The 72,089-nt window shown below is 44.3% G+C and overlaps 2 protein-coding genes across 2 annotated transcripts; one reads left to right on the forward strand and one right to left on the reverse strand.

Annotated features, from left to right (window-relative positions):
* The first annotated feature begins 27,874 nt into the window (after positions 1 to 27,874).
* LOC147974794 (uncharacterized) lies at positions 27,875 to 29,127 on the forward strand. The gene is made up of 3 exons (XM_087520142.1): positions 27,875 to 27,889; positions 28,084 to 28,198; positions 28,637 to 29,127. Exons 1-3 carry the CDS (start codon positions 27,875 to 27,877, stop codon positions 29,125 to 29,127), a joined length of 621 nt encoding a protein of 206 aa, XP_087376268.1.
* A 13,879-nt stretch (positions 29,128 to 43,006) lies between these two features.
* Positions 43,007 to 46,394, reverse strand: LOC147974795 (uncharacterized). The gene is made up of 2 exons (XM_087519556.1): positions 45,973 to 46,394; positions 43,007 to 43,247 (listed from the first exon to the last, which is right to left on the reverse strand). The coding sequence occupies exons 1-2, from the start codon at positions 46,220 to 46,222 to the stop codon at positions 43,156 to 43,158; spliced, it is 342 nt and encodes a 113-aa protein (XP_087375682.1). The 5' UTR covers positions 46,223 to 46,394; the 3' UTR covers positions 43,007 to 43,155.
* Positions 46,395 to 72,089: the final 25,695 nt, after the last annotated feature.

Below are 72,089 nucleotides of genomic sequence, written 5' to 3' on the forward strand. Positions count from 1 at the left end.
ATTCTACGAAGATCTTTATCAGTCAAATCGCAATGACCACATACGTTATTCCCTTTGTCATCGGTATGTTACTTTCCCGAGATTCGGTCGTCGGTATCTTTATACCTAGTTCAATCTCGTTACTGGCAAGTCTCTTTACTCGTTCTGTAATACATCATCCCGCAACTAACTCATTAGTCACATTGCTTGCAAGGCTTATCGTGATGTGCATTACCGAGAGGGCCTAGAGATACCTCTCCGATACTCGGAGTGACAAATCCCAATCTTGATCTATGCCAACCCAACCAACACCTTCGGAGACACATATAGAGCATCCTTATAACCACCCAGTTACGTTGTGACATTTGATAGCACATAAGGTGTTCCTCTGGTATTCGGGAGTTGCATAATCTCATAGTCAAACGAATATGTATACGTCATGAAGAAAGCAATAGCAATAAAACTTAACGATAATTATGCTAAGCAAACGGATGGGTCTTGTCCATCGCATCATTCTCTAATGATGTGATCCCGTTCATCAAATGACAACACATGTCTATGGTCAGGAAACTTAACCATCTTTGATTAACGAGCTAGTCAAGTAGAGGCATACTAGGGACACTCTGTTTTGTCTATGTATTCACACATGTATCAAGTTTCTAGTTAATACAATTCTAGCATGAATAATAAACACTTATGATGATTGATACGTCTCCAACGTATCTATAATTTTTTATTGTTCCATGCTATTATATTATCTGTTTTGGATGTTTAATGGGCTTTGTTATGCACTTTTATATTATTTTTGGGACTAACCTACTAACCAAAGGCCCAGTGCAAACTGCTGTTTTTTTTGCCTATTTTAGTGTTTCGCAGAAAAGGAATACCAAACGGAATCCAAACGAAATGAAACCTTCGGGGGAGTTAATTTTTGGAACAAACGCAATCCAGGAGACTTGGAGTGGACGTCAAGGAAGCAACGAGGCGGCCACGAGGTAGGAGGGCGCGCCCAGGGGGGTAGGCGTGCCCCCACCCTCGTGGGCCCCTCGTGGCTCCACCGACCTACTTCTTTCGCCTATATATACTCATATACCACGAAAACATCCGAGAGCACCACGAAACTCTATTTCCATCGCCGCAACCTTCTGTACCCGTGAGATCCCATCTTGGGGCCTTTTTCGGCGCTCCGCCGGAGGGGGAATCGATCACAGAGGGCTTCTACATCAACACCATAGCATCTCCGATGATGTGTGAGTAGTTTACCACAAACCTTCGGGTCCATAGTTATTAGCTAGATGGCTTCTTCTCTCTCTTTGGATCTCAATACAAAGTTCTCCTCGATTCTCTTGGAGATCTATTCGATGTAATTCTTTTTGCGGTGTGTTTGTCGAAATCTGATGAATTGTGGGGTTATGATCCAGATTATCTATGAACAATATTTGGTTCTTCTCTGAATTCTTTTATGCATGATTTGATATCTTTGCAAGTCTCTTCGAATTATCAGTTTGGTTTGGCCTACTAGATTGATCTTTCTTGCAATGGGAGAAGTGCTTAGCTTTGGGTACAATCTTGCGGTGTCCTTTCCCAGTGACAGCAGGGGCAGCAAGGCACGTATTGTATTGTTGCCATCGAGGATAAAAAGATGGGGTTTATATCATATTGCTTGAGTTTATCCCTCTACATCATGTCATCTTGCCTAATGTGTTATTCTATTCTTTTGAACTTAATACTCTAGATGCATTCTAGATAGCGGTCGATGTGTGGAGTAATAGTAGTAGATGCATAATTGTTTCGGTCTACTTGTCGCAGACGTGATGCCTATATATATGATCATGCCTAGATATTCTCATAAATATGCGCTTTTCTATCAATTGCTCGACAGTAATTTGTTCACCCACCGTAGAATTTGCTATCTTGAGAGAAGCCACTAGTGAAACCTATGGCCCCCGGGTCTGCCTTCCATCATATTATTTTCCTATCTATTTGCTATTTCTGTCGCCTTTTATTTTGCAATCTTTATTTTCCAATCTATACAACAAAAATACCAAAAATATTTATCTTATTATTTTTATCAGATCTCACTTTTGCAAGTGGACGTGAAGGGATTGATAGCCCCTTTATCGCATTGGTTGCAAGGTTCTTGATTATTTGTGCAGGTACGAGGGACTTGCATGTAGTCTCCTACTGGATTGATACCTTAGTTCTCAAAAACTGAGGGAAATACTTATGCTACTTTGCTGCATCACCCTTTCCTCTTCAAGGGAAAACCAATGCATGCTCAAGAGGTAGCAAGAAGGATTTCTGGCGCCGTTGCCGGGGAGATTTGCAGCAAGTCAAGTCGAGATTTGATCTCCCGACAACTAGCCATCTCTAGCGCCGTTGCCGGGGAGATCTACGCACAAGTCAAGACATACCAAGTACCCATCACAAACTCTTATCCCTCGCATTACATTATTTGCCATTTGCCTCTCGTTTTCCTCTCCCCCCACTTCTAAAACGATTTTCAAAAACCTTTGCCTTTTCTTCGCCTTCTTCCCTTATGTATCTTTGTTTGTGTTTCCATGTGCCTTCTATTTGTTTGCATCTTTGTTTGCTAAAAATCTATTGATATGGATCCACTTAAAGTGTTCTACTTGGATCATCTTCGATCCTTATGCGCTCGTGCTGAAACCTCAACTAGCTTAGTTGATGGGAAATCTTTAGATGAGCATGCTCAATTTGTGCGTCACCGTTTTTCTAAAAAAAGGAGACTCTTATGGGATCAAATAAACTGATTGCTATGTTATGCTTGTAATCTTTGTGAAATTTATGATTTTACTTGTTGCTCTAAGAACCCGAAAAACACCTCCCCTACCTATGTGAGTTTAATGATAATGAAATCTTATCTTCTTATGCAAAGGGTGTTTATAGTTACTACGATATCGAACAAATTGAAGAATTTGTTGCTTTTAAGGGTGCTTATGAAGTTGCTTATTTGGTTGAGAAGTATGATGTTACTCCTTACGAATCTGAAATTTTTGACATGCTTAAATATTGCTATGAAAACTATGCTTATAATGTCTATGTCAAAGAATTTATTGAAAGAATGGCCGTTGCTTGGGAAGAAAATAATGATATGCATGAATCTATAGATAATTATGATTCCAATTATTTGATTGAAATATCCCTTCATGAACATGATGCTTTCTATTCTTGTGGCCATGATGCTAATATTTATGAAGCTGAGTTTGCTATAGTTCCTTATGTTAAACATGAGATCGTTGCTATTGCACCCATACTTGATAGTTCCTTCGATGAAAAGCATGATTGTAATGATGTTATTATAAATTCTCTTAATGACAATTGTGTTAATGATATGCAAAACCTCAAGCTTGGGGATGCTAGTTTTTCTTTGACTACTATTTGTTGCAATGATCATGATTGGGGTGATTCTTCTTATGATCTTGAAAATTTATTTAAGCCCCATGATGAATATGATATTGATAGTAATGTTTGCAATAATATTGAAAGTGGGTTTTGAAGAGTGTAAACTTTAGATCACACAATTTTGGAGAATGTTCAATCTTATAAAGTTTTTGATAAAAGTGGGTTTGGAGAGGCCATGACTTTAGTTAATGTTAATCCCACTATTTTGGAAGAGTGTCAACTTTGCATGCATGTGGATCGTGTTGAAAATATTTTATGTGATTGCTATTTTGTTGAATTTGCTTATGATCTCACATGTAATTATTATGAGAGAGGAAAATATGATTGTAGAAATTTTGATGTCACTAAATTACCTCTCGTTATGTTGAGATTGCTATTGTTTCTTTCCACTTCCTTGCATATGCTAGTTTTTGCTTGCCTTGATTTGTTTGCCTACAAGATGCCTATGTATAGGAAGTATGTTAGACTTAGATGTGATTTTCATATGCTTCATGATGCTCCCTTCGTGTTTCAATTGCTATCCTTCATGTGAGCATCATTAAAATTATAGATGCCTAGCTAGGGGCGTTAAATGATAGCGCTTGTTGGGACGCAACCCAATTTTATTTTTGTTTATTGTTTATTGTTCCTGTTTAGTAATAAATAATTCATCTAGCTTCTGTTTAGATGTGGTTTTATGTTTTTAATTAGTGTTTGTGCCAAGTAGAACCTTTGGGAAGACTTGGGGGAAGTCTTTGCGATCTTGCTGTAAAAAATAGAAACTTTAGCGCTCACGAGATTAGCTGCCATTTTTACTGGAGAGTGCGATTAGGTTGATTATTTTTGCAGATGATTAATAGAAAAATTCCTCACGTCCACCAATTTATTTCAGAATTTTTGGGGTTACAGAAGTATTCGAAACCTACAGATTACTACAGACTGTTCTGTTTTTTGGTGTGTTGTTTGCTTATTTTGATGAATCTATGGCTAGTATCGGGGGGGGGGGGGTATGAACCATAGAGAAGTTGGAATAAAGTAGGTTTAATACCAATATAAATAAAGAATGAGTTCATTACAGTACCTTGAAGTGGTGGTTTGTCTCTTATACTAACGGAGCTCATGAGATTTTCTGTTGAGTTTTGTGTTGTGAACTTTTCAAGATTTGGGTAAAGATTTGATGGATTTTGGAACAAGGAGTGTCAAGAGCCTAAGCTTGGGTATTCCCAAGGCACCCCGAGGTAAAATTCAAGGACAACCAAAAGACTAAGCTTGGGGATGCCCCGGAAGGCATCCCCTCTTTCGTCTTCGTCTATCGGTAACTTTACTTGATGTTATATTTTTATTCACCACATGATATGTGTTTTGATTGGAGCATCTTGTATGATTTGAGTATTTTATTTTTATTTTACCACAATCATCCTTGCTGTACACAACTTTTGGAGAGACACACATAAATCGGAATTTATTAGAATACTCTATGTGCTTCACTTATATCTTTTGAGCTAGATAATTTTGCTCTAGTGCTTCACTTATACCTTTTTAAGAGCACGGTGGTGGTTTTATTTTATAGAAATTATTGATCTCCCACGCTTCACTTATATTATTTTGAGAGTATTATAGAACAGCATGGTAATTTGCTTTGGCTATAAAATTAGTCCTAATGTGATGAACATCCAAGTTGGGTATAATAAAAAACTATCATAAAAAGTGCATTGAATACTATGAGAAGTTTGATACTTGATAACTGTTTTGAGATATGAAGATGGTGATATTAGAGTCATGCTAGTTGAGTAGTTGCGAATTTGATAAATACTTGTTCTAAAGTTTGTGATTCCCGTAGCATGCATGTATGGTGAACCGTTATGTGATGAAGTCGGAGCATGATTTATTTATTAATTGTCTTCCTTATGAGTGGCGGTCGGGGACGAGCGATGGTCTTTTCCTACCAATCTATCCCCCTAGGAGCATGCATGTAGTACTTCGTTTCGATAACTAATAGATTTTTGCAATACGTATGTGAGTTCTTTATGACTAATGTTGAGTCCATGGATTATACGCACTCTCACCCTTCCACCATTGCTAGCCTCTCTAATACCGCGCACCTTTCACCAGTATCATACACCCACCATATACCTTCCTTAAAACACCCATCATACCTACCTATTATGGCATTTCCATAGCCATTCCGAGATATACTGCCATGCAACTTACCACCGTTTCGTTTGTTATGACACGTTACATCATTGTCATATTTCTTTGCATGATCATGTAGTTGACATCGTATTTGTGGCAAAGCCACCTTTATAATTCTTTCATACATGTCACTCATGAGTCATTGCATATCCCGGTACACCGCCAGAGGCATTCACGTAGAGTCATATTTTGTTCTAGTATCGAGTTGTAATTTTTGAGTTGTAAGTAAATAAAAGTGTGATGATCATCATTATTAGAGCATTGTCCCAAGTGAGGAAAGGATGATGGAGACCATGATTCCCCCACAAGTCGGGATGAGACTCCGGACGAAAAAAAGAGAACAAAATGAGGACAGAAAAAAGGGAAAGGCCCAAATAAAAAAATAAAAAAATAAATGAGAGAAAAAGAGAGAAGGGACAATGTTACTATCCTTTTACCACACTTGTGCTTCAAAGTAGCACCATGATCTTCATGATGGAGAGTCTCCTATGTTGTCACTTTCATATACTAGTGGGAATTTTACATTATACAACTTGGCTTGTATATTCCAATGATGGGCTTCCTCAAGATGCCCTAGGTCTTCGTGAGCAAGCGAGTTGGATGCACACCCACTTAGTTTTTTTTGTTGAGCTTTCACACACTTATAGCTCTAGTGCATCCGTTGCATGGCAATCCCTACTCACTCACATTGATATCTATTGATGGGCATCTCCATAGCCCGTTGATACGCCTAGTTGATGTGAGACTATCTTCTCCTTTTTGTCTTCTCCACAACCACCATTCTATTCCACATATAGTGCTATGTCCATGGCTCACGCTCATATATTGCGTGAAGATTGAAAAAGTTTGAGAACATCAAAAGTATGAAACAATTGCTTGGCTTGTCATCGGGTTTGTGCATGACTAAATACTTTGTGTGATGAAGATAGAGCATAGCCAGACTATATGATTTTGTAGGGATAACTTTCTTTAGCCATGTTATTTTGAGAAGACATGTTTGCTTCGTTAGTATGCTTGAAGTATTATTATTTTATGTCAATAGTAAACTTTTGTCTTAAATCTTCGGATCTGAACGTTCATGCCAAAATAGACAAAATTACATTGAGAATTATGCTAGGTAGCATTCCACATCAAAAATTCTGTTTTTATCATTTACCTACTCGAGGACGAGCAGGAATTAAGCTTGGGGATGCTTGATACGTCTCCAACGTATCTATATTTTTTGATTGTTCCATGCTATTATATTATCTGTTTTGGATGTTTATTGGGCTTTGGTATGCACTTTTATATTATTTTTGGGACTAACCAACTAACCCAAGGCCCAGTGCAAATTGTTGTTTTTTTGCCTATTTCAGTGTTTTGCAGAAAAGGAATACCAAACGGAATGAAACCTTCGGGAGAGTTATTTTTGGAACAAACGCAATCTAGGAGACTTCGAGTGGACGTCAAGGAAGCAACAAGGCAGCCACAAGGTAGGAGGGTGCGCCCAGGGGGGTAGGCATGCCCCCCACCCTCATGGGCGCCTCGTGGCTCCACCGACCTACTTCTTTCTCCTATATATACTCATATACCCCGAAAACATTCGAGAGCACCACGGAACCCTATTTCCACCGCTGCAACCTTCTGTACCCGTGAGATCCCATCTTGGGGCCTTTTCCGGCGCTTCGCCGGAGGGGGAATCGATCATGGAGGGCTTCTACATCAACACCATAGCCTTTCCGATGATGTGTGAGTAGTTTACCATAGACCTTAGGGTCCGTAGTTATTAGCTAGATGGCTTCTTCTCTCTCTTTGGATCTAAACACAAAGTTCTCCTCGATTCTCTTGGAGATCTATTCGATGTAATTCTTTTTGAGGTGTGTTTGTCGAGATCCGATGAATTGTGGGTTTATGTCAAGATTATCTATGAACAATATTTGATTCTTCTTTGAATTCTTTTATGCATGATTTAATATCTTTGCAAGTCTCTTTGAATTATCAGTTTGGTTTGGCCTACTGGATTGATGTTTCTTGCAATGGGAGAAGTGCTTAGCTTTGGGTTCAATCTTGCGGTGTCCTTTCCCAGTGACAGCAGGGGCAGCAAGGCACGTATTGTATTGTTGCCATCGAGGATAAAAAGATTGGGTTTATATCATATTGCATGAGTTTATCCCTCTACATCATGTCATCTTGCCTAATGCGTTACTTTGTTCTTATGAACTTAATACTCTAGATGCATGCTGGATAGCGGTCGATGTGTGGAGTAATACTAGTAGATGCAGAATCGTTTCGGTCTACTTGTCGCGGACGTGATGCATATATACATGATCATGCCTAGATATTCTCATAACTATGCGCTTTTCTATCAATTGCTCGACAGTAATTTGTTCACCCACCATAGAATTTGCTATCTTGGGAGAAGCCACTAGTGAAACCTAGCCCCCGGGTCTATCTTCCATCATATTATTTTCCTATCTACTTGCTATTTTTGCCGCCTTTTATTTTGTAATCTTTATTTTCCAATCTATACAACAAAAATACCAAAAATATTTATCTTATTATTTTTATCAGATCTCACTTTTGCAAGAGGCCATGAAGGGATTGACAACCCCTTTATCGCATTGGTTGCAAGGTTCTTGATTGTTTGTGCAGGTATGAGGGACTTGCGTGTAGTCTCCTACTGGATTGATACCTTGGTTCACAAAAACCGAGGGAAATACTTACGCTATTTTGTTGCATCACCCTTTCCTCTTTAAGGGAAAACCAACGGATGCTCAAGAGGTTGCAATGATATAAGGAGATATAAATAACATCTTTATTATTGCCTCTAGGGCATATTTCCTTCAGTCTCCCACTTGCACTAGAGTCAATAATCTAGATTACATTGTAATGATTCTAACACCCATGGAGTCTTGGTGCTGATCATGTTTTACTCATGGAAGAGGCTTAGGTAACGGGTCTGCAACATTCAGATCCGTATGTATTTTGCAAATCTCTATGTCTCCCTCCTTGACTTGATCACGAATGGAGTAGAAGCGTCTCTTGATGTGTTTGGTTCTCTTGTGAAATATGGATTAATTCGCTAAGGCAATTTCTAGTATTGTCACAAAATATTTTCATTTGACCCGATGCACTAGGTATTACACCTAGATCGGATATGAACTCCTTCATCCAAACTCCTTCATTTGCTACTTTCGAAGCAGCTATGTACTCCGCTTCACACGTAGATCCCGCCACGACGCTCTGCTTGGAACTGCACCAACTGACATCTCCACCATTCATTATAAATACGTATCTGGTTTGTGACTTAGAGTCATCCGGATCAGTGTCAAAGCTGGCATCGACGTAACCATTTACGACAAGCTCTTTGTCACCTCCATAAACAAGAAACATATCCTTAGTCCTTTTCAGGTATTTCAGGATGTTCTTGACCGCTGTCCAGTGATCCAGTCCTAGATTACTTTGGTACCTCCATGATAAACTTATAGCAAGGCCCACATCAGGTCTGGTACACAGCATTGCATACATGATAGAACCTATGACTGAGGCATATGGAATGACTTTCATTTTCTCTCTATCTTCTGTAGTGGTCGGGTATTGAGTCTGACTCAACTTCACACCTTGTAACATAGGCAAGAACCCTTTCTTTGAGTGATCCATTTTGAACTTATTCAAAAATTTATCAAGGTATGTGCTTTGTGAAAGTCCAATTAAGCGTCTTGATCTATCTCTATAGATCTTGATTCCCAATATATAAGCAGCTTCACCGAGGTCTTTCATTGAAAAATTCTTATTCAAGTATCCTTTTATGCTATCCAGAAATTCTGTATTATTTCCAATCAACAATATGTCATCCACATATAATATTAGAAATGCTACAGAGCTCCCACTCACTTTCTTGTAAATACAGGCTTCTCCAAAAGTCTGTATAAAACCATATGCTTTGATCACACTATCAAAGCGTATATTCCAACTCGGAGAGGCTTGCACCAGTCCATAAATGGATCGCTGGAGCTTGCACACTTTGTTAGCACCTTTAGGATCGACAAAACCTTCTAGTTGCATCATATACAACTCTTCTTTAAGAAATCCATTAAGGAATGTAGTTTTGACATCTTTTTGCCAAATTTCATAATCATAAAATGCGGCACTTGCTAACATGATTTAGACAGACTTAAGAATTGCTATGGGTGAGAAGGTCTCATCGTAGTCAACTCCTTGAACTTGTCGAAAACCTTTCGCAACAAGTCTAGCTTTGTAGATGGTAACATTACCATCAGCGTCAGTCTTCTTCTCGAAGATCCATTTATTCTCTATGGCTTGCCGATTGATAACCCACAAGTATAGGGGATCGCAACAGTTTTCGAGGGTAGAGTATTCAACCCAAATTTGTTGATTCGACACAAGGGGAGCCAAAGAATATTCTCAAGTATTAGCAGCTGAGTTGTCAATTCAACCACACCTGGAAACTTAGTATCTGCAGCAAAGTGTTTAGTAGCAAAGTAATATGATAGTGGTGATAACGATAACAAAGTCAAGATAGCAAAAGCAAAGTTTTTGGTATTTTTGTAGTGATTGTAACAGTAGCAACGGAAAAGTAAATAAGCGTAAACCAGTATATGGAAAACTCGTAGGCACCGGATCAATGATGGATAATTATGCCGGATGTGGTTCATCATGTAACAGTCATAACATAGGGTGACACAGAACTAGCTCCAGTTCATCAAAATAATGTAGGCATGTATTCCGTAAATAGTCATACGTGCTTATGGAAAAGAACTTGCATGACATCTTTTGTCCTACCCTCCCGTGGCAGCGGGGTCCTATTGGAAACTAAGGGATATTAAGGCCTCCTTTTAATAGAGAACCGAAACAAAGCATTAACACATAGTGAATACATGAACTCCTCAAACTATGGTCATCACAGGGAGTGGTCCCGATTATTGTCACTTCGGGGTTGCCGGATCATAACACATAGTAGGTGACTATAGACTTGCAAGATAGGATCTAGAACTCACATATATTCATGAAAACATAATAGGTTCAGATCTGAAATCATGGCACTCGGGCCCTAGTGACAAGCATTAAGCATAGCAAAGTCATAGCAACATCAATCTCAGAACATAGTGGATACTAGGGATCAAACCCTAACAAAACTAACTCGATTACATGATAAATCTCATCCAACCCATCATCGTCCAGCAAGCCTACAATGCAATTACTCACGCACGGCGGTGAGCATCATGAAATTGGTGATGGAGGATGGTTGATGATGACGACGGCGACGAATCCCCCTCTCCGGAACCCTGAACGGACTCCAGATCAGCCCTCCCGAGAGAGATTAGGGCTTGGCGGCGGCTCCGTATCGTAAAACGTGATGAAACTTTCTCTCTGATTTTTTTTCTCCTCGAAAGCCAATATATGGAGTTGGAGTTGGCGTCGGAGGGCCACCAGGGGGCCCACGAGGTAGGGGGCGTGCCCAGGGGGAGGGGCGCACCCCCCACCCTCGTGGACAGGGTGTGGGCCCCCTGGTCTTCATCTTTGGCAAGGATTTTTTATTATTTATTCTAAGATATTCCGTGGAGTTTCAGGTCATTCCGAGAACTTTTGTTTTCTGCACATAAAACAACACCATGGCAATTCTACTGAAAACAGCGTCAGTCCGGGTTAGTTCCATTCAAATCATACAAGTTAGAGTCCAAAACAAGGGCAAAAGTGTTTGGAAAAGTAGATACGACGGAGACGTATCAACTCCCCAAGCTTAAACCCTTGCTTGTCCTCAAGCAATTCAGTTGACAAACTGAAAGAGAAAAAGAAAAACTTTTACAAACTCTGTTTGCTCTTGTTGTTGTAAACATGAAAAGCCAGCATTCAAGTTTCAGCAATTATTATGAACTAACCATACTCACAATAACATGTAGGTCTCACAATTACTCATATCAATAGCATAATCAGCTAGCGAGCCATAATAATAAAACTCGGATGACAACACTTTCTCAAAATAATCATAACATGATATAACAAAATGGTATCTCGCTAGCCCTTTCTGAGACCGCAATACATAAATGCAGAGCACCTTTAAAGATCAAGGACTGACTAAACATTGTAATTCATGGTAAAAGAGATCTAGTCAAGTCATACCCAATATAAACCAGTCATAATGAATGCAAATGACAGTGTGCTCTCCAGCGGGTGCTTTTTAATAAGAGGGGTGATGACTCAACATAAAAGTAAATAGATAGGCCCTTCGTAGAGGGAAGCAGGGATTTGTAGAGGTGCTAGATCTCGATTTTTGAAATAGAGATAAATAATATTTTGAGCGGCATACTTTCACTGTCAACGTAACAACTATGAGATGGCTGTATCTTCCATACTACATGCATTATAGGCAGTTCCCAAACAGAATGGTAAAGGTTTATACTCCCCCTCCTCCACAAGCATCAATCCATGGCTTGCTCGAAACAACGAGTGCCTCCAACATTCAACGGGTCCCTGGGGGAGTTTTGTTTAATTATTTTGATTTGCTTTGATCTTTTTGGATCATGGGACTGGGCATCCCGGTTACCGGCCCTTTCTCGTGAATGAGGAGCGGAGTCCACTCCTCTTGAGAATAACCCACCTAGCATGGAAGATATAGGCAGCTATAGTTGCACATGAGCTGCTCGAGCATACAAAACAGAATTTCATTGGAAGGTTTGGAGTTTGGCACATACAAATTTACTTGGAACGGTAGGTAGATACCGCATATAGGAAGGTATAGTGGACTCATATGGAACAACTTTGGGGTTTAAGGAGTTTGGATGCACAAGCAGTATTCCCGCTTAGTACAAGTGAAGGCTAGCAAAAGACTGGGAAGCGACCAACTGAGAGAGTGACAACAGTCGTAAACATGCATTAAAATTAATTCACACCGAATATAAGCATGAGTAGGATATAATCCACCATGAACATAAATATCATGAAGGCTATGTTGATTTGATTCAACTACATGCGTGAACATGTGCCAAGTCGAGTCACTCAATTCATTTAAAGGAGGATACCATCCTATCATACCACATCATAATCATCTCAATAGCATGTTGGCACGCAAGGTTAACCATTATAACTCATAGCTAATCAAGCATGGCACAAGCAACTATAATCTCTAAATGTCATTGCAAATATGTTTACTTCATAATAGCTGAATCAGGAACGATGAATCATCATATTTACAAAAACAAGAGAGGTCGAGTTCATACCAGCTTTTCTCATCCCAATGAGTCCATCATATATCATCATTATTGCCTTTCACTTGCACGACCGAACGGTGTGTATAATAATAGGAGTGCACGTGCATTGGACTAAGCTGGAATCTGCAAGCATTCAACTCAAGAGAGAAGACAAGTAATATGGGCTCTAAGTTAAATAAACAATCATGCATATAAGAGCCACTAAGCATTTTCAATATAGTCTTCTCGACCCCCAAAGAAAGGAAAAGAAAAATAAAAACTATTTACACGGGAAAGCTCCCAACAAGCAAAAGAAGGACGGAAAATATTTTTGGGTTTTCTTTTTAATTCTACTACAAGCATGGAAAGTAGACTAACTAATTTTTTTTCTTTTTTTTTCTTAAGGTTTATCAAACACACAAGAAGAAAGCTAGAAAAATAAATTTAAACTAACATGGATATTACAATGAAAGAGTATGAGCACCGACATCTAGCAATGAGTGTGAACATGAATGTAATGTCGGTGGGAAATACGTACTCCCCCAAGCTTAGGCTTTTGGCCTAAGTTGGTCTATTGCCAGGGATAACCTGACTGATATCCATAGGTGAAGCTGGGGACGTACTGCGATGAAGAATAGTTGGGATCATAATGTGATGAAGAGGACTCTGACTGCCACTGGCTGGCAACCGCCTCAGGATCCCAAGAATAAACAGACATTCATGGAGGCTCCGGTTCCGAGGCTGGTGCAGGATTCCGATAGGCTTGAACAGCCGCCCACGGAACAATGTAAGTACCTGCAGACAAGTTAAACAAAGAAGGAGCAGGCAAAGTAATAGTCTCAGGGTGATGTTTATCAAAGTACAATTTATATTTAAGCGCCCTTTCGCGATTCTTAACAAGAAAATCATGCGCTACCATACTCTTATAATCTAATTAAGCACGGGGCAGCGCTGTTTCTTCTTTCTCCTCATGCCTAATAGGTATTTCAAAATGTTCAGCTAGGCGTGAAGCATAAATGCCTCCAAAGATGGGGCCCTTAGTACGGTTCATACTCAACCGTCTAGCAACAATTCCACCCATACTAACAGAGTTATTGCGGTATAAACCATGGAGCAAAATAATAATATCAGGAATACTAAGGTTCCCACAGTTCCCGCGACCAATCAAGCAACGACTAGCAAATAAGGCAAAGTAGCGTAAAACAGGGAAATGTATGCTAGTAATTCTTGCATCAGAAACCTTCCTGGTTTCTCCCACAGTGATAGTGTCAATATAAGCTTCCACTTCATTACGGTGTGGTTCATCTAAAGAACCCTCGAAAGGTATTTTGCAAACCTCGCAAAATACAGCTAATGTCATCTCCCTAGCAACATCATATAAATGGAACTCTACTGTTGGAGGTGATTTCTTAGGGAAAAAGTAGAAGTTCCGCACAAAAGTATTTGTGAGTAAGAGATACTGATGACGTTGGTCGCGGAGGAAGTTGGTGAGGCCGGCGTTCTCAATCAATAGATAGAAATCTTCATAAATCCCGGCACTCCTCAAGAAGTCATCGGAAGGCCATTCACACGGCCGGACCTCCGCGATACAAGGCAGATTAAATTTGGGCTTCTGTTCTTCTTCCTTTTGTTTCTCCTTAGAACTTCGGCTCGACGAGCCCCTCAAAAGTCTCTTCATTATTTCTGAAACAATCTGAAATTTTTAGTAACTTCAAACAAAGTGAAACAACTTCAATAAGATTGATAGCAACTACTCATACAAGTGCCTAGAGCATATATCAAGCATTAGAACTACTTGGAACCATATATATTTGACATGCAAGCTCAAGAACATGGTCACCTATGCAGCACAAATCTGCAATGAATAAAGCACTAGCACAAAAACTAATTGGACCAATGGAGGAGTCACATACCAAGGAACAATCTCCCCAAGCAGTTTTGCGAGAGGTGCTTTGAGCAAGGAGATCAAAAATCGCAGCAAAAGTTGCTGGAACACGACCTTGAGTTGGTTTTTCGGGTTTGTGTGAGACAGAGGAAGAAGATGGGTGCAGGAATAAGTGGAGGAGGGCCACCGTGGGCCCACGAGGCAGGGGGGCGCGCCTAGGGGGGTAGGGCGCGCCCTCCACCCTCGTGACCAGGTGGCAGCTCCCCCCGCGGTAATTTTTGCACTAAAAATCCTTAAATATTCCCGAAAAAATCATATTAAATTGGCATGGCATTCAGAGGACTTTTATTTTTGGGATATTTTTATATTGCACGGATAAGTCAGGAAACAGACAGAAAAATACTATTTTACTTTATTTCTACTAAAGAACAGAAAATATAAAGAGGGTACAGAAGGTTGTGCTTCTAGTTTCATCCATCTCATGCTCATCAAAAAGAATCCACTAACAAGGTTGAACAAGTCTTGTTAACAAACTCATTCCGATAATCATGGAACCAGAGAAATTTCGAATAACACTATGTTACCTCAACGGGGATATGGACATCCCCAACAATAAGTATATCATATTTCTTTTTGACAGTAGGAAGAGGAAATTCAAAACCTCCAAATATAATCGATGGAATTTTTCCAATAGAGTTGACACTATAAACTTGAGGTTGTTTCCTCGGAAAGTGCACCGTATGCTCATTACCATTAACATGAAAAGTGACATTGCCTTTGTTGCAATCAATAACAGCCCCTGCAGTATTAAGGAAAGGTCTTCCAAGAATAATAGACATACTATCATCCTCGGGAATATCAAGAATAACAAAGTCCGTTAAAATAGTAACGTTTGCAACCACAGCAGGTACATCCTCACAAATACCGACAAATATAGCAGTTGATTTATCAGCTATTTGCAAAGATATTTCAGTAGGTGTCAACTTATTCAAGTCAAGTCTATGATATAAAGAGAGAGGCATAACACTAACACCGGCTCCAAGATCACATAAAGCAGTTTTAACATAATTTCTTTTAATGGAGCATGGTATAGTAGGTACTCCTGGATCTCCAAGTTTCTTTGGTATTCCACCCTTAAAAGTGTAATTAGCAAGCATGGTGGAAATTTCAGCCTCCGGTATCTTTCTTTTATTAGTAATGATACCCTTCATATACTTAGCATAAGGATTTGTTTTGAGCACATCAGTCAATCGCATACGCAAAAATATAAGTCTAATCATTTCAGCAAAGCGCTCAAAATCCTCATCATCCTTTTTCTTGGATGGTTTCGGAGGAAAAGGCATGGGTTTCTGAACCCATGGTTCTCTTTCTTTACCATGTTTCCTAGCAACGAAGTCTCTTTTATCATAACGTTGATTCTTTGATTGTGGGTTATCAAGATCAATAGCAGGTTCAACTTCTACATCATTATCATCACTAGGTTGAGCATCATCATGAGCATCATCATTAACATTTTCACTAGGTTCATGTTCTGTAACACCCTCGATGCGACTATAGCTTCCACGTGTCGAGGCACGACTTAGAGACATAATCGCATTGAAGGCATATGTCGCAAGTGAGGTAATCTTCACACAACCCATGTAATACATAAGGGAAAGAGGTACATAGTTGGCTTACAATCGCCACTTCACACAATTACATGAATAAATATTACATCAATCAAATACACTCATGGTCCGACTACGGAACCAAAATAAAAGAAGATCCCCAAATGCGACAAAGGTCCCCGATCGACCCCAACTGGGCTCCATTACTGATCAACTGGAAACGGAACAACACAAAGGACAAGATCTTCATTGAGCTCCTCCTGAGCTTGGTTGCGTCATCTGCACGAACTCATCGGCACCTGCAAACTGGTTTTGGAAGTATCTGTGAGCCACAGGGACTCAGCAATCTCGCACCCTCGCGATCAAGACTATTTAAGCTTATGGGTAAGGTAAAAGGTATGAGGTGGAGCTGCAGCAAGCGACTAGCATATATGGTGGCTAACATACGCAAATGGGAGCGAGAAGAGAAGGCAAAGCACGGTCAATAAAAGTATGATCAAGAAGTGATCCTGGACTACCTACGTCAAGCATAACTCCAACAACCGTGTTCACTTCCCGGACACCGCCGGAAAGAGACCATCACGGTTACACACGCGGTTGAATCATTTTAATTAAGGTCAAGTTCAGGTTTTCTACAACCGGACGTTAACAAATTCCCATCTGCCCATAACCGCGGGCACGGCTTTCGAAAGTTCAAATCCCTGCAGGGTGTCCCAACTTAGCCCATGACAAGCTCTCACGGTCAACGAAGGAATAGACCTCCACCCGAGACGTTCCGATCAGACTCGGTATCCCGGTACAACAAGACATTTCGACAGGGTAAAACTAAACCAGCAACACCGCCCGAATGTGCCGACAAATCCCGATAGGAGCTGCACATATCTCTTTCTCAGGGCACACTCAGATGAGCCAGACGTCGGGTAAGCCAGCCCAGAGTTGCCCCTGGTAGCCTCGGACATCGCTCAGTTGGACCAACACTCAGAGGAGCACTGGCCCGGGGGGGGGGGGGGGTAAAATAATGATGACCCTCAGGAGCGCGACTCCCAAGGGAAAAGAAAAGGCTAGGTGGCAAATGGTAAAACCAATGTTGGGCATTGCTGGAGGAGCTTTACTTAAGGCGAACTGTCAAGGGGTTCCCATAATAGCCCAACCGCGTAAGGGACGCAAAATCCGGGAACATAACACCGATATGACGGAAACTAGGGCGGCAAGAGTGGAACAAAACACCAGGCATAAGGCCGAGCCTTCCACCCTTTACCAAGTATATAGATGCATTAATTAAATAAGATATATAGTGATATCCCAACAAGTAAATAAAAAAACCCCAACAAAGAACGGCCTCCAATCTTCGCCTGCAACTAGCAACGCTATAAGAGGGGCTGAGCAAAGCGGTAACATAGCCAATCAACGGTTTGCTAGGACATGGGGGGTTAAAGGTTTGACATGGCAATTTGGGAGGCTGACAAGCAAATGGTAGGCATCGTAGCATTGGCATAGCAAAAGAGCGAGCAAACTAGCATATCAAAGATAGTAGTGATTTCGAGGGTATGATCATCTTGCCTGAAATCCCGCAAGGAAGAAGAACGAGTCCATGAAGAAGACAAACGGACGTAGTCGAACGGTTCCTCACAAACGCGACGTTATCGGAACCAACCCGAAGAAGCAACACCGGAAAAGAAGCACACAACATAGTAAACGACCACGACAACAACATGGCACGATGCGCAAACAAGTATGATGCATGTCCGGTTTAATGAGGCATGGCATGGCAAAATGCACAAGCAATCCTACAAATTAAGTGGAGCTCAATATGCATCGGGATGCATATTGACAAAACACCACATCAATTATTTAGTTCTCTCTCGTTTATGTACCCCAACAATATTAAATGTTGATTAACATGGCAAGAGGGGAAGCACAACAAAACTACCTATCTAGGCAATTTTAAATGAGGCCGGAAACAACGAACAACAATTCCGGAAACTCCTCATGAGCATAAATTAGGTTTGGTACTGTTCTTCCCTAAACACAATTTTAGAGTTGTTTAACATGCAATAACATGCAAATAAAGGTCACCATGTTGAACTAGGCATTTTTCTACCCCATTTACATATAAAGTTTATTTAAATCGGAGCTACGGTTATTTAGTTATGAATTAAATCATTTTAACATGGCATAGGAGTAAATTAATGCAAACAACATTTTAAGCATTTCAAACCTAGATGAAAGTTGGATATTATTAATCTACACAAAATTCTGAGCAAGTTTCATATATAAAACATTTTAAATCCGATGCACGGTTCATGAGTTATTAAATGCATGAACTAGGGGGACTATACTGCAAAACTGCCAATGCACTGGATAATGAACAAATTCGCAGGAACCGAAGAAAAATACATATCGGGCTGAAACTGGAACAGGGCAGGCGCTGGGGCGGCTCACCCATGGGCCTGGCCCGGTCGGAGGGAGAGGCAGGCCAGCTGGGCTGGCGCGGTGCGGAGGAGGTGGCCCGGCTGGGCCTGGCGCTGCGGCCCACGCGGCTGGCGAAGGGAGTTGGGGAGGAGGCCGAGCGAGGCCGGCGCTGGAGATGGGCCCGGGAGCGCGGCCTGAAATGAAGAGGAAGGAGGCCGGCGAGCTGGGCCAGACTCGGGCGTGGCCCACGTGGAGGCGCGGCGCGGTCAACGCAGATGGATCGGGCTCCTCCCGATCTGGCGCAGGGAGCGATGACTCCGGTGAAGCCATGGACGGCGGCGCGGTTCCGGCGGAGATGTGCTCCGGCGAGGGGAGGCCGGCCGTGAGCAGGAAGGGGCGGATCCCGGCGCGTGATGACCGGATCTGGCGACAGCGGCGCCGGACGGGGCTCCAAGTCGCAGGGCGGCGCGCTCCGGCGAAGGTTGCAGGCGAGGTCGCCGGCGGAGAGACGCTAGGCGGCGGAGGCGCGGATCGAGGGGCTCCTCCCCTCGACCGGCTACGGGAGCGAGGAGGCGCGGGGTGCCTGCGGGCGGCGATGGAGATCCGGGCTCGCGCGGGCCCCGGATGGGCTCCGCGGGCCGGCGGCGAAGTGGGGCGACGCGGAAGCCGGCTGGGACAGGTGGCGGCCGCGGGTTGGAGGAGAGCGGCGGCGGGGCTGAGGTGGCGCGCTCCGATTGGCTGGAGTGAGGTGGCGCGCGGGGGCGGACATGCCTGGTTCAATGCGGACGCGTCCGGTGGCGCGGGGAGGAGTGGATCTAGGGTTTAGACTGCGAAATGATCCGAAATTTCAGAGAGGGGTGCTCTTTTATAGGTAGAGGGAGCTAGGAAGCTCCAAATGAGGTGCGGTTTTCGGCCACGCGATCGTGATCGAACGACCGAGATGATGGAGCAGAGTTAGGTGGGTTTTGGGTCAAAAAGGAAGGGTGTTGGGCTGCAACACACACGAGGCCTTCTCGGTCCCTCGGTTAACCGTTGGAGTATCAAACGAAGTCCAAATGGTACGAAAACTTGACAGGCGGTCTACCGGTAGTAAACCAAGGCCGCTTGGCAAGACTCGGTCCAATCCGGAAATGTTTAATCCCCACACACGAAAGAAAGGTAGAAATGACCACCGGAGGAGAACGGAACGCCGGATTGCAAAACGGACAACGGGGAAAATGCTCGGATGCATGAGACGAACATGTATGCAAATGAAATGCGCATGATGACATGATATGCAATGCATGACACGCAAGCAAAGACAACGCAACAACAGCGAATAACAGAACGACACCTGGCACATCGGTCTCGGGGCGTTACATGTTCATTGCCAGATTGTGTTTCAGCATCAGACATAGAGATATCATTTGGATTATCAGGTGGTTCAGCAATAGGTTCACTAGAAGTTTGCACAGTTCTATCATTTTTATTTTTCTTCCTTTTAGAAGAACTAGGTGCATCAATATTATTTCTTTGAGAATCTTGCTCGATTCTCTTAGGGTGGCCTTCAGGGTACAAAGGTTCCTGAGTCATTCTACCAGTTCTAGTAGCCACTCTAACAGCATAATCATTTTTCTTACTATTCATTTCATCAAGCATTTCTTTCCGAGCTTTAAGTACTTGTTCTACTTGAGTGGTAACCATAGAAGCATGTTTGCTAACAAGTTTAAGTTCACCTCTAATATTATCCATATAATCACTCAAGCGTTTAATCATAAAGGTATTCTGCTTTAATTGTCTACCAAAATAAGCATTAAAGTCATCTTGCTTAAACATAAAGTCATCAAACTCATCCAAGCACTGACTAGCAATTTTAGTAGGAGGGACTTCAACTTTATCATATCTATAGAGAGAATTTACCTTTACTACCTGTGTCGGGATATCGGGAGGTTCTTCAGTAAATAAGTAATTGAGATCATATACTTCTTCAACAGGCGGTAAATCAAGACCATGTATTTCTTCAATAGGAGGTAAATTCTTAACATCTTCAGCTTTAATACCTTTTTATTTCATAGATTTCTTTGCCTCTTGCATATCTTCGGGACTGAGAAATAGAACACCTCTCTTCTTCGGAGTTGGTTTAGGAATAGGCTCAGTAATTGGCTCAGGAGCTGGCTCAGGAGTTGGCTCGGGAGGTGGCTCAGGAGGTGCCCAATTATTTTCATTTGCCAACATATTATTCAATAAAATTTCAGCGTCATCCGGTGTTCTTTCCCTGAAAAGAGAACCAGCACAACTATCCAGGTAATCTCTGGAAGCATCAGTTAGTCCATTATAAAAATCAAATATTTCAGGTTTCTTAAGAGGATGATCAGGCAAAGCATTAAGTAACTTGAGAAGCCTCCCCCAGGCTTGTGGGAGACTCTCTTCTTCAATTTGCACAAAATTGTATATTTCCCTCAAAGCAGCTTGTTTCTTATGAATAGGGAAATATTTAGCAGAGAAGTAATAAATCATATCCTGGGGACTTTGCACACAGGCAGGATCAAGAGAATTAAACCATTTCTTAGCATCACCCTTTAATGAGATCGGAAATATTTTGAGTATATAAAAGTGGCGCGATCTCAGATTATTAGTAAACAGGGCAGCTATTTCATCTAACTTACGAAGATGTGCCACAACAGTTTCAGATTCATAGCCATAAAAAGGATCAGATTCAACCAAAGTAATTATATCTGGATCAACAGTAATATCATAATAATCCTGATCAGGAACACAGATAGGTGAAGTAGCAAAAGCAGGGTCGGGTCTCATCCTACCTCTAAAAGATTCCTTACTCCACTTAATTAGTAACCTCTTACATTCAGGTTTATCGGGACAAGCAAGAATAGCTTCATAAGATTCATTATTAAAAAGATAACCCTCAGGAATAACAGGCATAGGTTCATCATCACTAACATCATCGTGTTCAGGTTCACTAATTTCTCTTTCTCTAGAATTAGAAATTTGCTCATCTAGAAATTCACCAAGTGGCACAGTAGTATCAAGCATAGAAGTAGTTTCATCATAAGTATCATGCATAGCAGAAGTGGCATCATCAATAACATGCGACACATCAGAATTCATAGCAGTAGTAGGTTTAGGTGTCGCTAGCTTACTCATAACAGAAGGTGAATCAAGTGCAGAGCTAGATGGCAGTTCCTTACCTCCCCTCGTAGTTGAGGGATAAATTTTTGTCTTAGCGTCTTTCAAGTTCTTCATAGTGTCCAGAATATATAAATCCCAAGTGACTCAAAGAATAGAGCTATGTTCCCCGGCAACGGCACCAGAAAAAGGTCTTGATAACCCACAAGTATAGGGGATCGCAACAGTTTTTGAGGGTATAGTATTCAACCCAAATTTGTTGATTCGACACAAGGGGAGCCAAAGAATATTCTCAAGTATTAGCAGCTGAGTTCTCAATTCAACCACACCTGGAAACTTAGTATCTGCAGCAAAGTGTTTAGTAGCAAAGTAATATGATAGTGGTGATAACGGTAACAAAGTAAAGACAGCAAAAGTAAAGTTTTTGGTATTTTTGTAGTGATTGTAACAGTAGCAACGGAAAAGTAAATAAGCGTAAACCAGTATATGGAAAACTCATAGGCACCGGATCAATGATGGATAATTATGCCGGATGTGGTTCATCATGTAACAGTCATAACATAGGGTGACACAGAACTAGCTCCAGTTCATCAAAATAATGTAGGCATGTATTCCGTAAATAGTCATACATGCTTATGGAAAAGAACTTGCATGACATCTTTTGTCCTACCCTCCCGTGGCAGCGGGGTCCTATTGGGAACTAAGGGATATTAAGGCCTCCTTTTAATAGAGAACCGGAACAAAGCATTAACACATAGTGAATACATGAACTCCTCAAACTATGGTCATCACAGGGAGTGGTCCCGATTATTGTCACTTCGGGGTTGCCGGATCATAACACATAGTAGGTGACTATAGACTTGCAAGATAGGATCTAGAACTCACATATATTCATGAAAACATAATAGGTTCAGATCTGAAATCATGGCACTCGGGCCCTAGTGACAAGCATTAAGCATAGCAAAGTCATAGCAACATCAATCTCAGAACATAGTGGATACTAGGGATCAAACCTTAACAAAACTAACTCGATTACATGATAAATCTCATCCAACCCATCACCGTCCAGCAAGCCTATGATGCAATTACTCACGCACGGCGGTGAGCATCATGAAATTGGTGATGGAGGATGGTTGATGATGACGACGGCGACGAATGCCCCTCTCCGGAGCCCCGAACGGACTCTAGATCAGCCCTCCCGAGAGAGATTAGGGCTTGGCGGCGGCTCCGTATCGTAAAACGTGATGAAAATTTCTCTCTAATTTTTTTCTCCTTGAAAGCCAATATATGGAGTTGGAGTTGGCGTCGGAGGGCCACCAGGGGGCCCACGAGGTAGGGGGCGCACCCAGGGGGGAGGGGCGCGCCCCCCACCCTCGTGGACAGGGTGTGGGCCCCCTGGTCTTCATCTTTGGCGAGGATTTTTTATTATTTATTCTAAGATATTCCGTGGAGTTTCAGGTCATTCCGAGAACTTTTGTTTTCTGCACATAAAACAACACCATGGCAATTCTACTGAAAACAACGTCAGTCCGGGTTAGTTCCATTCAAATCATACAAGTTAGAGTCCAAAACAAGGGCAAAAGTGTTTGGAAAAGTAGATACGACAGAGATGTATCACCGATCATTGGGCAAGTCAACCAAAGTCCATACTTTGTTCTCATACATGGATCCCATCTCAGATTTCATGGCCTCAAGCCATTTCGCGGAATCTGGACTCATCATCACTTCCTCATAGTTCATAGGTTCGTCATGGTCTAGTACATGACTTCCAGAATAGGATTACCGTACCACTTTGGTGCAAAACATACTCTGGTTGACCTACAAGGTTCGGTAGTAACTTGATCCGAAGTTTCATGATCATCATCATTAGCTTGCTCACTAATTGGTGTAGGCATTGCTACCTCTTGAGCACTGCGTTGGTTTTCCCTTGAAGAGGAAAGGGTGATGTAGCAAAGTAGCGTAAGTATTTCCCTCGGTTTTTAAGAACCAAGGTATCAATCTAGTAGGAGGCCACACGCAAGTCCCTCGTACCTACACAAACAAATAAGAACCTCGCAACCAACGCGATAAAGGGGTTGTCAATCTCTTCACGGTCACTTACGAGAGTGAGATCTGATAGAGATAATAATAATAAGATAAATATTTTTGGTATTTTTATGATATAGATTGAAAGTAAAGATTGCAAAGTAAAATAGATTGGAAAATTATATGATAAAATATAGACCCAGGGGCCATAGGTTCTCACTAGTGGCTTCTCTCAAGATAGCATAAGTATTACAGTGGGTGAACAAATTACTGTCGAGCAATTGATAGAAAAGCGAATAATTATGAGAATATCTAGGCATGATCATGTATATAGGCATCACGTCCGTGACAAGTAGGCCGACTCCTGCCTGCATCTACTACTATTACTCCACACACCGACCGCTATCCAGCATGCATCTAGAGTATTAAGTTCACAAGAACAGAGTAACGCATTAGGTAAGATGACATGATGTAGAGGGATAAACTCAAGCAATATGATATAAACCCCACCTTTTTATCCTCGATGGCAACAATACAATACATGTCGTTTCCCTTTCTGTCACTGGGATCGAGCACGACAAGATTGAACCCAAAGCTAAGCACTTCTCCCATTGCAAGAAAGATCAATCTAGTAGGCCAAACCAAATTGATACTTCGAAGAGACTGTCGTGGTTCTAACTCTAACAGTGATGTAGGGGGGTATGTATGGAGAGGCTAGATCTTAACTATGGAGGAGTTGTAAGCACACAAGGATTACGAGTTCAGGCCCTTCTCGGAGGAAGTAACAGCCGTACGTCTCGGTGCCCGGAGGTGGTCGACTGAATTATGTGTGTATGAATAACAGGGGTGCCCCTCTTGATACTGAGGAGGGGGGTGGCTTATATAGAGTTTGCCAGGCCCCTCCAGCCCTCAGTAATGCAAGGTTTAAAGTACATTAAGACTGGGGATTACTGGTAACGCCCCTAATAAAGTGCTATGATGACCATAAAAGCTACTTAATGACCGACCGTTTGCGTGCAGGGTGACTTTAGACCTCCTGGCAGTCGAGTGGTTGGAATTTGGTCGAGTGATTGCTTCGTGGTCGAGTGTCTTGAATCTGTCGAGTGGGATACCTCCAAGTCGATTGAAAGGTGACTTCTTCTAGGGATGTCCTTGGGTAGGGTACTTAGGACAGGTCCATGCCCCTACCCTAGGTACATAGCTTCATCATTAGCCCCCGAATGGATCGAGGTTCGAGTGGGGAAGGAGTTGGGGATCTTTCCGACTGGTTCTTCATGTTATATGAACATCTTGTTTTGGATCAATTGTCACGGATGACGTCGTCAACTTATTTCAGTCGCCTTGATCCAATCTTGGCCTCTTGTTGAGTGAATTTCTTTACTTGTGAAGTTCCCAGTGACGGTGTGAAAGGGATCTTCTGTTTGACGAGTTGTTTTGTGGCCCGCGGATTTTGCGGGATTTGAATTTCGGGAAGCGCGCGGGATGGGGGCGGCCGCAGTAATCGGATGGGATAGGACGGAAGCTCCTCGATTCCCGCGCCACCTTTTTCGCCACGTACCGCGCGCGCGCCTGTTGTGGGATTTGACAGGATTGCCTGGGCCTACCAGTCAGCCACTCGGAAGCAACCTCTTATAAGCTGCCGGCTCGGGACCCCCGAACAGTGCGCCTTCACTTTTCCCCCTTCGTTCACAAGATCCTCCGCCACCTCCGCTCCCACCTTGGTGCCGTAGGTCTGTTCGAGCTTCGCCGGTGACGATGGTGAAGGAGAAGACGTCAGTCCTGGAGCGCGCGAAGAAGGCGGCGGTGTAGGGGAAGGGGAAGAAGTCCGCTCGGGGCGGATCTTCCTCGAGGACTGCTCTGCCCAAGGATTGGATCCAGGGCGACTGGATGCCGTCGGTGATTCGGCAGGATGATCTCGATGATCTGGTCGAGGGGGGATTCATTCCCCACGAATCTGCGCGCCTCTAGGGGAAAGAAGTCGAACCCCAGCCTCTTGATGGTGGGTGCGTCCTCCTCGCCACCCATATCGATCATGGATTCTCTCCGCCTCCTCATCCTTTTTTCCGGAGCTTCTTGAACTTCTTCGGAGCGCAGCTCCATCACTTTACTCCCAATTCTATTGTGTATCTTGCTGCTTTCGTTTCCTTGTGTGAAAACTCTTGGGTTGCCGCCCCCATTGGGGACTCTTCAAGCACATCTTCACTTGCCGCTCTCAGTCGGTCAAGAAGGCCAAGTCGAGTGACGAACGGACGCAGGTGATCCAGCTGTGCGGGGGCCTGGCGATCCAGATGAGGGGAAAAAGTTTCTTTCTGTCTATCACTTTTCCCGAGTCAGTCTGTGGGTGGCAGTCGACTTGGTTTTACTGTAAAGACCAGGTGACCCCAGGACAGTTGACTGGGCTTCCCCCTTTTTCTCTGAATCGAGCACAAAAACCTGCCTCTCTGAAAGTGACGCCGGAGGAAAAGGCGCAAGTCAAGGTGCTGGTCGGTCGAGTGGTTCAGTTTGTCCGCGAGGGTGTGACTGGCATGGACTTGTTGGAAGTCTTCCTTCGGAGGCGCATCCAACCGCTTCAGGCTCGTGACCACCCGATGTGGCTGTACTCGGGTCTCGAAGACACCACTCGGATTCACCCAGAGGAGGTCACTGACGAGATGTTGGAAGGGTGGCTGTCGAGTATCATAGGGAACAAGGACAACCCCCGAGGAGCCAGGAGGATTCCTCCACTCGACCAAACATACGAAGTGGACAAGGTCTGACCTTGCGTTTCCGACTGTGATCTTGCTTTCTTTATTTGTTCTTTTTGGATCAGTCGATTGACTTTTGTCTCGTTTGTTGTCCTCTAGGCCACTACTGAGATGTACTCGACACCCAATGGAGCATAGGAGCAGGCCGAGGAAGGAGAGGCGAGTGGAGGCGAAAGTGGAGACGAGGGAGAAGAGTGGGAATCTGACGGCGAAGGAGAGGGGGATGACGACGACGACTCCAGTGAAGAGGAGGAGGAAGAAGTTGAACCTCCCCACTCGGAACGGCGATCCAAGCTTACACACGACCCTGCGCGGGAACGTGGTAAGGCGACTGTCCCTGTTGGGCAGTCGTCGAAGCGCCCTCGGACCTCATCTCCAGCGCCGACAGAAAAAGCTCCCAAGCACCCACGCGCGACGCCGTCCAAGCCGCCCAAGGCTCTGCCCAAGATGAAGATGACTGTCCCCACCATTTCTGGGTAATAGTAGAATTTGTTTTCCTTTGTCGAACGTGACGGACTCTTGGTCGACTCATTGAATAAGCTGACTGACTTTCGAAATTTGCAGTGCTGCCACCTCGGAGATCTCCACCAAGGACGATGATCAAGAGATGGAAGACGCTGTTACCTCCAACCCCGGTACAATTACTGATGCTCTGCTTTTAGTCGACTGACGATTTCTTATAATTCCGGTCGATTGGATTTTTCTTGTAGCTCCTCCTCATGTCATTGACCTCCCTGATGATGACGACGAAGTGCCGCTGAGGGCGCGAAGGAACAGGAGGGCGCCGGCTGGCAAGACCCCACAAACTACTCCTGCGCCTGAGGCCGCAGTCCGGGAGGGTGGTGATACCACTCGGGTTTCTGTGACCTTCGCTGAACCTCTGACGAGTGTCCGGCCTTCGACGTCGACTGCAAATCTGCCTTCGCTTTTTGCCACACACCACGTCCCTGAGGACCAAGTGGGTGCCACTAAAGAGGCTATACGCCAGGCGGGGATCATGATGGAGCAAGTGAAGGTGGTTCGGGAAGCCAGCCAAGCAGCTTATGATGCGAGCTCAGCTCTTCAGAGCAACGTCCAGGTCAGTCGATTCACCGCTTGTTCTGTTAGGATATGCTATCTGAAGAATCTCTTTTCCGAAGATCTTTATATCTGTACGCCCACTGGGTGTGTCTATTAATCTTTTTGACGAGTGGGGGCACGCTAAGTGCACCCACTGGGTGTAGTCCCCGAGACTACGGTGGACTGCTGGCAGTCGACTGTAGTCTTTATATTGTGTTGCTTTAGCTGAACTTCTTCACTCGGTCTGGTCAGGCCATGTCGAATGGAACTGTACACGGTCGGCTGCGAGCAGTCGATTTTTTTGGTCGAACCAGTGGGGGCACGCTGAGTGCACTCACTGGGTGTAGTCCCCGAGACTACTGTCGAATGTTTTTTATTCGGCTGTAGTCTTAGAAACGCCATCATTGTCTCTTGGTTACTCAGAAGCAACTTATCTTGGATGTCTGTCGACTGATTTTTTGCAGAAATCCTGCGAGCTTGTGGCTCGCTACACGGAGTTGGAGAACAAACAGATCCAGCTGAACCTTGACTTGAAGCTTGCTCAGGAGAACTTACAGAAGGCTAGGGACGAAGCAAAAGGTATGGCTAGTGAGCTTTTGTTGACTGTCCTTTCTTTCTGGCCGTCCTCGATGTTGATCTCACTTGCTGTTTCGCAGACAAAATGGAGGAGGCTCTGAAGAAGAAGGATCAAGACCTTGCCGAAGCGCAGAAGGAGGCCCTGAACAAAACGAAGCTTGCTGAAGAAAAACTGGCTTCAGTCGGTACTCTTGAAAAGGAAAACTCCAGGCTGAAAACTGCTCTCGGCGCGGCTAATCGAGAGGTCAGCCGTCTGAAGAATGGCAATATAGCTCTGAATGACAAGGCAAGTGAACTGGCGGGGAAGAGGAACGATCTGGAGGCTTATCTCGGTGGACTCGCCAAGAAGCTGTTCATCATGCTCGAGGGTAATTACTCCGGCCCGACTGACTTGCAGTTACCAAATCTGCGTAGAGCCACTGACTTATCCTTGAATTGTGTTTACAGAATTCTGCCAGAACTTCGAAGAGGAGACCAGTCGAGTGGAGACAGACTTGGACCCCATCAATTCTCCAGTGAAGGACGAGGCTGCTATGAACGTGATCCGATTGGAATCTCGTGTTGCCGGTGTTGTTGACTATCTTGCTCGGTTGAAGGTTGTGATGTCAAGGATCGACACGTCGCTCTGGCCTAGGACGACGCTTCAGAATGACCTCGAGTCCCTGATGAATCGACTGAATGAAGTCCCAGGTCGAGTGGCGGAATGGAAGAAATCTTCTGCTAGATGTGGCGCAGACGTCGCTCTGTCTCTGGTCCGCGTCCACTGCAAGGAGGCGCGAGAAGAAAAGTTGGCCGCCATCCAAGTTGCCAATACCAGGAAGCACAACTTTCAAGACTTCATGGAGACTTTCATTGCTGCTACCACTCGCATTGCAGACGGGATCGACTTGGACGAGGTCGTCGCCCCTTCCAGTCCTCCGCATGAGGAATAAAAACTTTTATGCTTCACTTTAAATTTGCCTCGGAATGCTGAGTGGATTTTGTAACCGTTAAACTCTGTCGAGCTGGAGGCTCGAGTACTTTGATCTGCGGTCTAGAACCTTTGGATCTTATCTGAACTTGATTTATCGTTGAATATCTTCATGAATTATCTGTCGAGTGGAACTTGTTCTTCACTCGAAATAACTTTGTATTTGTGGTGCAACTCCGAAGGAGAAGGTAGCAGTCGATTTGCACCTCGTCGTCCTTGCGGATTGGGATGTGTTCCGTACTTAGGCGAGCACTGGGCTGCAGCTAAGCCTCCGAGTGGAAGATCTGCTCTCCACTCGGTAGGATTTTAAAAACTTAGGCGAGTACTAGACTGCAGCTAAGCCCCCGAGTGGGAGGTCTGCTCTCCACTCGGTAGGATTTTTTCAAACTTAGGCGAGTACTGGACTGCAGTTAAGCCCCCGAGTGGGAGGTCTGCTCTCCACTCGGTAGGATTTTTTCAAACTTAGGCGAGTACTGGACTGCAGCTAAGCCCCCGAGTGGGAGGTCTGCTCTCCACTCGGTAGGATTTTTTCAAACTTAGGCGAGGACTGGACTGCAGCTAAGCCCCCCGAGTGGGAGGTCTGCTCACCACTCGGTAGGATTTTTAAATACTTAGGCGAGCACTGGGCTGCAGCTAAGCCTCCGAGTGGGAGGTTTGCTCTCCACTCGGTAGGATTTTTAAACACTTAGGCGAGCACTGGGCTGCAGCTAAGCCTCCGAGTGGGAGTCTGGCTCACCACTTGGTAGGATTTTTAAACACTTAGGCGAGCACTGGGCTGCAGCTAAGCCTCCGAGTGGGAGTCTAGCTCACCACTCGGTAGGATTTTTAAACACTTAGGCGAGCACTGAGCTGCAGCTAAGCCTCCGAGTGGGAGTCTGGCTCACCACTCGGTAGGATTTTTAAACACTTAGGCGAGCACTGGGCTGCAGCTAAGCCTCCGAGTGGGAGGTTTGCTCTCCACTCGGTAGGATTTTTAAACACTTAGGCGAGCACTGGGCTGCAGCTAAGCCTCCGAGTGGGAGGTTTGCTCTCCACTCGGTAGGATTTTTAAGCACTTAGGCGAGCACTGGGCTGCAGCTAAGCCTCCGAGTGGGAGTCTGTCTCACCACTCGGTAGGATTTTTAAACACTTAGGCGAGCACCGGGCTGCAGCTAAGCCTCCGAGTGGGAGTCTGGCTCGCCACTCGGTAGGATTTTTAAACACTTAGGCGAGCACTGAGCTGCAGCTAAGCCTCCGAGTGGGAGTCTGGCTCGCCACTCGGTAGGATTTTTAAACACTTAGGCGAGCACTGAGCTGCAGCTAAGCCTCCGAGTGGGAGTCTGGCTCACCACTCGATAGGATTTTTTTTACAAACTTAGGCGAAACGGATTCGCAGCTAAGCCACCCACTGGGGGATTTCACACGCAAACAAAAGCAACAACAATTATAGGAAAATTTGTAACACTCTTGTCTTTGATAAATAGACTACAGAAGTTTTTCTTATTACATCTCATCCGAGTGAGAATTCAAGTGTGAAAGGGGCGGAGCAGTTCTGCATTCCAAGCTCGTGGCTCATCAATCTGGCGATCGACATTGTAAAGGTGATACGCTCCATTGTGGAGGACTCTGGTGACAATGAAGGGACCTTCCCAAGTAGGAGCGAGCTTGTGTGGTTTCTGTTGATCCACTCGGAGGACCAAATCTCCTTCTTGGAAGGCTCGACTCTTCACATTTCTGGCATGGAATCGACGCAAGTCTTGCTGATAAATGGTCGATCGGATCATAGCCATTTCTCTTTCTTCTTCCAGGAGGTCGACTGCGTCTTGCTGGGCTTGTTCTGCTTCATCTTCGGTATAAAGCTCGACTCGGGGTGCATTGTGAAGTAGATCACTCGGCAGGACTGCTTCCGCTCCGTAAACCAGAAAGAACGGAGTTCTTCCAGTCGACCGATTCGGGGTGGTCCTCAATCCCCACAGAACTGACGGAAGCTCGTTGACCCAAGCTCCTGCTGCGTGCTTGAGATCACGCATCAGCCGAGGCTTCAGCCCTTTGAGAATCAGACCATTTGCCCTTTCTGCTTGTCCATTCGACTGGGGGTGGGCGACCGATGCGTAGTCGACTCGTGTGCCTTGAGAGGCACAAAATGCTCTGAACTTGTCTGAATCAAAGTTTGACCCATTGTCGGTGATGATGCTATGCGGGACTCCATATCTGAATGTTAACTCTCTGACGAAACTAATAGCAGTGCAAGCATCAAGATTCTTGATAGGCTTAGCTTCAATCCATTTGGTAAACTTGTCGACTGCCACAAGCACATGTGTGAAACCGCTCCTGCCTGTTCTCAATGGGCCAACCATGTCCAGTCCCCAAACAGCGAAGGGCCAGACGAGTGGAATGGTCTTCAGGGCTGATGCAGGCTTGTGCGACATGTTGGAGTAGAACTAGCACCCTTCACACTTGTCGACTATCTCTTTTGCCATTTCGTTCGCTCTTGGCCAGTAAAATCCCGCTCGGTATGCTTTAGCCACAATGGTCCGAGAGGACGCATGATGACCACAGGTCCCCGAGTGGATATCATCAAGGATTATCTGAACTTCTTCTGGTGTTATACACTTCTGACCGACTCCAGTCGCGCTTTCTCTATACAACTGTCCCTTTATGACTGTAAAGGCCTTGGATCGACGGACGATCTGTCGAGCCTCTTCTTTGTCCTCCGGGAGTTCCTTTCTCAGGATATACACGATATACGGTATCGTCCAGTCAGGGGTGATTGCCAAAACTTCCATGATTAGGTCGACCACTGCCGGAATTTCAACTTCAGTCGGATCTGTGGCACTCTTTGGCTGCGGGGCTTCATCTGTAAAAGGATCTTCTTGGACTGATGGCGAGTGGATGTGTTCCAAAAACACATTGCTGGGGATGGCTTCTCTCTTGGAGCCTATCTTTGCCAAATCATCAGCCGCTTGATTTTTCAGTCGGGGGATGTGATGAAGCTCTAACCCCTCGAATTTCTTCGCTAACTTTCTCACTGCATTGCAATAACCATTCATAGCTGGACTTCTGACGTCCCATTCTTTCATCACCTAATTAACCACCAAATCTGAGTCGCCATAGACCATGAGGCGACGGACGCCGAGTGAAATGGCCATGCGCAACCCATACAAAAGTGCTTCATATTCTGCTTCGTTATTGGAGGAATCAAAGTGAATCTGGAGAACATATCTGAGCTTATCTCCTCGGGGGGAAACCAATACTACCCCAGCACCGGAACCATTCAGCATCTTAGATCCATCGAAGAACATGGTCCAGTGCTCCGAGTAAACTTGAGTCGGAAGTTGCTGTTCGATCCACTCGGCAACGAAATCTGCAATTGCTTGGGACTTAATAGCTTTCTTTGCCTCAAACTTGATATCTAGGGGAAGAAGTTCAATCGCCCATTTGGCCACTCGACCAGTTGCATCTCTGTTGTGCAAAATCTCTGATAGTGGAGCGTCGCTGACGACTGTAATGGAATGATCAGAGAAGTAATGTGCAACCTTCTTCGTGGTCATATAAATCCCATATACAAGCTTCTGGTAATGAGGATATCTTTGCTTTGAAGGAGTCAAAACTTCAGAAACATAATATACTGGGCGCTGAACTTTGAAGGCCTTTCCTTCTTCTTCCCGCTCGACCGTAAGTACTGTACTGACAAGTTGTCTTGTGGCTGCAATGTAAATCAGCAAAGGCTCCTTGCTGATTGGGGCAGCAAGCACCGGCTGGGTGGAGAGCAGAGCTTTGAGCTCTGTAAACGTTGCATCAGCTTCTGGAGTCCACTCGAACTTGTCGGACTTATTCATCAGTCGGTAAAGAGGCAATGCCTTTTCACCGAGGCGAGAGATGAATCGACTTAAAGCAGCCAAGCATCCTGTAAGCTTCTGGACGTCATGCACACGCACAGGACGTTTCATCCGGAGTATAGTACCAATTTTTTTAGGATTGGCGTTGATTCCCCGTTCGGAAACGAGAAAACCGAGTAACTTCCCACCTGGAACTCCGAACATGCACTTTGATGGATTGAGCTTGATGTCATACCTCCTGAGGTTGGCAAAGGTTTCAGCAAGGTCAGTCAGCAGGTCGGAACCCTTCAGTGACTTGACCACAATATCATCCATGTATGCCTCCACATTCCGACTGATTTGAGTGAGCAAACACTTCTGAATCATCCTTATGAACGTGGCTCCGACATTCTTGAGGCCGAACGGCATGGTGACATAACAGAAGCACCCGAATGGAGTGATGAAAGCTGTTTTGATCTCGTCGGGCCCGTACAGACGGATCTGATGGTACCCGGAATAGGCGTCTAGGAAAGACAAACGCTCACATCCCGCAGTCAAGTCGACTATCTGGTCGATGCGGGGGAGAGGAAAATGATCTTTCGGGCAGGCCCGATTGATATGCTTGAAATCAATGCACATGCGAAGTGACTTGTCCTTCTTGGGGACCATGACAACATTGGCGAGCCACTCGGAGTGGTAAATTTCTCGGATGAACTCCGCTGCTAAGAGCCGAGCCACCTCCTCGCCAATGGCCTTCCTCTTCTGGACGGCGGACTGTCAAAGATGTTCTTTCACAGGTTTAAATTTTGGGTCGACTCGTAGACGGTGCTCAGCCAGCCCCCTGGGAACTCCAGGCATGTGAGCAGGCTTCCATGCGAAGATGTCCCAGTTCTCACAGAGGAACTGGATGAGCGCTTCTTCCTATTTGGAGTCGACCCTCATTGAGATGTGAGTCGGAGCAGTGTTTGGATGGCTCGGGTGAATGTGAACTGCCTTCGTTTCACTGGACGACTGAAAAGCTGATTCTGAAGCAGGGTTCTTAGCTCGTAGCAACTCACTCGGATCTGCAGTCTTCTGATACTCTTGCAGCTCGATCACCGCCATATGAGCGTCAGTAATCTTTGAGCCTTTCTGAAAACACTCTTCTGCTTTCTTCCGATTGCCTGTAACAGTGATCACACCTTTGGGACCAGGCATCTTCAATTTGAGATACACATAACATGGTCGAGCCATGAAGCGTGCATAAGCTGGCCTGCCCAAAATAGCGTGATAAGCACTTTGGAAATCCACAACTTCGAATGTCAACTTTTCCTTGCGGTAATTCTTGGAATCACCGAAAACCACATCAAGAGCAATTTGGCCGAGTGACTCGGCTTTCTTCCCAGGAATGACTCCATGGAAACTCATGTTACTAGTGCTGAGCCTGGACATCGGAATGCCCATCCCTTTCAATGTTTCTGCATACAGTATGTTCAAACCGCTGCCTCCATCCATCAGGACTTTGGTCAGTCGAGTGCCTTCGACAACTGGGTCGACCACCAGAGCTTGCCTCCCAGGGGTGGCAATGTGCGTAGGGTGATCAGACTGGTCGAATGTGATGGCAGTCTGGGACCACTTCAGATAATTGGGTGTTGCCGAAGCAACCATATTTACCTCATGGTTAATAACCTTCAGTCGACTTTTGCTCCCAACATCAGCAAAAATCATCAGGGTGGAATTGACCTGGGGGTACCCATCGTCACTATCTTCCTTGTCCTCAACTTTGTCTGACTCCTTTTCCTTATCTTTGAACTGCTTGCCCTGAAACTGCTGGATCAGAAGCCGACACTCTCGAGTGGTATGCTTTGGGTAAATGAGTTTACCCTCTTCATCTTTCTTGGTGTGGATGTGACACGGTAGATCCAAAACATCATTTCCATCTTGGTCTTTAACTTTCTTGGGGTTCCAAGGTCCTTTGGGTTTTCCCTTAAATTTTCCCTGGGTTACGGCCAGGGCCTCCCCAGGAGCGGCTGGCTCGGCTTTCCGCTTCTGTTTCCGACTGGAATTTCCTCCGGTTTCCTGGGCGACTGCTTTATGCTTGCCACTCCGGAGTCGATCCTCATCTTCACTAGTAGCGTATTTGGTGGCAATCTCCATCATCCGATTCAGAGACATCTCTCCGGTTCGACCAAACTTCAGATTCAATTCTCTGTACTTAACGCCTTCTTTAAAGGCACAAACTGCTTGATGATCTGGTACATTTTCAACTGTGTGATGCAATGTGATCCACCTCTGGATGTAATCCCTCAGAGTTTCATTCGGTTTCTGCACGCAAGACCGCAATTCCGTAAGGACTGCAGGTCGCTTGCATGTTCCTTCAAATATGGTGACAAACACTCGGGAGAGATCCTCCCAAGTGTAAATGCTGCTGGGTGCTAACTGATTCAGCCACGCTCTAGCTGAGCCTTCTAACATGAGAGGCAGGTGCTTCATGGCTACCTCATCGTTCCCACCGTCAATCTGGACATCCACTCGGTAATCTTCGAGCCAAGTATCGGGCTTGGACTCACCGGTGAACTTACTAACTCCAGTCGCCAACCTGAAGTTGGGAGGAATTACAGCGGCTCTGATGGCTCGACTGAAACACTCCGGCCCTGAAACATGTACTCTGCTACTGGTAGGCGCATCTCTGTCGTGGCCTTCTCGGTAAGCTCTATTCCTGTCGACCAAACCTTGAACGAGAATGGATCTCGCATCAAAGCCTGGTTCCCTGGGGTCGACTGGAATTCTCCGCCCAACACTATGAGGGCGTCTGTCAACCTGCTGTCGAGGCACATATGATCCACTCCTCGGGGGAGGGGTTGGCACTCGACGTCGATCATCACGATCAAATCGGTGATCATACTGCTCATTCCTTCTATACTGATCACGCCGGTCTCCACGTCCCTCACGCCTCAGAGGCGATCTTGGGCTGTGAGCCGACTGGACTATATCCGCTGCAATGGATCGACTGTGGATCCTGTTCTGCGACTGAGAAACAGCGGAATTCTGGTCTCCCGCTGCCCGGAGCAACGCTCTGATTTGCAACAAGCCTCTACCAGCCTCTGACTGGGAGGGCTGAATCGACTCTGCTATACGGGCCGCAGCCGCCAAATTCTGAATTGGAGTACGATATACCTGCGGGGGCGGAAAGAGTTGACGTCGACTGGATTCTGGAGCCCGTTGACGCGCTCGCTCGTCGAGTATTCGCTGGAGATTCTCCAGTCGAGTGCGCTCGGCCAAGTTAGCCAAGCGCGCATCCTCCAAGGCTCGGGCCTCAGGGGTTTCTGCAACGATAGGAGTGTGGAGTGCATCCATGTTCCGGCGGCGAAGCTCCTCCCGCTGCAACGACGTGAGAGGCTCGGGGAGATACTCCTCGTGAGGACGCGACGGGTCGCCCCCATCCGCACCTCCGTCAGCGCGGGGGAAACTGGGAGGACTGTGTGGCCCATCGATCACCAGAACCTCTGCAGCTGGGTCACTGCTGTCGCATTCGGATGCGGTCTCTGCGGAGCCAGTCGACAGGTCGAACAGGCCGTAGAGGGATAAACTCAAGCAATATGATATAAACCCCACCTTTTTATCGTCGATGGCAACAATACAATACATGTCGTTTCCCTTTCTGTCACTGGGATCGAGCACGACAAGATTGAACCCAAAGCTAAGCACTTCTCCCATTGCAAGAAAGATCAATCTAGTAGGCCAAACCAAACTGATACTTCGAAGAGACTGTCGTGGTTCTAACTCTGACAGTGATGTAGGGGGTATGTATGGAGAGGCTAGATCTTAGCTATGGAGGAGTTGTAAGCACACGAGGATTACGAGTTCAGGCCCTTCTTGGAGGAAGTAACAACCCTACGTCTCGGTGCCCGGAGGCGGTCGACTGAATTATGTGTGTATGAATAACAGGGGTGCCCCCCTTGATACTGAGGAGGGGGTGGCTTATATAGAGTTCGCCAGGCCCCTCCAGCCCTCAGTAATGCAAGGTTTAAAGTACATTAAGACTGGGGGTTACTGGTAACGCCCCTAATAAAGTGCTATGATGACCATAAAAGCTACTTAATGACCGACCGTTTGCGTGCAGGGTGACTTTAGATCTCCTGGCAGTCGAGTGGTTGGAATTTGGTCGAGTGATTGCTTCGTGGTCGAGTGTCTTGAATCTGTCGAGTGGGATACCTCCAAGTCGATTGAAAGGTGACTTCTTCTAGGGATGTCCTTGGGTAGGGTACCTAGGACAGGTCCATGCCCCTATCCTAGGTACATAGCTTCATCAGAGACTTGCAAAGATAATCAATCATACCTAAAAGATTTCAGAGAAAAAGAATCAAATATTGTTCATAGATAGACTTGATCAAAAACCCACAATTCATTGGATCTCGACAAACACACCGCAAAAAGAGTTACATCGAATAGATCTCCAAGAAGATCGACGAGAACTTTGTATTGAGAATCAAAGAGAGAGAAGAAGCCATCTAGCTAATAACTATGGACCCGAAGGTCTGAAGTAAACTACTCACACATCACCATAGAGGCCATGGAGTTGATGTAGAGGCCCTCCGTGATCGATGCCCCCTCCGGCGGAGCTCCGGAAAAGGCCCCAAGATGGGATCTCTTGGGTATAGAAGGTTGTGGCGGTGGAAATAGGGTTTCGTGGTGCTCCTGGTTGTTTTCAGGGTATATGAGTATATATAGGAGGAAGAAGTAGGTCGGTTGAGCCAGGAGGGGCCCACGAGGGGGAGGGCGCGCCCCCTGCCTCGTGGACTCCTTGTTTGTTTCTTGACGTCCACTCTAAGACCTCTGGATCGCGTTTGTTCCAAAAATAGCTCTCCCGAAGGTTTCATTCCATTTGGATTCTGTTTGATATTCCTTTTATGTGAAACACTGAAATAGGCAAAAAACAACAATTTGCACTGGGCCTTGGGTTAGTAGGTTAGTCCCAAAAATAATATAGAAGTGTAAAATAAAGCCCATTAACATCGAAAACAGATAACATAATATCATGGAACAATCAAAAATTATAGATACGTTGGAGACATATCAAGCATCCCCAAGATTAATTCCTGCTCGTCCTCGAGTAGGTAAATGATAAAAACATAATTTTTGATGTGGAATGCTACCTAACATAATTCTCAATGTAATTCTCTTGATAGTGGCATGAATATTCAGATCTGAAAGATTCAAGACAAAAGTTTAATATTGACATAAAAATAATAATACTTCAAGCATACTAACTAAGCAATTATGTCTTCTCAAAATAACATGGCCAAATAAAGTTATCCCTACAAAATCATATAGTCTGGATATGCTCTATCTTCACCACAAAAAGTATTTAAATCATGCACAACCCCGATGACAAGCCAAGCAATTGTTTCATACTTTTGATGTTCTCAAACTTTTTCAATCTTCACGCAATACATGAGCGTGAGCCATGGACATAGCACTATATGTGGAATAGAATGGTGGTTGTGGAGAAGACAAAAAGGAGAAGATAGTCTCACATCAACTAGGCGTATCAATGGGCTATGGAGATGCCCATGAATAGATATCAATGTGAGTGAGTAGGGATTGCCATGCAACGGATGCACTAGAGCTATAAGTGTATGAAATCTCAAAAAGAAACTAAGTGGGTGTGCATCCAACTTGCTCGCTCACGACGACCTAGGGCATTTGAGGAAGCCCATCATTGGAATATACAAGCCAAGTTCTATAATGTAAAATTCTCACTACTATATGAAAGTGATAACATATGAGACTCTCTATCATGAAGATCGTGGTGCTACTTTGAAGAACAACTGTGGAAAAACGATAGTAACATTGCCCCCTTTTCTCTCATTTTTTTATTTGGGCCTTTTTTATGGCCTCTTTTTTATTTTATTTTTCGTCCAGAGTCTCATCCCGACTTGTGGGGGAATCATAGTCTCCATCATCCTTTCCTCACTTGGGACAATGCTCTAATAATTCTCTCTTTTTCTCTCATTTTTTTATTTGGGCCTTTTTTATGGCCTCTTTTTTATTTTATTTTTCGTCCAGAGTCTCATCCCGACTTGTGGGGGAATCATAGTCTCCATCATCCTTTCCTCACTTGGGACAATGCTCTAATAATGATGATCATCACACTTTATTTACTTACAACTCAAGAATTACAACTCGATTCTTATTACAAAATATGACTCTATGTGAATGCCTCCAGCGGTGTACCGGGATATGCAATGACTCATGAGTGACATGTATGAAAGAATTATGAACGGTGGCTTTGCCACAAATATGATGTCAACTACATGATCATGCAAAGCAATATGACAATGATGAAGCGTGTCATAACAAATGGAATGGTGGAAAGTTGCATGGCAATATATGTCGGAATGGCTATGGAAATGCCATAATAGGTAGGTATGGTGGCTGTTTTGAGGAAGGTATACGGTGGGTTTATGGTACCAGCGAAAGTTGCGTGGTACTAGAGAGGCTAGTAATGGTGGAAGTGTGAGAGTGCGTATAATCCATGGACTCAACATTAGTCATAAAGAACTCATATACTTATTGCAAAAATTTATTAGTTACCGAGACAAAGTACTATGCGCATGCTCCAAGGGGGATAGATTGGTAGGAAAATACCATCGCTCATCCCCGACCGCCACTCATAAAGAAGACAATCAATAAATAAATCATGCTCCGACTTCATCACATAACGGTTCACCATACGTGCATGCTACGGGAATCACAAACTTTAGAACAAGTATTTCTCAAATTCACAACTACTCAACTAGCATACTCTAATATCACCATCTCCATATCTCAAAACAATCATCAAGTATCAAACTTCTCATAGTATTCAATGCACTTTTTATGATAGTTATTATTATACCGATCTTGGATGCCTATCATATTAGGACTAAATTCATAACCAAAGAAAATTACCATGTTGTTTTAAAGGACTCTCAACATAATGTAAGTGAAGCATGAGAGATCAATAATTTCTATAAAATAAAACCACCACCGTGCTCTAAAAGATATAAGCGAAGCACTAGGGAAAAACTATCTAGCTCAAAAGATATAAGTGAAGCACATAGAGTATTCTAATAAATTCCGATTCATGTGTGTCTCTCCCAAAAGGTGTATACAGCAAGGATGATTGTGGTGAACTAAAAATCAAAGACTCAAATCATATAAGACGCTCCAAGCAAAACACATGTCATGTGGTGAATAAAAATATAGCTCCAAGTAAAGTTACCGATGGACGAAGACGAAAGAGGGGATGCCTTCCCGGGCATCCCCAAGCTTAGGCTTTTGGTTGTCCTTGAATTTTACCTCGGGGTGCCTTGGGCATCCCCAAGCTTAGGCTCTTGCCACTCCTTATTCCATAATCCATCAAATCTTTACCCAAAACCTGAAAACTTCACAACACAAAACTTAAAAGAGAATCTCGTGAGCTCCGTTAATAAAAGAAAACAAACCACCACTTCATGGTACTGTAATGAAATCATTCTTTATTTATATTGGTGTTAAATCTACTGTATTCCAACTTTTCTATGGTTCATACACTCAAGTACTAGCCATAGATTCATCAAAATAAGCAAACAACACACGAAAAACAGAATCTGTCAAAAACAGAAAAGTCTATAGTAATGTGGAGGTTTCGAATACTTCTGGAACCCCAAAAATTCTAAAATAAATGTCTGGGAGTGAGGTATTTATCTATTAATCATCTGCCAAAATAATTACCTAAATAGAACTGTCCAGTAAAAAAATGGCAGCAAATCTCGTGAGCGCTAATGTTTCTGTTTTTTACAGCAAGATCGGAAAGACTTTCCCCAAGTCTTCCCAAAGGTTCTACTTGGAACAAACACTAATTAAAAGCATAAAACCACATCTAAACAGAGGCTAGATGAAATATTTATTACTAAATAGAATCAAAAAGCAAGAAACAAAAATAAAAATGGGTTGCCTCCCAACAAGCGCTATCGTTTAACGCCCCTAGCTAGGCATAAAAGCAAGGATAGATCTAGGTATTGTCATCTTTGGTATGCAATTCTTCAATAGAACACTTATAACCCTTAGGAGTTTCCTTCTTTTTATTAATGATTAAACTCCTCAGCAAGAAATTAAGAAAATCATTGGTAGCAAAAGGTTCCTTATTGATAGCGAGAAAGTTGAGGTGAATACTTATGGATTTGAGATCCCCATTTTCCTTACTAGAAGTTTCACCCTTATTTTTATGAACGTACATTAGTTTGGAAACTTTGGTAGGAGGATTTTAAGTATTCCTTACGGCAGAAAAAGAGGACCCCAAGTTGGTAATAATTCCCTCAAGTTTATCAATTCTAGTGGAATCTTGGTCTATTCTTTCATTAACTACGGGTTCTTTTTCTTTAAAACTTTTCAGAGTAACTCCTACCTTAGATCCATATTGGGTAATTTGGTTGTGGATCTTTTTTATCAAAATTCTCAATCAATTCCACAGTGGAAACTTTATTTTCAATAATATCGAGCCTTTGCATAACATGTTCCAAAGTTAACATAGTTCCATTAACCAAGAGAGGTGGTGTGCCAAACAAATCTATCATAGCATTATAAGAATCAAAAGTGTGGCTACCAAAGAAATTTCCTTCGGTAATGGTATCAAGAATATATCTATTCCAAGTAATGATGCCTAGATAAAAATTGCGAAGAAGAACGGAAGTAGATAGCTTCCCAGTAGATATATTTTGCGCATTGCAAATTTTGTACCAAGCATCTTTTAGATTTTCTCCCTCCCTTTGTTTAAAATTAAGGACCTCATTCTCGGGAGACAAAGGAGTAGATAAAGGACTAGCCATAACGACGAAACAAGCGAAAGAAAAAGCGAACAGAAAAAGAGGGCAAATAAAACGGCAAGGGTGTAGTGGGGGAGAGGAAAACGAGAGGCAAATGGCAAATAATGTAATGCGAGGGATAAGAGTTTGTGATGGGTACTTGGTATGTCTTGACTTGTGCGTAGACTCCCCGGCAACGGCGCCATAAATCCTTCTTGCTACCTCTTGAGCACCGCGTTGGTTTTCCCTTGAAGAGGAAAGGGTGATGCAACAAAGTAGTGTAAGTATTTCCCTCAGTTTTTAAGAACCAAGGTATCAATCCAGTAGGAGGCCACACGCAAGTCCCTCGTACCTACACAAACAAATAAGAACCTCGCAACCAACGCGATAGAGGGGTTGTCAATCCCTTCACGGTCACTTACGAGAATGAGATCTGATAGAGATAATAATAATAAGATAAATATTTTTGGTCTTTTTATGATATAGATTGAAAGTAAAGATTGCAAAGTAAAATAGATTGGAAACTTATATGATAAAAGATAGACCCGGGGGGCATAGGTTTCACTAGTGGCTTCTCTCAAGATAGCATAAGTATTACGGTGGGTGAACAAATTACTGTCGAGCAATTGATAGAAAAGCGAATAATTATGAGAATATCTAGGCATGATCATGTATATAGGCATCACGTCCGTGACAAGTAGACCGACTCCTGCCTGCATCTACTACTATTACTCCACACATCGACCGCTATCCAGCATGCATCTAGAGTATTAAGTTCACAAGAACAGAGTAACGCATTAGGTAAGATGACATGATGTAGAGGGATAAACTCAAGCAATATGATATAAACCCCACCTTTTTATCCTCGATGGCAACAATACAATACATGTCGTTTCCCTTTCTGTCACTGGGATCGAGCACGGCAAGATTGAACCCAAAGCTAAGCACTTCTCCCATTGCAAGAAAGATCAATCTAGTAGGCCAAACCAAACTGATAATTCAAAGAGAATTGCAAAGATAACCAATCATACATAAAAGATTTCAGAGAAGAATCAAATATTGTTCATAGATAGACTTGATCATAAACTATGACGCCGCCGATTTGACCGTACACTAATCATACACGAAAACGTGTACGATCAAGATCAGGGACTCACGGGAAGATATCACAACACAACTCCACAAATAAAATAAGTCATACAAGCATCATATTACAAGCCAGGGGCCTCGAGGGCTCGAATACAAGAGCTCGATCATAGACGAGTCAGCGGAAGCAACAATATCTGAGTACAGACATAAGTTAAACAAGTCTGCCTTAAGAAGGCTAGCACAAACTGGGATACAGATCGAAAGAGGCGCAGGCCTCCTGCCTGGGATCCTCCTAAACTACTCCCGGTCGTCGCCAGCGGGCTGCATGTAGTAGTAGGCACCTCCCGAGTAGTAGTAGTCGTCATCGACAGTGGCGTCTGGCTCCTGGGCTCCAACGTCTGGTCGCAGCAATCGGGTATAGAAAGGGGGAAAAGAGGGAGCAAAGCAACCGTGAGTACTCATCCAAAGTACTCGCAAGCAAGGAGCTACACTACATATGTATGCATTGGTATCAAATGGAATAAGGGTATCATACATGGACTGAACTGCAGAATGCCGGAATAAGAGGGGGATAGCTAGTGCTATTGAAGACTACGCTTTTGGCCACCTCCATCTTGCAGAATGTAGAAGAGAGTAGATGGTAAGTTCACCAAGTAGCATCGTATAGCATAATCCTACCTGGCGATCCTCTCCTCATCGCCTTGTTAGAGAGCGACCACCGGGTTGTATCTGGCACTTGGAAGGGTGTGTTTTATTAAGTATCCGGTTCTAGTTGTCATAAGGTCAAGGTACAACTCCAAGTCGTCCCGTTACCGAAGATCACGGCTATTCGAATAGATTAACTTCCCTGCAGGGGTGCACCACATTTCCCAACACGCTCGATCCCCTTTGTTCGGACACACTTTTTTGGGTCATGCCCGGCCTCGGAAGATCAACACGTCGCAGCCCTACCTAGGCACAACACAGAGGTCAGCACGCTGGTCTAAGTCTGGGCCCATCGCCCATTGCACACCTGCACGTTGCGTACGCGGCCGGTGAGCAGACCTAGCCTCCCTTATACAAGAGTGGGCGTTCCGGTCCAACCCGGCGCGCGCCGCTCAGTCGCTGACGTCACGAAGGCTTCGACTGATACCACAACATCGAGTGCCCATAACTGTCCCCGCGTAGATGGTTAGTGCGTATAGGCCAATGGCCAGACTCAGATCAAATACCAAGATCTCGTTAAGCGTGTTAAGTATTCGCGAACGCCGACCAGGGCCAGGCCCACCTCTCTCCTAGGTGGTCTCAACCTGCCCTGCCGCTCCGCCTCAAAGTAACAGTCGGGGGCCATCGGGAACTCAGGCCCACCACTACCTGGATGGAGCCACCTGCCCCTTCAGCCCCCATCTCCTAATAGTATCACCGATAATGTAACAGTGTAAAGTATATAGTATATGCCCGTGATCACCTCCCGAAGTGATCACGACCCAGTAGTATAGCATGGCAGACGGACAAGAGTGTAGGGCCACTGATGATAAACTAGCATCCTATACTAAGCATTAGGATTGCAGGTAAAGGTAACAACAGTAGTAGCAAGGACAGGCTATGCATCGGGATAGGATTAACGGAAAGCAGTAACATGCTACACTACTCTAATGCAAGCAGTATAGAGAAGAGTAGGCGATATCTGGTGATCAAGGGGGGGGGGCTTGCCTGGTTGCTCTGCAGATCTGCAGACAGAAACGGACCCTCGAAGGTGAAGTAGTCGATCACTGGTTCAACCGCGGTCTCGGGGTCTACCGGAAAGAAATAACGGAGGGGGGACACAATAAATAACAGAGCAATCAAAGCTTTCCAAAGGATAACATGGCAATACGCGGTGCTAGGGGCGACCTAACGCAGTGCTACACGATACAGACGGAGCGGGAAAATATCCGGAAGGGTTTTCCCGGCGTTGGTATTTTTCGGACAAATGAAAGGAGGGGGACGGTTCCATGTTCAGCATGCTAGAGGCATGTGATAGAAGAACGGGTGGCATTCGGATTCACCATATTTTTCTGAATGTTTTTCATATATAAAACATTTTCATCTGACTTAAGGTTATTTTACTATGAATTTCTAAAGTTTTAATAGCAGTTTGGAATTCTTTTAATTTAAAAATAAAACAAAAATTAGTTTTGTCACCTAGTACTATCCTAGCCATAGTGCAAGATAGGTAGGGTCACGGTCAAAGTCAACAGTTGACTAGTCAACATATGAACAATGTAGGGGCCACATGTCATTGACTTAGACTTTTATGAAAATTTGTTTTTCTTTAAACTAACCGTGGGTCCACATGTCATCTATTATTAGACTAACTTGGCAGTAATTTTAATCCTAAGCTAAAGTAGTCCTATTTAACACAAGGGGCTAGCCACACACGGTTGTGGCCAAGCCGGCCACACACACACGGCACACACACCACACACAACACACGCAGCACGCAACGCACACACGACCGCTATGGCCACGGCCATGGCCAGCCGTAGCAGCGGCGGATGGCGGCGCCGGCAAACAAGCAGCAGCATCAGCAAGCGGTGGCAGTACACAACGGCAGCAGCAGTTAGGAGCAGCAGGAGGAGGAAAGACAGCAGCGCAGCGGCAACGGCAGGAAGCAGCAGTAGGAAGCAGTCAAACGCAGCCGAGCTTGAGCGGCAGTAGCGGCAAGAGTTTGACGAAGGCGAGGCTGCGCCTCGAGTACGAGCACCGCGGGAGGGGCGTCTGCCTAGCAGGGGCCTAGTGAAGCTACCTGCGGTGGTTCGAGCTGCGGTTTGGTCCTACGGTGAGCTGACGCTCGCGCGGATCCACATGGAGGCGTCGGGGAGCGCGGGGTGCTATGTAGCGACAACGGCGATGGGCGAGGCGGCAGCCGGAGCACTGTTCGGAAGCAAACACCGTTTGGCGAGGCGAGAGGCCAAAGCAATGGCACGGGCGGCCTCACGGGGACGTCTCAAGCACGTGGACGTGCTATTCTGGCCCTGGATACGAACGACTGCGACGGGGCGAGCTCCACGACGGAGATAAGCTACGGAGATGGCGGCGCTACTACTAGCGGGCGTGTCCGAGGGAGATGGGTGAGGGGGAGAGAAGAGCGACGGCTCACCGAGTGGCACACGGCGGCCGACGGGGGCTTAGGAGCTGCCGGGGCGACGAATTCGACGGAGCTCGCCGGCGGTGGTCCGAGGGAGAGGAAGAAGCGGGCGGTGTCGAGGCAGCTCGTCAGCTCCAATCCAGGGGCGCAGGTGACGGAGGAGAGGGCAGCGATCCCCCTGGACAGGTCGGGGCGGCGAGAAGGCCACGGTGGCCACGCCGGCGTCGAGGCAGTGGCGACGGCGGCTCGGTTCATCGAGGGGAAGAGAGGAGCGGCGCGAGGGAGAGAGATGCAAGGGGCCGGCTAGGGTTTTAGCCCAGGGAAGATATAGGCGAGGGGAAGCGGTGGATGGGCGCCACAGCATCGCCCGGTGCCGTGGCGGCAATCGCCGGTGTCCACCGTAACGGTGAACAAGGGAGATGGGGAGGGAGCGTGCGTCTGGGCCAGCCTGCTAGGTAGATGGGCCTTGAGGCCCAGGTAGGGAGGTTTGTTTTATTTCTTTTGTTTTGCCTTGTAATTATCTTTTAACTTTTCTGTTTTATTTATTTTATTTAAGTTTCACATTATTTTGGTTTAGTTAAAACACAAAAGTAGTTTCTAAATTAGTACTACCGCTTATACCTCTGCCACAAAAGGTTTCACTCTTAAATAAAATAGTTTAGCATTTTTTAAATTATAAAAGGCATTCAATTAATTGTTTTAGCTACTGTTTTAATCATTTTGAGCACTTAAACATTTTATAAAATTTTGGTTTCTTCACCAACAATATTTACGAATTATTTTCCATAGCTTGCATATTTTAGTTTTGATATTTGAAAACTTTTATTGTTGACATTAATTTGAATTTGAATTTTGAAACGGTTTCGAATTAACGCGAGATTAGCCACTGTAATCGGGGTGACGTGGCATCATTAGCAGAGGTTCACTGTAGCTTGAGTATCCGGGAGTCACATAAACCCACAATTCATTGGATCTCGACAAACACACCGCAAAAAGAGTTACATCGAATAGATCTCCAAGAAGATCGACGAGAACTTTGTATTGAGAATCAAAGAGAGGGAAGAAGCCATCTACCTAATAACTATGGACCCAAAGGTCTGAAGTAAACTACTCACACATCACCGTAGAGGCCATGGAGTTGATGTAGAGGCCCTCCGTGATTGATGCCCCCTCCGGCGGAGCTCCGGAAAAGGCCCCAAGATGGGATCTCTTGGGTACAGAAGGTTGTGGCGGTGGAAATAGGGTTTCGTGGTGCTCCTGATTGTTTTCAGGGTATATGAGTATATATAGGAGGAAGAAGTAGGTCGGTTGAGCCAGGAGGGGCCCACGAGGGGGAGGGCGCGCCCCCTGCCTCGTGGACTCCTTGTTTGTTTCTTGACATCCACTCCAAGTCCTCTCGATCACGTTTGTTCCAAAAATAGCTCTCCCGAAGGTTTCATTCCATTTGGATTCTGTTTGATATTCCTTTTCTGCGAAACACTGAAATAGGCAAAGAAACAACAATTTGCACTGGGCCTTGGGTTAGTAGGTTAGTCCCAAAAATAATATAAAAATGTAAAATAAAGCCCATTAACATCGAAAACAGATAATATAATAGCATGGAACAATCAAAAATTATAGATACATTGGAGACGTATCAGGCATCACTGGAACTGACTTCTGTGATGAACTACTTTCCAATTCGAGAGAAGGTACAACTACCTCGTCAAGTTCCAATTTCCTCCCACTCACTTCTTTCGAGAGAAACTCCTTCTCTAGAAAGGATCCATTCTTAGCAACAAATATTTTGCCTTCGGATCTGTGATAGAAGGTGTACCCAATAGTTTTTTTGGGTATCCTATGAAGACGCACTTCTCCGATTTGGGTTCGAGCTTATCAGGCTGAAGCTTTTTCACATAAGTATCGCAACCCCAAATTTTAAGAAACGGCAGTTTCATTTTTTGCGAAACCAAAGTTCATATGGTGTCGTCTCAACAGATTTAAATGGTGCCCTGTTTAATGTAAATGCAGCTATCCCTAATGCATAACCCCAAAACGGTAGTGGTAAATCGGTAAGAGACATCATAGATCGCACCATATCTAATAAAGTACAGTTACGACGTTCGGACACACCATTACGCTGTGGTGTTCCAGTTGGCGTGAGCTGCGAAACTATTCCACATTGTTTCAAATGAAGGCCAAACTCGTAACTCAAATATTCGCCTCCATGATCAGATCGTAGAAACTTTATTTTCTTGTTACGATGATTTTCCATTTTACTCTGAAATTCTTTGAACTTTTCAAATGTTTCAGACTTGTGTTTCATTAAGTATATATTCCCATATCTTCTCAAATCATCTGTGAAGGTCAGAAAATAACGATACCCGCCGCGAGCCTCAACACTCATTGGATCGCATACATCAGTATGTATTATTTCCAATAAGTCAGTGGCTCGCTCCAATGTTTCAGAGAACGGAGTCTTAGTCATCTTGCCGATGAGGCATGGTTCGCAAGCATCAAGTGATTCATAATCAAGTGATTCCAAAAGCCCATCTGCATGGAGTTTCTTCATGCTCTTTACACCAATATGACCTAAACGGCAGTGTCATAAATAAGTTGCACTATCATTATTAACTTTGCATCTTTTGGCATCAATATTATGAATATGTGTATCACCACGATCGAGATTCAACAAAAATAGACCACTCATCAAGGGTGCATGAACATAAAATATATTACTCATATAAATAGAACAACCATTATTCTCTGATTTAAATGAATAACCGTCTCGCATTAAACAAGATCCAGATATAATGTTCATGCTCAACGATGGCACCAAATAATAATTATTCAGGTCTAAAACTAATCCCGAAGGTAGATGTAGAGGTAGCATGCCGATGGTGATCACATCGACCTTGGAATCATTTCCGACGCGCATCGTCATCTCGTCCTTAGCCAATCTCCGTTTAATCCATAGCCCCTGTTTCGAGTTGCAAATATGAGCAACAGAACTAGTATAAAATGCCCAGGCGCCACTACGAGCATTAGTAAGGTACACATCAATAACATGTATATCAAATATACCTTTCACTTTGCTATCCTTCTTAACCGCCAAATACTTGGGGCAGTTTCTCTTCCAGTGACCAATCCCTTTGCAGTAGAAGCACTCAGTTTCGACTTAGGTCAAGACTTGGGTTTCTTCCCAGGAGCAGCAACTTGCTTGCTTTTATTCTTGAAGTTCCCCTTCTTTCCTTTGCCCTTTTTCTTGAAACTAGTGGTTTTGTTAACCATCAACACTTGATGCTCCTTCTTGATTTCTACCTCCGCAACTTTGAGCATTGCGAATAGCTCGGGAATAGTCTTTTCCATCCCTTGCATATTATAGTTCATCACGAATCCTTTGTAGCTTGGTGGCAATGATTGAAGAACTCTGTCAATAACACTATCATTCGGATGATTAACTCCCATCTGAGTCAAGTGGTTATGGTACCCAGACATTCTGAGTATGTGTTCACTGACAGAACTGTTCCCCTCCATCTTGCAGCTATAGAACTTGTTGGAGACTTCATATCTCAGGCATTTGCTTGAAATATTAACTTCAACTCTTGGAACATCTCATATGGTCCATGACGTTCAAAACGTCTTTGAAGTCCTGATTCTAAGCTGTAAAGCATGGCACACTGAACTATCGATTAGTCATCAGATTTAGCTTGCCACACGTTCATAATGTCTGGAGTTGCTCCTGCAGCAGGCCTTGCACCTAGCAGTGCATCAAGGACGTAATTCTTCTGTGCAGCAATGAGGATAATCCTCGAGTTATAGACCCAGTCCGTGTAGTTGTTGTTGGGGAATGTAGTAATTCAAAAATTATCCTATGATGACGCAAGATCTAACTAGGAGATGCATAGCAACGAGAGGGGAGAGTGTGTCCACGTACCCTCATAGACCGAAAGTGAAAGCGTTTAGTAACACGGTTGATGTAGTCGAACGTCTTCACGATCCAACCGATCCTAGCACCGAACATACGGCACCTCTGTGTTCAACACACGTTCAGCACGATGACATCCCTCGAGCTCTTGATCCAGTTGAGTACGAGGGAGAGTTCCTGTCAGCACAACGGCGTGGCGATGGTGATGATGAAGTTACCGGCGCAGGGCTTCGCTTAAGCACTACGACGATATGACCGAGGTGGTAAACTGTGGAGGAGGGCACCGCACACGGCTAAGAGATTGCATGTTCTGCTTTGGGGTGTCCCCTGCCCACGTATATAAAGGAGGGGGGAGGAGGCCAGCCTAGGAGGGGCGCGCGCCATAGGGGAGTCCAACTAGGACTCTGAATCCTAGTTGGAGTCCCCTTCCTTTTCCAAGAGGGAGAGAGAGGGAAGGAGGAAGAGAGGGAGAAGGAAAGAGGGGGGCACCGCCCCTCCTAGTCTAATTCAGACCAGCCATGGGAGGGGGCGTCCACCCCTTGCGGCCCTTCTCTCCTTTCCACTAAATCCCATTAAGGCCCATTACTTCCCCGGGGGGTTCCCGTAACCTCCCGGTACTCCGGAAAATACCTGAATCACTTCGGAACCATTCCGATGTCCGAATATAACCTTCCAATATATCGATCTTTACCTCTCGACATTTCGAGACTCCTCATCATGTACATGATCTCATTAGGGACTCCGAAAAAACTTCGGTCATCAAATCATATAACTCATAATATAGATCATCATCGAACGTTAAGCGTGTGGACCCTACGGGTTCGAAAACTATGTAGACATGACCGAGACACATCTCCAGTCAATAACCAATAGCGGAACCTGGATGCTCATATTGGCTCCTACATATTCTACGAAGATCTTTATCGGCCAAACCGCATAATGATAACCCACAAGTATTGGGGATCGCAACAGTTTTCGAGGGTAAAGTATTCAACCCAAATTTATTGATTCGACACAAGGGGAGCCAAAGAATACTCTCAAGTATTAGCAGCTGAGTTTTCAATTCAACCACACCTGGAAACTTAATATCTGCAGCAAAGTATTTAGTAGCAAAGTAATATGATAGTAGTGGTAACGGTAGCAAAAGGTAACAGTAGTAAAAGTAATGTTTTTGGTATTTTGTAGTGATGATAGCAATAGCAACGGGAAAGTAAATAAGCGAAGAACAATATATGGAAAGCTCATAGGCAATGGATCGGTGATGGAGAATTATGCCGGATGCGGTTCATCATGTAACAGTCATAACCTAGGGTGACACAGAACTAGCTCCAGTTCATTGATATAATGTAGGCATGTATTCCGAATATAGTCATATGTGCTTATGGAAAAGAACTTGTATGACATCTTTTGTCCTACCCTCCCGTGGCAGCGGGGTCCTTATGGAAACTAAGGGATATTAAGGCCTCCTTTTAATAGAGTACCGGAACAAAGCATTAACACATAGTGAATACATGAACTCCTCAAACTACGGTCATCACCGGTAAGTATCCCGATTATTGTCACTTCGGGGTTAACGGATCATAACACACAATAAGTGACTATAGACTTGCAAGATAGGATCAAGAACACTCATATATTGATGAAAACATAATAGGTTCAGATCTGAAATCATGGCACTCGGGCCCTAGTGACAAGCATTAAGCATAGCAAAGTCATAGCAACATCAATCTCAGAACATAGTGGATACTAGGGATCAAACCCTAACAAAACTAACTCGATTACATGATAGATCCCATCCAACCCATCACCGTCCAGCAAGCCTACGATGGAATTACTCATGCACGGCGGTGAGCATTATGAAATTGGTGATGGAGGATGGTTGATGATGACGATGGCGACGGATTCCCCTCTCTGGAGCCCCGAACGGACTCCAGACCAGCCCTCCCGAGAGGTTTTAGGGCTTGGCGGCGGCTCCGTATCGTAAAACGCGATGAATTCTTCTCTCTGATTTTTCTCTCCCTGAAACATAATATATAGAGTTGGAGTCGGAGAGGCACCAGGGGGCCCACGAGGTAGGGGGCGCGCCCCCACCCTCGTGGAGAGGTGGTGGGCCCCCTGGCCTTCATCTTTTGCAGGTATTTTTTATATTTTCCAAAAAGTTGGTCCATGAAGTTTCAGGTCATTCCGAGAACGTTTCTTTCTGCACATAAATAACACCATGGTAATTCTGCTGAAAACAACGTCAGTCCGGGTTAGTTCCATTCAAATCATGCAAGTTAGAGTCCAAAACAAGGGCAAAAGTGTTTAGAAAAGTAGATACGTTGGAGACATATCAACTCCCGCAAGTTTAAACCTTTGCTTGTCCTCAAGCAATTCAATTGACAAACTGAAAGTGATAAAGAAAAACTTTTACAAACTCTGTTTGCTCTTGTTGTTGTAAATATGTAAAGCCAGCATTCAAGTTTTCAGCAAAGATTATAACTAACCACATTCGCAATAACGCTCAGGTCTCAAGTTTACTCATATCAATAGCATAATCAACTAGCGAGCAATAATAATAAATCTTGGATGACAACACTTTCTCAAAACAATCATAATATGATATAACAAGATGGTATCTCGCTAGCCCTTTCTGAGACCGCAAAACATAAATGTAGAGCACCTTTAAAGACCAAGGACTGACTAGACATTGTAATTCATGGTAAAAGAGATCCAGTCAAGTCATACTCAATGTAAAATAATAGTAATCAATGCAAATGACAGTGGTGCTCTCCAACTAGTGCTTTTTAATAAGAGGATGATGACTCAGCATAAAAGTAAATAGATAGGCCCTTCGCAGAGGGAAGCAGGGATTTGTAGAGGTGCCAGAGCTTGGTTTTGAAACAGAGGTGAATAATATTTTGAGCGGTACACTTTCATTGTCAACATAACCACTAAGAGATGGCGGTATCTTCCATGCTACACACATTATAGGTGGTTCCCAAACAGAATGGTAAAGTTTATACTCCCCCTTCCACCAACAAGCATCAATCCATGGCTTGCTCGAAACAACGAGTGCCTCCAACTAACAAGAGTCCCAGGGGGAGTTTTGTTTGCAATTATTTTGATTTAGTTTGCATAAAGCATGGGACTGGGCATCCCGGTGACCAGCCATTTATATCGTGAGTGAGGAGCGGAGTCCACTCCTCTTGAGAATAACCCGCCTAACATGGAAGATACAGACAGCCCTAGTTGATACATGAGCTATTCGAGCATACAAAACAGGATATTTATTTGAAGGTTTAGAGTTTGGCACATACAAATTTACTTGGAACGGCAGGAAGATACCGTATATAGGTAGGTATAGTAGACTCATATGGAATAACTTTGGGGTTTAAGGGATTGGATGCACAAGCAGTATTCCTGCTTAGTACAGGTGAAGGCTAGCAAAATACTGGAAGCGACCAGCTAGAGAGCGACAACATTCATGAACATGCATTAAAATTAATCAACATAGAATGCAAGCATGAGTAGGATATAATCCACCATGAACATAAATATCATGAAGGCTATGTTGATTTTGTTTCAACTACATGCGTGAGCATGCGCCAAGTCAGGTCACCTAAATCATTCAGAGGAGGATACCACCCTATCATACCACATCACAACCATTTTAATAGCATGCTGGCACGCAAGGTAAACCATTATAACTCATAGCTAATCAAGCATGGCACAAGAAACTATGATCTCTAGTTGTCATTGCAAACATGTTTATTCATAATAGGCTGAATCAGGAACGATGAACTAATCATATTTACAAAAACAAAAGAGGTTGAGTTCATACCAGCTTTTCTCATCTCAGTTAGTCCATCATATATCGTCATAATTGCCTTTCACTTGCACGACTGAATAGTGTGAATAATAATAATAGTGCACGCGCATTGGACTAAGCTAGAATCTGCAAGCATTCAATAAACAGGAGAAGACAGGGCAATATGGGCTCTTTTGTCAGATCAACAAGTATGCATATAAGAGCCACTTCAACAATTTAATTATGGTCTTCTCCTATCGACCCCCAAAGAAAAGAAAATAAATAAAACTATTTACACGGGAAAGCTCCCATCAAGCAAAAGAAGAACAGGAAATATTTTTGGGTTTTCTTTTTAATTACTACTACAAGCATGGAAATTAAAACTAGCTAAAAGCTACAACTAATTTTTTTTGTTTTTTCTTAAGGTTTATTAAACACACAAGAAGAAAGCATAAAAAGGAAAATAAACTAGCATGGATGATACAATGAAAAAGTATGAGCACCGACATCTAGCAATGAGTGTGTGAACATAAATGTAATGTCGGTGGGAAATACGTACTCCCCCAAGCTTAGGCTTTTGGCCTAAGTTGGTATATGGCCACGGCTGGCCTGGCGGATATCCATAATAGTAGCTGGGGTCGTACTGCGATGCAGAAGAGGAAGACTCCGATTGCCACTGGCTGACAATCATCTCCGGATCCCACTGATAATTAGACTGTCGTGGAGGATCAACTTGTGGTTCCGGCTCTGGCTCCATGGCTGGTGCAGGGTTCCGATAGGCGTGAATAGCCTTTAACGGAACAAGGTACTGGCCTACAGATAAATCAAACAAAGAAGGAGTAGGCAGGGTAATAGTCTCAGGATGATGTTTATTAAAGAACAATTGATATTTAAGCTCTCCTTCCCTATTCTTAACAATAAAATCATGTGCCATCATACTTTTATAATCTAGATAAACACGAGGCAGCACCTTTTCTTCCTTCTCATAATGCCTAATAGGTATGTTAAAATGTGCAGCTAGGCGTGAAGCATAGATGCCTCCAAAGATGGGGCCCTTGGTACGGTTCAGACTTAACCGTTTGGCAATAATACCGCCCATACTAACAGAGTTATCACCGTATAAATCGTGGAGCAGAATAATAATATCAGGGATACTAAGGTTTCCACAGTTTCCGCGACCAATTAAACAACGACTAGCAAATAATGCAAAATAACGTAAAACAGGAAAATGTATGCTAGTGATTCGTGCATCGGAAACCTTCCTTGTTTCCCCTACAGTGATAGTATCAATAAACCCCCCCCACATCATCGCGATATGGTTCTTCTGTCTTGCCCTCAAAAGGGACTAAACAAACCCGACAAAAATCAAAAAGTGACATCCCCTTATGCTCATCATATAAATAAAACTCCACCATAGGTGGTGAGCTCCTAGAATGGAAATGAAAGTTTTGCACAAAGATATTTGTGAGTAAGAGATACTGATCGCATTGGTCGTGGAGGAAAGCCGTGAGGCCTGCATTCTTACCCAATTCATAAAAATATTCATAAATACCGGCTGCTCTCAAGAAATCATCGGAAGGCCATTCACACGCCCGAACCTCCGCGGTGCGAGGCAGATTATACTTAGGCTTTGGTGCCTTTTCCTTCGAGCTTTGGCTTGATGAGCCCCTCAAAAGTATCCTCATCATTTTCTGAAAAATTCTGAAATTTATAGTAACTTCAAAATAAAAGTAAATCAAACTCAATTATATTGATAGCAACTACCCCTACAAGTTCCTAGGGCCTATATCATGCATCAAAACTACTTTTGACCATATAAATTTGACATGCAAGCTCAAGAACAGGGTCACCTAAGCAGCAAATATTTGCAATGAATAAAGCACTAGAACAAAAACTAATTGGACTAATGGAGGAGTCACATACCAAGGAACAATCTCCCCAAGCAGTTTTGTGAGAGGTGCTTTGTGCAAGGAGATCGAAAATGACAACAAAACGAGCTTGGAATCGGGTTTGAGCTGGATATTCGTGTTTGGCGGAGGAAGAAGGAGTGTGTGTGTGAAAGGATAAGTGGATGAGGGCCACCGTGGGCCCACGAGGCAGGGGGCGCGCTCTCCACTCTCGTGGGCAGGTGGTTGACCCCCCTGCTGTGTTCTCGGTGCCAAATATTCTCAAACATTCTAGAAAAAAATCATATTTAAATTTTAGGGCATTTGGAGAACTTTTATTTTCGGGGTATTTTTATATTGCATGGATAATGAGATAATAGACAGAAAAATATTTATTTTTATTTTATTTAATATAAATAATAGAAAGTAAAAGTGGGGTACAGAAGGTTGTGCCTTCTAGTTTCATCCATATCATGACAATCAAAAGGAATCCACTAACAAGGTTGATCAAGTCTCGTTAACGAACTCATTCCGAATAACATGGAACCGGAGAAATTTCGAATAACACTATGTTACCTCAACGGGGATATGCACATCCCCAATAATAAGAATATCATATTTCTTCTTGACAGTAGGAAGAGGAAATTCAAAACCTCCAAATATAATCGATGGAATTTTTCCAATAGAGTTGATACTATGAACTTGAGGTTGTTTCCTCGGGAAGTATACCGCATGCTCATTACCGTTAACATGAAAAGTGACATTGCCTTTAGTGCAATCAATAACAGCCCCTACAGTATTCAAAAAGGGTCTTCCAAGAATAATAGACATAATATCGTCCTCGGGAATATCAAGAATAACAAAGTCCGTTAAAATAGTGACGTTTGCAACTACAACAGGCACATCCTCACAAATACCGACAGGTATAGCAGTTGATTTATCAGCCATTTGCAAAGATATTTCAGTCGGTGTCAACTTATTCAAATCAAGTCTACGATATAAAGAGAGAGGCATAACACTAACACCGGCTCCAAGATCACATAAAGCAGTTTTAACATGGTTTCTTTTAATGGAGCATGGTGTAGTGGGTACTCCTGGATCTCCTAGTTTCTTTGGTATTCCACCCTTAAAAGTATAATTAGCAAGCATGGTGGAAATTTCAGCTTCTGGTATCTTTCTTTTATTTGTAACAATTTCTTTCATGTACTTAGCATAAGGATTCATTTTAAGCATATCAGTTAATCGCATATGCAAAAAGATAGGTCTAATCATTTCAGCAAAGCGCTCAAAATCCTCATCATCCTTTTTCTTGGATGGTTTGGGAGGAAAAGGCATGGGTTTCTGAACCCAAGGCTCTCTTTCTTTACCATGTTTCCTAGCAACAAAGTATTTCTTATCATAACGTTGATTCTTTGATTGTGGGTTATCAAGATCAACAACAGGTTCAATTTCTACATCATTATCATTACTAGGTTGAGCATCATCATGTACATTATCATTAACATTATTACTAGTTTCAGGTTCATTACCAGATTGTGTTTTAGCATCAGAAATAGAAATATTATTTAGATTCTCAGGTGTTTCAGTAATAGGTTCACTAGAAGCATGCAAAGTCCTATCATTTTTCTTTTTCTTCCTTTTAAAAGGACTAGGTGCATCTATATTATTTCTCTGAGAATCTTGCTCAATTCTCTTAGGGTGGCCTTCATGATACAAAGGTTCCTGAGTCATTCTACTAGTTCTACTAGCCACTCTAACAGCATTATCATTAGTATTACTATTCAATTCATTGAGCAAATCATTTTGAGCTTTAAGTACTTGTTCTACTTGAGTGGTAACCATAGAAGCATGTTTACTAATAAGTTTAAGTTCACCTTTGACATTAGCCATATAATCACCCCAAGTGTTCAAGCATATTTCAATTGTATTTCAATTGTCTACCAAAATAAGCATTAAAATCTTCTTGCTTAGCCACAAATTTATCTAACTCATCTAAGCATGGGCTAGCAAACTTAGTAAATGGGATTTCAGCTTTATCATATCTATAGAGAGAATTTACCTTTACTACCTGTGTCGGGTTATCAAGACCATGATTTTCTTCAATATGTAAGGGATTAAGATCATATGTTTCTTCAACAGGCGGTAAATTAAGACCATGTATTTCTTCAATAGGAGGTAAATTCTTAACATCTTCAGCTTTAATACCTTTTTCTTTCATAGATTTCTTTGCCTCTTGCATATCTTCAGGACTGAGAAATAGAATACCCCTATTCTTCGGAGTTGGTTTAGGAATAGGCTCAGGAATTGGCTCCAGAGGTGTCCAATTATTTTCATTTGTCAACATATTATTCAATAGAATTTCACCTTTATCCGGTGTGCTTTCCCTTAAAACAGAACCATCACAACTATCCAGGTAATCTCTGGAAGCATCGGTTAGTCCATTATAAAAGATATCAAGTATTTCATTTTTCTTAAGAGGATGATCAGGCAAAGCATTAAGTAATTGGAGAAGCCTCCCCCAAGCTTGTGGGAGACTCTCTTCTTCAATTTGCACAAAATTATATATATCCCTTAAAGCAGCTTGTTTCTTATGAGCAGGGAAATATTTAGCAGAGAAGTAATAAATCATATCCTGGGGACTACGCACACAACCAGGATCAAGAGAATTAAACCATGTCTTAGCATCACCCTTTAATGAGAATGGGAATATTTTAAGGATATAAAAGTAACGGGTTCTCTCATCTTTAGTGAATAGGGTGGCTATATCATTTAATTTAGTAAGATGTGCCACAACAGTTTCAGATTCATAGCCATGAAAAGGATCAGACTCAACCAAAGTAATTATATCAGGATCAATAGAGAATTCATAATCCTTATCAGTAACATAGATAGGTGAAGTAGCAAAAGCAGGGTCAGGTTTCATTCTAGCATTTAGAGATTACTTATTCCCATTAGCTAATAACCTCTTAAGTTCGTTTCGATCTTTGCAAGCTAAAATAGCTAAAGAAGATTCTTGATCAAAAACATAACCCTCAAGAATAACAAGTGATTCTTCATCGTCACTTTCATCAGTATTATCAGATTCAATATTTTCAATCTCTCTAGCCCTAGCAATTTGTTCATCAAGAAAATCACTAAGTGGCACAGTAGTATCAGGCATAGAAGTAGTTTCATCATAAGTATCATGCATAGCAGAAGTAGCATCATCAATAAATGCGACATATCAAAACGAATAGCAGAAGCAGTTTTAGGTGTCGCAAGCTTACTCAAAACAGAAGGTGAATCAAGTGCAGAGCTAGATGGCAGTTCCTTACCTCCCATCGTAGTTGAGGGATAAATCTTGGTTCTTGTATCTTTCATGTTCTTCATAATAGTAAGCAGATATAAATCCCAAGTGACTCAAAGAATAGGGCTATGTTCCCCGGCAACGGCACCAGAAAGTAGTCTTGATAACCCACAAGTATAGGGGATCGCAACAGTTTTCGAGGGTAAAGTATTCAACCGAAATTTATTGATTCGACACAAGGGGAGCCAAAGAATACTCTCAAGTATTAGCAGCTGAGTTGTCAATTCAACCACACCTGGAAACTTAATATCTGCAGCAAAGTATTTAGTAGCAAAGTAATATGATAGTAGTGGTAACGGTAGCAAAAGGCAACAGTAGTAAAAGTAATGTTTTTGGTATTTTGTAGTGATGATAGCAATAGCAACGAGAAAGTAAATAAGCGAAGAACAATATATGGAAAGCTCGTAGGCAATGGACCGGTGATGGAGAATTATGCTGGATGCGGTTCATCATGTAACAGTCATAACCTAGGGTGACACAGAACTAGCTCCAGTTCATTGATATAATGTAGGCATGTATTCCGAATATAGTCATACGTGCTTATGGAAAAGAACTTGTATGACATCTTTTGTCCTACCCTCCCGTGGCAGCGGGGTCCTTACGAAAACTAAGGGATATTAAGGCCTCGTTTTAATAGAGTACCGGAACAAAGCATTAACACATAGTGAATACATGAACTCCTCAAACTACGGTCATCACCAGTAAGTATCCCGATTATTGTCACTTCAGGGTTAACGGATCATAACACATAATAGGTGACTATAGACTTGCAAGATAGGATCAAGAACACTCATATATTGATGAAAACATAATAGGTTCAGATCTGAAATCATGGCACTCGGGCCCTAGTGACAAGCATTAAGCATAGCAAAGTCATAGCAACATCAGTCTCAGAACATAGTGGATACTAGGGATCAAGCCCTAACAAAACTAACTCGATTACATGATAGATCCCATCCAACCCATCACCGTCCAGCAAGCCTACGATGGAATTACTCACGCATGGCGGTGATCATTATGAAATTGGTGATGGAGGATGGTTGATGATGACGATGGCGACGGATTCCCCTCTCCGGAGCCCCGAACGGACTCTAGATCAGCCCTCCCGAGAGGTTTTAGGGCTTGGCGGCGGCTCCGTATCGTAAAACGCGATGAATTCTTCTCTCTGTTTTTTCTCCCCAAAACACAATATATACAATTGGAGTCGGAGAGACACCAGGGGGCCCACGAGGTAGGGGGCGCGCCCCCCACCCTCATGGAGAGGTGGTGGGCCCTCTGGCCTTCATCTTTTTGCTGGTATTTTTTATATTTTCCAAAAAGTTGCTCCGTGAAGTTTCAGGTCATTCCGAGAACGTTTGGTTCTGGATATAAATAACACCATGGTAATTCTGCTGAAAACAGCATCAGTCCGGGTTAGTTCCATTCAAATCATGCAAGTTAGAGTCCAAAACAAGGGCAAAAGTGTTTGGAAAAGTAGATACGTTGGAGACATATCACATAACAACATACGTCATTCCCTTTGTCATCGGTATGTTACTTGCCCGAGATTCGATCGTCGGTATCATCATACCTAGTTCAATCTCGTTACCGACAAGTCTCTTTACTCGTTCTGTAATGCATCATCCCGTAACTAACTCATTAGTCACATTGCTTGCAAGGCTCATAGTGATGTGCATGTTGGGGAACGTAGTAGAAATTCAAAATTTTCTACGCATCACCAAGATCAATCTATGGAGTAGTCTAGCACCGAGGGGAAGGAGAGTGCATCTACATACCCTTGTAGATCGCTAAGCGTAAGCTTTCAAGTGAACGGGGTTGATGGAGTCGTACTCGTCGTGATCCAAATCACCGATGATCCTAGTGCCGAACGGACGGCACCTCCGTGTTCAACACACGTACAGCCCGGTGACGTCTCCTATGCCTTGATCCAGCAAGGGGAGAAGGAGAGGTTGGGGAAGACTCCATCCAGCAGGAGCACGATGGCGTGGTGGTGGTGGAGGAGCGTGGTACTCCAGCAGGGCTTCGCCAAGTACCGCAAGAGACGAGGAGGGAGAGGGGTAGGGCTGTGCCAAGAAGGAGATGTTCTCGTGTGTATGGCAGCCCAAAACCCCACTATATATAGGGGAAAGGGAGGGGCTGCGCCCCCACCTAGGTTTCCACCCCTAGGGGTGGCGGCCAGCCCTAGATCCCATCTAGGGGGGCGGCCAAGGGGGGAGAGAGGGGGGGCGCACCACTAGGTGGGCCTTAGGCCCATCTGAGCCTAGGGTTTCCCCTTTTTCTCTTCTCTCTTCACCTTGGGCCCTGGTGGGGGGGGCGCACCAGCCCACCTGGGGCTGGTCCCCTCTCACACTTGGCCCACGCAGCCCTCTGGGGCAGGTAGTCCCACCTGGTGGACCCCCGGGACCCTCCCGGTGGTCCCGGTACGTTACCGATAGCACCCGAAACTTTTCCGGTGACCAAAACAGGACTTCCCATATATAAATCTTTACCTCCGGACCATTCCGGAACTCCTCGTGATGTGCGGGATCTCATCCGGGACTCCGAACAACATTCGGTAACCACGTATATCTATTCCCTATAACCCTAGCGTCATCGAACCTTAAGTGTGTGGACCCTACGGGTTCGGGAACCATGCAGACATGACCGAGACACCTCTCCGGCCAATAACCAACAGCGGGATCTGGATACCCATGTTGGCTCCCACATGTTCCACGATGATCTCATCGGATGAACCATGATGTCGAGGATTCAATCAATCCTGTATTCAATTCCTTTGTCTAGCGGTACGATACTTGCCCAAGATTCGATCGTCGGTATCCCGATACCTTGTTCAATCTCGTTACCAGCAAGTCTCTTTACTCGTTCTGTAACACATCATCCCGTGATCAACTCCTTGGTCACATTGTGCACATTATGATGATGTCCTACCAAGTGGGCCCAGAGATACCTCTCCGTTACACGGAGTGACAAATCCCAGTCTCGATTCATGCCAACCCAATAGATACTTTCGGAGATACCTGTAGTGTACCTTTATAGCCACCTAGTTACGTTGTGACGTTTGGCACACCCAAAGCACTCCTATGGTATCCGGGAGTTTCACAATCTCATGGTCTAAGGAAATGATACCTGACATTAGAAAAGCTTTAGCATACGAACTACACGATCTTTGTGCTAGGCTTAGGATTGGGTCTTGTCCATCACATCATTCTCCTAATGATGTGATCCCGTTATCAACGACATCCAATGTCCATGGTCAGGAAACTGTAACCATCTATTGATCAACGATCTAGTCAACTAGAGACTTACTAGGGACATGGTGTTGTCTATGTATCCACACATGTATCTGAGTTTCCTATCAATACAATTCTAGCATGGGTAATAAACGATTATCATGAACAAGGAAATATAATAATAACCAATTTATTATTGCCTCTAGGGCATATTTCCAACAGTGCATTACCGAGAGGGCCCAGAGATACCTCTCCGATACACGGAGTGAAAAATCCTAATCTCGATCTATGCCAACTCAACAAACACCATCGGAGACACCTATAGAGAGTCTTTATAATCACCCAGTTATGTTTTGACGTTTGATAACACACAAGGTGTTCCTCCGGTATTCGGGAGTTGCATAATCTCATAGTCAGAGGAATATGTAAAAGTCATAAAGAAATCAATAGCAATAAAACTAAATGATCATTATGCTAAGCTAACGAATGGGTCTTGTCCATCAAATCATTCTCTAATGAAGTGATCCCGTTCATCAAATGACAACACATGTCTATGGTTAGGAAACTTAACCATCTTTGATTAACGAGATAGTCAAGTAGAGGCATACTAGGGACACTCTGTTTGTCTATGTATTCACACATGTACTAAGTTTCCGGTTAATACAATTCTAGCATGAATAATAAACATGTATTATGATATCAGGAAATATAAATAACAACTTTATTATTGCCTCTAGGGCATATTTCCTTCAGTCTCCCACTTGCACTAGAGTCAATAATCTAGTTCACATCGCCATGTGATTCAAACACCAATAGTTCACATCACCATGTGATTAACACCCATATTTCACATCACCATGTGACCAACACCCAAAGTGTCGTGGTTTTGTCACGGCAGATGTCCTCGTGAAAGGACTTAGTCGTGGAGCCATCGCAACGGGTTAGCTTGAAGGGGTTAAAGCGGACACAGGGACGCGAGACAGTTTATACTAGTTCGGCCCCTTCGATGAAGGTAAAAGCCTACGTCTAGTTGTGATGGAATTGATGGGATTTCGATGACTAGGGAGAAAACAAGCTTTGCCTAAGTCTCGAGTTGTTGTCTGTTGTCCTAAACCGCCGCCGAGTCGTCCCCTTATATACACGGGTTACGCCCGTCGGTTCACAGAGTCCCAATACCGGCTCATAGATGTGTCTGGTTTGGTCTCTACTTATTCCTAACTTACAATACAAGTTACATACCAACGCTGGTTTACGGCTACAGGCCTTGAACCGACTATGGGCCTTGAGCCCTCATCTGCCTTCTTGGGCTTTAACATAGTTAACTACTGACGAAGTTAACCCGGCCCAGATAGGCCGGTTTACGCCCAGTAGTGATATCCCCAACATTAGGCCCCAGATTGATTTGAACAGGTTCATGTCAATCCTTAGCAAAAATCTTCATCTTCAACATCTTCTTGTAGTTTGTTGAACCGCCGTGATGTCATCTTCTCTGGTCGTTGTAAACCGGCGTGACGTCTCCTGTTATAAAGAAACTTTATCCATGATACCCTTTTTGTTTAATAGGTCTGCGACAATCAAGGTGACAGTTTCGTTTCCAAACCCATGTTCCCTTGATTTTCGCGCCTGACACATGTCCCTTGCCTTATAAATAGGACCAAAGGGTCATTTCTTTTTCCCCTTCATGCCCTTCTGCTTCGTCTTCCCTGCGTCGTCCAGCTTCGGAGCTCAGCCGCCGTCGACGACCTCTGCTCCAACCTTGGCTGCTGCATCACCCTGATTGTTCCAGAGCATCGCGGCGACCTTCTGCTTCTTCCTCGGCTCCAGTGAGTTCTTCACCTTTTCCTCCGTATATCCGTTCTAGGGTTTCCAAGTTCTTCAGTGTTCATCGTCTGCTTCATACTCATATGATAGATCTTAGATGAACCTGTGAACCTTTGCTCTGTGTAGCGGTAGTTTTTAGCATCCGCCCTCACTTACATGCCTCAAGACCATAGATCTACCTGTATCTCTGCCCATTGATTCGGTACTGTTCTTTTTTGAACCTTGAATATTTTCCTTCTTTTCTAAACTTGCTTCAGATCCGTCGCTGTAGAGAAATCTTGTGAAATCTGTTTCTGTACATTTACCCATCGGCAATCTCAACTGTTTTAATGCTTAGATCCGGCGGTTTAACTTGGTGTAGAAAAATAACAAACCGGTATATACCATTAGTCCCCTTGTTGAACCGCCAGATGCTGTTGCTTCATAAAACTCCGGTTTAGATAGAGTTGTCTCCAGTTTAACATTGTACATACCAGTGTACTTTAATCAATGCATTCTTGAACCGGAATCACCTATCTTGTAGATCTCATCATGGCCAAGCAAGTATATGAGTGCAACTGGGTTCCTTCTCGCGTTACAGAGACTCAACTGAACAATTTAGTCCTGATCGGCGCTTTAGGCAGCAAAAATACCATCCATTGGAGGGTCCCTGGCAAAGAATGCCCTCCCACACCTCAAGAAGGAGAGGTCGTCGTTTTCGTAGATCACTTAGCCCGAGGCTTTAAGCCGCCCGGTTCTAAATTTTACCGGGATGTTTTGGCCGATTTTCAACTCTGCCCACAAGACACTGGCCCCAACTCTGTTACAAACATGTGTCACTTCCAAGTGCTCTGTGAGGTGTTCTTTCAAGAGGAGCCCACAGTTGAGTTGTTCAGAGACTGCTTCCATCTAAACCGCCGTACTGAGTTTACTGACGGTTCCAATACGGAATTGGGTGGTGTGGCGATTCAGAAAAGGAAAGAGGTCACATATCCTCACGCCAAACTGCACAGCCACCCCAAAGAGTGGAATCAAACATGGTTCTATTGCAAAGACACCTCCCCTGCTGGTGAAAATCCTTTGCCTGGCTTTCGTCCGGAGTGGCTTAGCAATACACACCCCTTTCCGCAAAGGTTGACTGCCAAGGAGAGAAGCAAATACGCTCCTCAACTATCCAAGCTCAGAGCCTTCATGGCCAATGGTCTAACAGGGGTTGATCTCGCTCGCTGTTGGATATCGTGGAGCATACTGCCCCTTAGCCAGCGCTCCGGTTTGATGTGCGAGTATACTGGCAGTGTTGATGACCCACTGCGACATGCTAACATCCAGCTCACCGACGAAGAAATCACAGAGGCTGTGAATAAAATGCTGAATGAACCAGAACACGTCTGTGCTCGAACCGGCCTGCTTCCCTTCTGTGCCACCAACAAACCGCCAGCTGTAAGAGCTTGATTTTTCTTTTTACTGAACCTGTTATTGATATATCTGGTCATTGTTTAATATCAATGTCTGTTTAAACAGGGCAATGATCCGTTTTGGAGCAAGAAGCTTTCCCAAGAGAAGCCAGAAAAAATAGACAAACCGGAACGACCAACCCGGCCAAAGACTAAAGTCGTGAAACGGCCTGCTCATAAGAAGAAAACCACTGCATCTTCTGATCCGGCCCCTGATGATGATGTGGGTAATCCGGACCTTGAGGTAGAGCTTGACTCACTTGGCTTATTTTTCATGCGCCTTATTGATGATGATATTTGTCAGGATGATGCCGAAGCCAGCCACGCTGATGCTGCAGAGGTAATTACTCTCTCTTCCGATTCAGACCCTTTGCCTTCCCTAAAAATCCGTCAGGCAAACCGGAAGGTTAAATTTTCTCATCCTCTTGCTTACTTGGATCCCAAATTTCTTATGAAGACCCAACAGCACGAAGCTCGCCGCACAACCCGGCACAGCGGCCAGGTAGTTACCTCCGCCGGTTTACCGAACAGTCCGGTTCAGAAACGCCGTTCAGAGGTCTCTAATTTGCTTGTCAGTGCTTGTCCTAAAGCGGGCTGTTTTCGTCAACCTCTTAATCCATCTGACTCTGATTATCAGGTTACTTCCCACTCATCCTCTGGCGAGTCATCGGCTACTCAGCTGCCACCGCTCAAAACGGTACTTGGGTAAGCTATACTTATCATAATATTTCTGGTACATCATCTTGTAACATATGCTGTATTTGACTTTGTTATTCCTTTCAGGGCCAAGCCTAGGCCGAGCAAGAAGGCTCGCCTAGATAAAGCGGCCGAGGAGGACACCGTCCCTGAACCGGGTAAAACACCAGATCTTGAAGCGGCTATTGATGAAGATATACCCAATGATCCACCACATCAGGATGATGATTTGATTGCTGAAGAAAGGCCTATTGACACCTCAGGCCTTGTCAACCAGCCCACAAGCCCCATCCGGTTTGGGAGATCTACCAGTCCATCCTAGCATGCTGACAAACGGACTGCACCAGTGCAAATCGGTGATGCTAAGGATGATGAAGTTGTAATTACTGGTATTGGCCGTACAGAGCCCAACAATCCTGTTGTTTTATCCAAGCATACCACCAAAGAAGAATTTGCTGCCATGGGCAAAGGCAAGTGGAATGTTGACTTGACGACCTATGCTGCTCTGAATGCCCAAGATCTTCATTCTGGCTACCTGAACCGGCTGTATACCAGCCGTGATTATGAAGCTGGTCTGGTGAATATGATGAAAGAGAAATCTGAGGTAACTTTCATGTATTTTTTCCTGCTTGGATATTTCAATCTTGTTAACTCTCCTAGCCCCCAAGGGCCGGTTTAGAATCTTCATCCAAACCAGGACTTGCTAATATAAATCCCAATGCTTCAGAATTCGCCAATGTAGCCCCCAAGGGCCGGTTTAACTTAGTGTAGTTAAACCGGGACTTTAAGTAATTGAGATCGCCGCATCAGAATATATTCGAGCAAATAGCCATTAGCCCCCAAGTGCCAAGTTGAATACTTGTATTGGTCTTGGGACTTTATAATCAAGTGAAATATGAAGACCAAATAGGCATTAGCCCCCAAGCGCCAAGTGCATAACTTGTTATGTGGTTGGTGCTTCAATTCTTACACTACTTGCTAAATCATATAACTGTCTGTATGCAGGCTGAGCTGAAGACAAAAGAAAACCAAGTCGCCGATCTCCAAGAAAATCTGAAGTGCCAACAAGCTGAAACCTCCAAAGTAAAAGAGGAATTAACCAGCGCTTTAAGCGCCATGGAACAGCTTAAGGAGGGCTTTAAGAAGAAGCGGGCGGATTGGGCCACTGAAAAATCCGCTTTAACCAAATGAGCAGAAGATGCCGAGGGTGCACTGAAACCGGTGGTGGACGAACTGACCAGCATAAAGCGGCAAGTGCATGCCATGACCGCTGCTATCTTTGTTAAGCTGGTTTGATTTCTGGATTGATTCGGCCGTCTTATAGAGCTGCCAGTTTGTTAACCCTTTGTAATATTTCAGGGACACGCATTGGTCACTTGGGGTCAGATGTGCGGAAGAAATTGAAAGCCGCCTACACCTTGACCGAACAACTGTACACTGGTGCACAGCGGATCATCTCTACTGCATCCCACAACAATCCGGCGCCCACTTTGATTCAGGACACTCTGAAGAGACTGTCGATGCTTCCTGCCCGGGTTGAAGAGCTGAAGAAATCTGCTGGTCGAACCGGTGCAATCAACGCCTTAATCCGGGCAAAAGCTTGGGTGCCGGATTTTGATCCTGTTGAAGCGGCTCAGGGCTGTCCCATCTTGAAGGAAGATGGGTCAGAGTTTAGTGAAGCGGATCTGCGAGCAATAAACCGGGAGGTGCATCCGCTAGCTTGTCAATTGGTTGAAGAAGCAGACTTGTCTCATTACCAAGCCCAATATGACAACCAAAACAAGCGAGTAGTTGCACCCATCCCTGAAGTGGAAAACCTTATCCCTCCAATCCATAAGCATACTTACGCTCCCAATATTGAACCGTCGTTGCTGATCCATGATGAAGCTGTCTTTCAAGCATTAATGGGAATCGACTGGACAACTATTGATTTCTAGCCGCTGGGTAGGGAAGTTGAAGTTGAAGCGGCACGGGATGACCCACAACCATTAGGCCAGGCTGGTGACCAAGCTTGAACCGGAAGCCGGTTTAAACTGCTTCTCCTTTGCGAAAAAACAATGATCTTATTTTGGGCACCGTGTTGCCTTGTAATAGGCTAGCCGATACTCTTAATTTTGATATGCCTTCGTGCATAATTACTGCAATTTGTTCTTCCTTTGGGTGATGAACTTTCCAAAGTATTTTCTGCAATACAAAAAATCTTAAAGTGCCACCGCAGTTGTACCGTCAGGTGGAGTATGATGTCTGCATATATGAAATCAAAATATCTGAAATTTAAGCATATGATCAAATCTTTGGGATACATAATACCTGCCATCGTTGGGCATGAAGTTGGCTTGGCCAATCTTGAAGTGGAGGTTTATAAACCCACACTGTTGGAGGAGATAGCAGCTCATGTATATATATAATGCCGGTTTACCATGTAAACCGTGCCGGGTTATAATAAAACACCGTATTACTCCATAATAGGATGTTAATAAAAAATCAAACCGGGCAAATAGTCTCCGGATTAAAATGAACCGTGTTCCGTCAATTGACAGTTTGAACCGGTTTAAAAGTTTGTTGGTTTAAAAAACGCAACAAAAAGAAAGAAATATCTATCAAAGAAAATTGTGAAGCAAAGGCAATGATAAAACCGTTTGCAAAAAGAGGCTTATTTGAGCCGATCAGATGGCGTTACCATGGTCGGACACGACCAAGCTCCCGATAAGTGTAGCTATGGTTCAAGTCAGCCAGGTCCCCAAATGAAACCGTGGCATTTATGCTGATCAAGAGGCGTGGCAATGGTTCGGGTTTGACCAAGCCCCCAAGTGATTCTATAGCCTTAGGCCGATCAAGAGGCGTGACTGGTTCAGACTTGACCATGTCCCCAAGCGATCTGGTGGCTTTCGCCTATCAAAAGGTGTTGCATTGGTTCGGATACGACCAAGCCCCCAAGTGATCTGGTGGCTTTCGCCTATCAAAAGGTGTTGCATTGGTTCGGATATGACCAAGCCCCCAAGTGATATTACATGATGTTTTGAAAAGCTAACTCAAGGGGTAAACCGGAGGCCGCTTTAGAACAACTCCGTGTAACCACACATGATGTAAAAGAACAGATACCCCGCTTTAGCTGAGGTTCCGGTTTATTATATTAATCATAATATATACATCGTCGTAATATGTACATAAGTAGAGCCAATGGCTCAGGTATAGTAAGGCCGAAGATGAGCTAGGTTCCATGGCCTGTTGGTCTCCTCCTCCGATGTACGTGAGTCTTTATGCTCTCGAATATCGATCAGATAGTATGACCCGTTGTGCAGATTCTTGCTGACCACGAAAGGTCCCTCCCATGGTGGGGATAACTTATGCATATCAGTCTGATCTTGGATGAGCCGAAGCACCAAATCTCCCTCTTGAAAGGTTCTGGTTCTAACTCGGCGACTGTGATAACGACGAGGATCCTATTGGTAAATCGCCTAGCGAGCAGCTGCTATGTCACGCTCTTCATCCAACCGGTCCAAAGCATCTTGCCGTGCTGTCTCGTTGTCCGCTTCAACATAAGCCGCCACACGAGGTGAATCATGACGGATATCACTAGGGAGAACCGCCTCCACTCCATAGACCATGAAGAATGGTGTGTATCCCGTTGATCTGTTGGGTGTGGTATTGATGCTCCATAACACAGATGGTAACTCTTCTACCCAACAACCCGGTGTTCTCTGCAAAGGAACCATAAGTCAGGGCTTGATGCCTCTCAAGATCTCTTGATTAGCCCTTTCTGCTTGACCATTCGACTGTGGGTGCGCTACGGATGAAACGTCAAGCCGGATGTGCTCCCATTCGCAGAACTCCTTCATGGCACCCTTGGACAAATTGGTACCATTATCTGTGATGATACTGTGTGGAAAGCCAAACCATAAAATCACTTTTTTTATGAACTGAACCGCAGTGGCCGCATCACACTTGCTAACAGGTTCTGCCTCCACCCACTTTGTAAACTTGTCAACCGCCACCAGGAGGTGGGTCTTCTTATCTTTGGACCTTTTGAAAGGCCCAACCATATCCAGCCCCCAAGTCGCAAACGGCCAAGTAATTGGAATCATTCTCAATTCTTGAGCCGGCACATGAGCACGTCTTGAAAACTTTTGGCAACCATCACATCGTCTGACCAGATCTTCCGCATCAGCATGAGCAGTTAACCAATAGAAGCCATGGCGGAACGCTTTAGCCACCAAAGATTTTGAACCGGCGTGGTGACCACAATCTCCTTCGTGGATCTCACGCAAAATTTCACAGCCTTCTTCAGGAGACACACAGCGTTGAAACGCCCCTGATACACTGCAATGATGCAACTCGCCATTGATAATAGTCATGGACTTGGACCATCGGATTATCTGTCGGGCCAGAGTCTCATCCTCTGGTAACTCGCCCCGGTTCATGTACGCCAGGTAAGGAAGCGTCCAATCCGGAATGACATGAAGAGCTGCCACCAATTGAGCCTCCGGATCAGCAATAGCCAAATCCGCTTCACCAGGGAGCTTGACCGACGGGTTGTGCAGCACATGCAGAAAAACATTGGGCGCGACCGGTTTGCGCTGAGAGCCGAGCAGGCTTAAAGCGTACGCCGCTTCATTCTTCCGTCGGTCCACGTGGTCCACCTGATAGCCTTTAAAGTGACCTGCAACAATATCCACCTCACGACGATATGCTGCCATGAGTGGGTCCTTGGAATCCCAAGTGCCAGATACTTGTTGAGCCACGAGGTCCGAGTCACCGAAGCACTTAACTCGACTTATATTCATCTCCTTAGCCATCCGGAGACCATGGAGCAAGGCTTCATACTCAGCTGCATTGTTAGTACAAGGGAACATTAAGCGGAGAACGTAACAAAACTTATCACCTCGTGGGGAAGTTAATACGACTCCAGCCCCCGAGCCTTCCAATTGCCTGGATCCGTCAAAATGGATGGTCCAATATGTGTGATCCGGCTTTTCTTCAGGTGCTTGCAGTTCCGTCCAATCATTGATAAAATCAACAAGTGCTTGAGACTTAACCGTCGTCCGAGGCACATACTTCAACCCGTGCGGCCCAAGCTCTATAGACCACTTGGAAATCCGGCCAGTCGCTTCCTGGTTCTGGATGATATCCCCCAAGGGAGCAGAGTTGACCACCGTAATGGGGTGCCCTTGGAAGTATTGCTTAAGCTTCCGGCTTGCCATAAAAACTCCGTATACCAGCTTCTGCCAATGCGGATACTTTTGCTTGGACTCAATGAGTACCTCGCTGATATAATAAACCGGACATTGAACCGGATGCTCCTTGCCTGCCTCTTTTCGCTCCACCACAATAGCCACGCTGACTGCACAAGCATTAGCAGCAACATATAGTAGTAACGGCTCCTTGTCAATGGGAGCAGCGAGCACAGGCGGATTGGCCAATTGCCGCTTTAAGTCCTCAAATGCTTCATCAGCAGCGGAACTCCAGACGAATTGATCCGTCTTCTTCAACATCTGATACAAAGGGATTGCCTTCTCACCAAGGCGGCTGATAAACCGGCTTAACGCGGCAATCCGGCCTGCCAGGCGTTGAACATCATTGATACACTTCGGTCTAGCCAGGGAGGTGATGGCTGTGATCTTCTCCGGATTAGCCTCGATTCCCCTGTTGGACACCAGAAAACCCAATAACTTGCCAGCCGATACACCAAAGACACACTTGGCCGGATTAAGCATCATCTTGTACGTCCTCAGGTTATCAAAGGTTTCCTTCAAGTCGTCAACCAGATTCTCCTTCTCCCTTGACTTAACCACGATATCATCCACGTAAGCATGTACATTACGGCCAATCTGCTTGTGAAGACAATTTTGTACACACCGTTGATAAGTTGCCTGGGCACTCTTGAGCCCAAAGGGCATAGACACATAGCAGAAGGCTCCAAAGGGAGTTATGAATGCCATCTTCTCCTGGTCCTTAACTGCCATTTTGATCTGATGATAGCCAGAATATGCATCCAAAAAACTCAAACGCTCAC

Source organism: Triticum urartu, chromosome 4A (genome assembly GCF_056163025.1).
Source record: "Triticum urartu cultivar PI428250 chromosome 4A, HENAU_Tu73, whole genome shotgun sequence".
In the NCBI taxonomy this organism is placed as follows: Eukaryota; Viridiplantae; Streptophyta; class Magnoliopsida; order Poales; family Poaceae; genus Triticum; species Triticum urartu.

Coding starts and splice junctions, on each gene's coding strand:
- LOC147974795 (XM_087519556.1), bottom strand. CDS start 46,222: ATGAACCGAGCCGCCGTCGCCACTGCCTCGACGCCGGCGTGGCCACCG. Junction 43,248..45,972: donor CGTGTGCCACTCGGTGAGCC/GTCGCTCTTCTC, acceptor CAGACGTTGGAG/CCCAGGAGCCAGACGCCACT.
- LOC147974794 (XM_087520142.1), top strand. Junction 28,199..28,636: donor GGCTAGGGACGAAGCAAAAG/GTATGGCTAGTG, acceptor CTTGAATTGTGT/TTACAGAATTCTGCCAGAAC.